Here is a 72,089-nt window from a genome sequence, read left to right as displayed (position 1 = left end):
TTTTCTCAGAATGGCTTTTGCAATTCGGGATCTTTTGTGCTTCCATACAAATCTGATGATTTTTTGTTCTATTTCTTTAAAAATGCTGATGGAATTTTGATAGGGATTACATTAAATCTTTATAATACTTTAGGTAAGAAGGTCATTTTAACTATGTTGATTCTTCCAATCCAAGAACACAGAATATATTTCCATATGTTTGTATCTTCTTTGATTTCTTTTAATAGATTCTTATAGTTATCATCATATAAGTCCTTCACATGCTTTGCTAAATTTTTCCTAGGTATTTTATTCTTTTTGTTGCAATTGCAAAAGCAATTATTTTTTCCACTTCCTTTTCTGATACTTCATTATTAGAGTATAGAAATGCTATGGATTTTTGAACATTGATTTTTGTATCCAGAATCTTTACTGTATTTACTTATTGTTTCTAGTAGTGTTCTTGTGGAGTCTTCAGAGTTTTCTAAATAGAAAATCATGTCATCAATGAATAGAAACATTTGACTTCTTCATTTCCTATTTGGATGCCTTTTATATTTTTTTCTTGCCTGATTGTACTCATTAGGACTTCCAATGTTATATCGATAACAGTGGCAATAGTAGACAACCTTGCTTTGCTCCTGATCTTAGCGGAAAGGTTTTTAGGTTTTCACCATTAAGTATAATGCTGGTTAAGAGTTTGTCATATATGGCCTTTATTATGTTAAGGTACTTTCTTTCAATACTGATTTTGTTAAGGGTTTTGATCATAACTGGATGCTGTATCCTGTCGAAGGCTTTTTCTGCATCTATTGATATGATCATATGATTCTTATTTTTTAATTTGTTTATGCGGTGTGTCACATTAATTGTTTTGTGTATGTTGAATCATCCCTGTGTCCCTGGGATGAAGCCCACTTGATCATGATGTATAATAATCTTTTTAATGTGTTGCTGTATTTGGTTCACTAGTATCTTATTTAGGATTTTTGCATCTGTGTTTGTGAGAATCTTTTTATATTTTTCTGGTTATTCACAATCTTATACGGATGTTATGTGACTGAAGAAAGTGCTTAACGCCTTGGAGAATTTCATGAGAACTATTCATTTAAGAAAATGCAGTAGTAAAAATCAACCAGAAAAATATGATATAATATATTCAAGCCTGAACATGACATTTTGATATTTTGTAAAATAAAACTTAGTGTCCCTAAAAATGTTATATCCTGATGGCTTAATTTCTTGGTAGTTCCAGTTTAACTAAACCAAGTTTAAATGACTCATCAATTAAACTGTATAATCAATGTAGCTGGAACACATTGGGCCATCCTACAGTATAGATTTTAAGTATTTTTGATTAAGATTTTTGAAAAAATACAGTATACTAGTGACATCTGAAGAATCTATATATTCGTCTTCAACAATCTTGCAGCATCAATGGTCAGCTAGTTATTTCAATTATACCAAAGACTTAACCAGCAGAAAGTGCAAAGATTAGTTAGTCCTTGAATAATATCTAAGCTATCACCTTAATAGCAAACTTGTATTTAATGGCAGCTTAGAATATTTATTTTATTATGGTGGAATACAACAAAGATAGTATTGGGGGTGGGGATAAGGAAAATAATTAGCAGTTTTTTTGTCCTAAGGCAAGTTTAGAGAGTGCTAAGATGGAATAAATGTTGAGTACACAGAAGATGAACAGGTAGATCTCACAGGGAACACAAGGACTGTCTCTAGAATGGATGACTCCTACCTCAGCAAATTTCCAGAAGGGTAGGAGATGGTTAGATAGAGAGGGATAAATTTCTGGCTAAGAAGGCAGTTTCAAAAAGATTGGAGTGTCAGAAACAATTCCAGAAACAGTAATATGTCTCTAGAGGTTAGAAAGAAGTATGCATATTGGGAGTTGGCTGATAAGTTTAAAAAAATTAAAAATAAGTAAAAATAAAACTGTGATTTTGGCATCAACAAAGTATAAAATAAATTCAGTTTGAAATGACAGAGCAGCATTTATTAAAAAAGAAAGTAAAAGCTAAATTTTCAGCTGTGATCATAGCTATAAGAGAAGCATCTCCATTTTGGGGTGCCACAAAAGCAATTACAATCACAAGCTTTAGATGTCAACAACATTAGGGTAAGTGATGGATATTAGTACCCTTTTGGAAACTCTGCTCTCCACAATTCAGTTTCTATTTAAAATGGGGCTCTTAGTGCTGCTCTGGAATTTTAAGGCAACACTTTTTATGCTGTGAAAATCTCATGGCTGTCTTTATTGACATTTCGTATATTGGGAGAAAGCACCCAAGGAAATCAGTGACCTCATTGATTTTATGCACATTACAAAGTAATAAGTTGCGATTGTAGTTTGCTTTTATTCTTTTAAGACATGAGGGGAAACTGGCTGACAGACATATTTTTGCTCACAGGATCTTAGAAGACATAGACAGCTATTCTATTATTTATGGGTCATGATTTTTCTCCTTATAAATTAAAAAAATACTTCCATATATTATTGTCATGTCTGCAATGAGTATGTATGTAAGGTGAAGGTGACTACTTAACATTTGAAGTGTTATAATGAGAAATGCCTACTGTAGAAGTAAGAAAATTACAGAAACACTTCAAATATATAACCAAAATCTATGTAAAGAGATGATTAACATAATTTCTAATTGGCAGAAATAAGCAGTGCTTCGGGTACATGGTTCCCTTCCACTCCTGCATAAATGAGATATAAGTATCACATAAGCTCCATACCCCATTGCAACCAATCCTAAAATTCTAGAGCTTCATTTGGTCCCGCCTTTTCACTTTTCATAGAAAACTCTGTCGTCTCACCTGACTGCAATATTGATGGGTCCTGACATCAAATGTCTTTGTTTCCACATAGGGCTGTTTGAGTCACAGTATTACATAATATCCCATTTGCTAAAATTCCACGGTTGCATACTTCATATTAATGTTCTATGCTTCTGGCACCTGCTTTTTCACATTTTTGTCTCTAATTATTTTTCTTAAGTTTTTGTCATCTTAATTGCTGATGAAAATAAATATAACCAAAAAGTAGGTGGTGTATTGTTTTCCTCTAAAGCTTCAGAAAAGTACATAGTTTTTGGTATCACAAAATTCATTCTCAAAAATGGTAAAATAATAATATCACAAAAGTGTTCATTGTGCTCCTTGGTTCATTATGGAGACTTGAGTGAAGATGAATCATCAGCCTCCTTTTTTGTTGCTGTTGTTGTTAATAAAACCATCTTTGAAAATCTAATTTGTAAAAAAAAATCTGAAACAAAATCTGTGAAGATTTCAGAATTGTTGCTATGACCTATGAAATATAACCCATAACTTCAAAAAATCTGATTTGTGATTTCATAAAGTGGTTTCTTAAGAATGTTTAAATTAATTTTTTTTTTGTATTCTAGAAGCTATAGATAATTGTGAGGTTATTTTTTAAAGCCAAAAGAAATCCTCTAGAATTTATTTTCTATTTGTGTAAAAGATAAAATAAATTCCACTCTTGGATTTTTTTATTCAAAGAGAGAGTTTGAGAAACTTTTTCTCCTTTAACTATACAGAGCATACATTCAATACAAAGATCTAGTTGCAGTATCTGAGAGCAAAAAGTAAAGCTTTCTTTAATATTACAAAAGTAAGTTGTACAGCTATGTATTTGTCAGAGTTTGATCTGCATTTCATATTCATGGAAACATACTGCCTGGCAGGATATGTAGGGTTTGCATACCTAGAGTGGTCACATAATTCTCTGGGATAATTTTGACTTATATTTTTGTTCCAGCATAATTATTAATAGCACCCCCTCTTTACTCTCAAAATGTCTTTCTCTTTGGATGATAAATTATATGGCAATTGTATAGTTTCCACCACCTCCCTGCACACCCACACACTCTACTAATCTCCTGAGGCTTCTCAGTACTTAACAAGGGAACATGATAAATGTCACATAGCCAACTCTTGGTTTAAGTCTGTGTACAACCGTGATAGTCCAGATCTTTGATGGATAGAAGAACCAGAGGAAAATATATTTCTTACTTTTTAATACAGGTTCCAGTTTACATGGGCTGTTCTTTGGTCAGGGTGGTACCTCAGGTTGGAAATAGTATATTATCCCAAGAAGATTAAATTTATTAAGCATGACCCATTCTCAGTGTCTAGTTTTACACTCCACTCTATATAAAAGAATGACTTTTCTTGAAGTGGCATGCAGCTATGTCATTGTCCTTTGTAATAATATTTTGAATGTCTCACCATTACCTTACCAGTACTACCCATCATCATCTCTCCTCAAAAGTGGAACAATGATCCCCTAAATCAAGCGCTCTATACAGTAAGTGTTCTAGTTAGCATGATCTTCTCCAGAAAGCTTTCCAGAACCCTTTGGCACAGCTAAACGTACCTCTTTCTTCCTCCAAACCACTCTATTCAGGGTTTTATGATGCAATATACAGTATCAAATTTAAAACATATATGTATGTGTGTATACATATGCGTGTGTGTGTGCACGCACACACACACACACACACACACACACACCCATCCATCCTCTTTACTGCTCTATGAAATCTTCAAGAAGATTGATTTTTTTTTATTTCAGTGTCTTCAGTACCCTGTATAATTTTTGCACAGATAATATACAGTGCTTATTTTAATGGAGAAGGAATGAATGGGTTGTTCTGCTGATATTACTACTCCTGGAAGGTATTTAAAAAAGAGTTTCTCATTAAAGCATATAGTTTGTGGATGTTGACTTACATTCTGAGTAAACTATCCAGTTCTTTTGTTTTTTGTCTTCCACCAACTGATCTTATTCCTTTTCCAAGTATTCTCTTTTTATCTTACCTACAAGCTCAACAAATTTTTCTTCTAGTCTTCAAGAAAGAAACTTTGTTCTTATAATATTTTTCTCCACTACCTTTGTTCAAGTCATTCCTAGGTTCCTAATCCTGAGTAATATGATATCTACAATTTTTATTAAAATATTCAAAATGGATATTCCAAGGTATGTGTTTGGTGTTTGAAGTTAGTCTCTAAGGGCATTCAGTTGGACTCATTGGAATATGTGCTCTAGGTGTTATCAACTAACCTTTAATTAGGCCTAGAGGACATCTTGCAAGTGCTTCAACTCTCTTAACCTGTAGTCACCATCAGAAAAGTGTTTATGTTCATAACGAATGTTAGAAATAGCTTAATAGCTTTTCATGAAGGGAGTGACATTAATTAGCAGAAAGGGTATTAAATGAGATTTTACTGATGGAGTTATTAGATTGGATATACTATTGTAGCGCTCTTTTTTTCTTGTACAAAAAGAGTATAAAAACTGTCATCTATCCTAAAACCTATATTTTTTAGAATGGATCTCTAGGATTAATCCATAAATGGTTATATAATCCTGTTCCTAATGAGAAGGTTTCTTGATCTATTACTTAGGGTTGGCTGCATTTGATACTAGAATATTGTCACATTGGCCTCAGGGAAGTCTTCTATTTTTAATGTACACAAAGGATCAGAAAGCTTCAAGATTTCAGTATATGACTTTTTTGTGTGTCCTAGTTGCCAATGAATGGTGGCATATGTGGCAAAATTTGGGCAGAGATTTGCTTCTCTTATGAGGGAGCAGTCAATTCTTAACTATTTCCATTGGAGGCTCCCCAAATTTAAGAGCGCATATATACAAATTAAAGTAGACCAGTTTACTACACTAGGCATTTGAATTAATGATACTACTCAATACTCAAGAATTGACTCTTTTTCTTTTGTTTGTTTCTTCTTTGTCAACCTTTATTTAAGTCAAGTAATAAGAATTCCTAGCACCTTGAATGGAGAAGAGCTAGAGAAAATAAATACCAAGAACACAAATTACTTCTTAATTATTTAAAAATATAACCCCAATATAGATGTTTGTAACTTAAATCTTATGAAGACAACCTCTGTATTATCTATCTGCCAAGTAAAAAATTTTAAATCTTTTTTATAAGAATAAAATAAAAGGTATAATAACTTCTTATTCTATTCTCAACCTTCTCAATTCTTATTTTTAATGTTTAGATGCCTAAATCTTTCTACTAGGTACCTTTAAAATCAGAAAATATGTTTCTGAGGGACTCTTTAATTTCTTTCCTCAGCATTCTGAGAGACATGTAATATGAGAGTGCTCTCAAACCTACAGTTCAGGTTTATGCACTGCAAGCATTGTGTCAACTATTGTTTTATACTTGGCCTCCTTTACACATTTACGTTGCTTGCTTGGTCCCTGTAGACATTTGAATTAGCATACTCGCTCTGGAAAGTTAGCAGGCATTTCAAATGTACTATAGTAATTTTAACCGTGAACTATTATTCAGTTTTAATTTAAAACAAATGTGCACTAAACAACGTAGGGCAAGAGTTGAGATTGGGATGTCACTGTCTTTAGGTACATGTATATCTATTGCAGGGAATTCTTTTCAATACTATTCTCGGAACTAAGGAAATTCTTCCCACACATTGAACTTCCCAGCTGGGAGTCCCATACACCCTGCCAGGCAACACAATATTTTTTTTGTTATCATCATTTTAATCTTGTATGCAATATTCTGTTATGTAGTATTAGCAGTTCTTTCCTAATTTAGCAGAAGGTCATGGTCTATGATACTCCCGTTAAATTGTAATATATAAACTGAGTAATCTCCTGCTGCTGTTGACATAGATTTAGATTTTTCATGCTTATTTCTGGTACATGTGCTGCTAATGCACAAGGGGTATAAAAAGGTTCAATTTCCTCATCTGTAAAATGAGGATGATAGTATTAGATATCTTTAAGGTACCTTCAAACTCTAAAGTTTTATGATTCTAATAATGTAAGTTTAAACCACATTAGTAAGAGTAATGGTTTTTGTTAGTCTAGTCTGTGGCACAGTTTTCGTAAATGGCCTGCTTTGCTTAGAAACGATTGACTAAGTTCCTTTCTTACCCAAATTTACTTGAAGTGTGTTATTCTAACTCTCTAACCCTGAAATTCCATTTCTTTGTAGAATATTGAAAATATGTATATGTGCAGCTGACCTTCCTTCCTAGTAAGTAAGCTTCTTGAAATATGATTTCTAATTCACCTTCAGCTTTTATGGTATATTGTTTTGTCACTAGTAAATGTTTAATAAAGCCTCTTAAGTGGATGAATGAACACATAACTTTTGTATCTCACATTACAATTTACAAAGTGCTTTCATTGTCCATTATCTAATACAGAACTATGAAACGTTAAAGTTGAAGGGACATTGGAGTTTGTTCCCAATGGTTCTGAACTGGGATGATTTGGGCCTCCAGTAGATTTTTCACAAAATCTGTATATTTTTCATTGTCCTAACTGAGGGGTGGGTATTCCTGGTATCTAGTAGATAGAGACCAAGCATCCTACATAATTCACTGCACAGTCTCCACAAGAAAGAATTATTGACCCAATATGTCAAAAGCGCTGAGACTGAGAAACTCTGCCCTCATTTTATAAGTGAGACAACTGAAATACTGAGAAGTTAAACAAAAATTTTAAGGTAATCTTTAACTCCTTTGCTTCTGCCTAATAAGTTGATTCTCAGTAAATCTTTCAAAGGAGATGAGAAATGAGAAAACTGGAGTCTTGGAAAAGTGATAGTCAATGTCACAAAAGTAACAGAACTGAGATTTATATAACTACCACATGTCAGCTATATATTTAGGATTATACTAGGTCCAAAATGATTCATGATATGCAAAGGAAGAAATTTCACGTTATTTTACTTTTTCTAAAGGTCCTGTTCATCACTTGCCAAGCCCAATGGAAGTTCAATATCACTTAGTATGGGGGATTTCCAGTCATTAGACTACAGAAGAACTTCAGGATTTGTATAATCCTGAGAAAACTGGTTGGTAGACTTGCTTTTATTACAAAGTGCCTGGCATGTAGAAAGTACTCATTAAATAATGCAGTGAATGATGGTCACCTTCCATTGTTCTTCAGCTGCTAGCTACTCCGCTTAAATGATAGAGTTGTACTGCCCGTTAGGCATCGATTCTCTGGGAAGACTGCAATGTGTCTTCTTCCCAGAGCTTCATAGTCCAAAAAAGCACAAGATTGGTCACAGAAATCTTTATTAAATGCCTTTGCACTACCTGTTAGTGACCAGTTCTCTCAAATATCCTTACATCAGAGGTTTTGCCTCTTGTACAAGAGTCTCGACAGGGACCTAGTGGGTTAAAAGCTATAACTCCTCGTTCCCAGCCTCAGCAAAACATGTTGTGTGGGAACTTACTACCTCAGTAAAACATGTTTTATTCTCTCTTTATTTTAGCTATTCCTGTTTTAAACCTCTTGTATAAATGCTTTTGAAAACACAAGATTTGTTATCTCTCTCACAGCACAAGGGAAACCAAGATCTTAAAGACATAGCACTTTTGGGATAGACACTAGGGGAAGGAAATGTCTCTTACTTTGCAGTGTAGTAATCCCCTACCAAAAAAAAAAAAAAGAAAAGAAAAGAAAGAAAAGAACAAAAGAAAAAAAATGTGTCCATATCTTTGCCACATTTTGTTACATTTATCTTTTAATACATCATGAATTTAACGAAAAATCTTGTTAATTCAGGGTGGGGTTTTTTTTTGTGGCTATATTACATGGTTGACAAGCTTAAAGTTGTACACTCTAAGTGTATGTAATCTAACTATATTATACTTACATAAGAGTGAAAACAGCTATTAGTTACATGAGTATATATGTACTCTTAGACTGCAAAAGAAAGTTATATTGGTTTTCAAACTGCCTTAATAACAAGAAAGAAAAAAGTACATGAAGAATGATAAAGTGCATGAAAAAAATTAAACTTTCAAAGTAGATAGTGAAGAGGAATATTTCACAAATATTTAACTTTTATATACACATTGATTTATTAAGAAACTCATTCTTATTAGATCTAAGGAAAACATCACTGTAAGCAGCCTTCCTGAAAATACATTTACGGCATTTTCTTGAGCTATAACAATCCCCTAGAACAAATATATGATTTGTACACTTGTTTGAGGATAATCATGTTTATCTTCAAATATTGAGAAAATGTCTTTTTTTTTTTTTTTTTTTTTTGTAGCCCGATGTTCTCTTGTGGCTTTATGGTATTAGTTTCAATCAATATATAATTTTTATACAAGGAACTATGTTAAGTGTCAATACTTTAGATTATATTATACTAATCTGTTTTATAATTGGAAACTATTTGTTATTCTTTTGTTCTTCATAAGTTAATTTGAAAAGAATAATTATGCTATTTTCTCTAAATATTTTTTTAAAATAGATATTTTTAAGTAAAACTTTTTTTTTCCCATGCTCTTTGTTCCTGTTTTTGTAACTCGTTTGCTTATTTTTTTCTTTAGGCATTTTTTACAGAAAAGCTTTTAAAGTTGGCAATACAAGAAAAAGAAAATACTAAAATATAAAAAGCACATTAATAGCGAATAATGTTCCGTTCTGTCAACAATTTGATTCTTCTAATACATTTCTAGGGGAAAATTGAAGTATTTAATGGAGGCATAATTATACATTATTGCCACTAGGGACAGGTTGACATTAGTCTCTTAAGTTCCCATGATGGATACAATTGAAGGATAGTCAACAATAAAATAATACATTTTATTTTTGGTCATGTTTCAAACCTTTTCTAAGCTTTGGTTGATAAATACTTAGCATCATGTACAAGATGAGCTTCAAGTTACTATAGAGTAATAACAAACAGGTATATTTTTTCCTTCTCTATTTTTCCCAGGGCATTGCATTAAAGTATTGCTCAGTACTTACCAAAATATCAGACATATTATCTTATAGGGAATATGTTAGAAAACTTTTTATCTGAGACAGTAAAAAAATCTTTCATCAATAGTGTTATTTTTAATAGTCTTTATATTTGTATCATTTAAAAAATTCCGTCTTTCACATAAGAATGAAGGTTGCTTAAAAATTGTAGTTGCATACATGATCTTGGAAAAAGCAAGGGCAGCAGAGCTGTATTTCTGTGGATTTCTTAGGTCTTATATGATTCCATAAGTAAGTCGTACAGGTATATGTATCCTTTAGTATAATTATTTACAATCTACATTTTGTGACATCTTTTTGGTAACAGATGTATAGCACTACCTTTTCTAATTGAAAATTTCAATTTAACATAAAGAATCACTTAGAATTTGCATTTCAAAAAAGTGCAATAAAAAATCATTAAGATTTCTCTGTTAACTATCCCAATTTTAGCTAGCAGTTATCTCAACATCAATGCTAAACAAAAGCTCAGACATGCATACATTAGTGATTCAGTGTGCTATTATTATTATTATTAAAAATTGTTGGGGTGTTGCCCAGCTTCTGTATTCCTACTCACTCTTACTTTCCTACCTATATTTAAAATTTTTCTTCAGGCAATCTTCCCTTATCCACTCAGTCCATGTCTTCATGATCTAAGGAAAACCTCACTCTTTAGGAATCTAAGCTCACATCTATCTTAACAAGGAATTGTCCTGACCTTAAGATGTTAGTTTAGGAAGAGGCACATACTTTTTTACAGGAGTCAGTTAGCTTCAAGGGAACATTTACTGGAGGCTTCTGCCACTTACTGTCCTTCACACTTAGGAGAGAACATGGCCATTGTTGCATGCAGATATCAATCCTAGATCTGCAGAGGCCATATTGTTAACTGGTCACAGAACAGAGGCAATACACAGAAGAGGGGAAAGCTGAGACCTAAAATCAGAACACTTATTAAATCATGTCTAATTCTAACCCTACCCCTGGATTTTTTTTCCACATGAGCCAACAGTTTTCCTTGATGTTTTATGTTAGTTTGAGTTGGATTTCCCATTACTTAAAATTGACATCCATGGTGAAACATGGGGGAACAATTGAACTTTTCAAGGTATTTTCCAATCCTTAGCTGAATTAATTTTCACATTGGCTAGTAAATGGATTTTTTGAGGACATCCAACAATGTTAATACTTGAGGGTAGCATTACTTTATAGCAAACTGTGGAAGCCGGACTTGAGAGCCCATTGGGCAGGGCTGGCTTCATGGGCATGCCACCATACAGTTGCACAGGGACCTGCACTTAGAAATACCCCATACTTGCTCTAATGCTTTGCTGTTGTCTCTTGAAATTAATTTTTAAATTAATTTAAATTTGAATTTTTTAATTTTATACGAAGCCCTGCACATTATTTAGGTGATCCTGCAGGGGATGATGTCTAAATGGGAGATTCCAGGTGGAACACAGATATAGGTCTTGAAAATACATTGAAACAGAATTACCTCAAAGATGTGGTCAGTTAGGAAATGGCAGGAATGCATAGCTTGAGGAGGAGTGAAGCTTGGTTGATTTAAATGCTGATTCTTCATGTTACCTTTCAGAGCCCACAATGGGCTCAGAGACTGAGATTGTATGAGATTAAGACTTTTTTTTCTGAAAGCTAAAGATACCTAAGAAAGGATTAGGTAGGTCATTACAGAATCATTTAGAATGTGTATTTTGCAGTCTGGGACTGTCTACACTGCAAGCATGGGAGAAGAACCTGAAAACTGAATCTGTTCCTTAACTAAATTTTACCTTGACAAAAACTAATTTTAAAAAGTTAAATGCTTATATACCTTATTTTCTTAAAAAATTGTACACTTATAGTATTAAATAAACAACATTATTTTAAAAGTCTTTAGCATCAATATCTTGTGAGGGCACACTATAAAGTTTTTTTCTATTAATAAAAAAGTGGTTTTTGATGGGTAGGTGTAGCGGACCAAATGGTGGCCTCAAAGATATGTTCATATTCTAATCCCAGCACCTGTGAATATTACCTCATGTGGCAAAAGATGTGATTAAGAATCTTCGGAGGAGTGTTTATTCTAGATTATCCAGATGGACCCTAAATGCTGTCACATGCATCCTTCAAGAGACACAAGGGGAGTTTTGACAAAAACACTCAGAAGAGCAAGATATATGAAGACAGAGATGAGGTCCCAAGCTAAGGAATGACAATGCCATTGGAAACTGGAAGAGGCAAGGAACAGATTCTCTCCTGAAGTCTTCATTTCTGCTGACAGCTTGATTTTAACTTGGTAAAACTAATTTCAGACTTCGGGCCTGAATTGTGAGGATAAATTTCTATTGTTTTAAGTCACCAAGTTTGTAGTAATGTTTTTATACCAGCCACAGGAAACTAATAGAGTATGCTCTTACTGATGTTGCACAATGATGAAATTTAATATTTTATTAAGAAAAAGATAAATGTTTGCTGTGCGGATATGGAATGGGTGTGACAGATGAATGAAAGGTGTTGTTTAAAAGTCAGTACCTCACAGGAAGCGTGGACACTATTAAAAGCATCCAATTTAAAGTCTGGGAGAAGGCTTTGCTAAAGGTAAAAAAGTACCATGTGCTCAATTGAGGGATCCAGTCCAACACCAGAAGCTAAGCATGACTCATTGGCAATGGTAATGAGCTTATTAGATGTGGTAAATGTTTTTAGGACAGCTATACAGGAAATTGATAGTTATTAATATTTAATGATTCATTTTATGCTTGGCAGGCTACCTACCCTGGTACAGATAAGTTCACCCACAGAATAATTTTTTTACTCTTGGAAATATTTGGATTGTTGTATATATGGGTAATAGGATTATTTTTAACCCACACATTTGAAACTGTAATTTTGTATAGACGTAGCTCATCTGAAATATTTATATCAGTATCCCTTTTTAAAATCTCAAAATAGACAAACATAATTAATTAAATATTTATATTTTACTTCATTGCATCATGAATTTGAAATAAGAGATGTAATAAAGTCCAATAGTTTTTTTTTTTTTTTTAAACTGGACATAAAAAGAAGAAACTTATAATTAGGAATGCAGGGTTTTCAGCACTGACAGTTTATATGACATAAATACCCTAGCCATGTAGGTGATTTTTCACACTTCCTTTTACGCCTTATCAAATTGTTAAATTAGTTAGTCTGTTCGTTATGAAACTAAACTTGTTTCTATGTATATCGCTGCAGCTCTATTAGTCTCTTACTTCTTTAAATATAAAAATAGGAATTGAAGATATTCTTAAAATATCAGGGGAAATAACATTCACGTACCTGAATAGGAAATAAGATAATAGGTTCAAATAAATATCCACTTGGTTGTTTTCTAAAAGAAAAAAACATGTAAAATATTTATTTAACACCTGAAGAATACAGACAACAAAGATAGAGGAGTGAATAAGACATAGCCACTGCCCCAAAGTTCATAGATCCTTGGTGGGTGTGGGAGAAGTGCAGAGACTCAAATCAGTTTGTTATCTGGATTATGTCTCTGATGTTATTTCTTATCTTCTCTCTTACTTCAGCCACATTAGCCTCTTTACCTTTCCTCAGGCGGCTCAAATGTATTCCTTCATATTGCTTTTGTACTTGCCATTTCCTATGCCCAGAATGCTCTTTTCCCACATCTTAGGTCAGATTCTCCCAGAAGTAAATCCTGAGCCAAGGACTCAAGGGCAAGTAATACCTGAGAGGGAAGGAAGGCACTAGGGAAGTGCTCCTTCCCACTGGAGCATAAATTGCATATGAAGAAAGGAACCGGACTTTTGTTATTTTCACACCATTCAGTCATTGGCTTTGGATGCCTGGGGAGAGGAGAGAAAATATTGTTAAACAGAATTCTCTTGGCTCTCCACACATAGAGGAAATCCTCTAAAGAAGGCATGATAGTGTGATTTATAATAAAAAATATATTTTTAGTCTTTCTCCTATTCCTGGCACAGAGCTTCTAAAACCATTGGAATTTCCTAAGTGATAAGGGTAGTAACAGTGTCTTGATATTCATAAGAAACCTCTTTAACACACCTGAAGTTAATTTGCAATCAGTGAGGTGATTCTTGAAAAGTAAGGCTGGAGGCTGGTCACAAGAAGAACCAACCATGTGTTTAAATGGTTAGAACTTTCAGTCCCACCTCGAGATCTCCGGATAAGGAGGGATCGAGATCGAGTTTCATCAACAATGGCTGATAATTTAATCATGCCTTTGTAATAAAGCTTCCATTAAAAAATAAGAAAAAGATGATATTCACAAAGCTTCTAGGTTGGTAAACACCTGTAGATTTGTGGGAATGGCATGTTCTGAGAACATGGAAGCTCTATGTCCCTTTCCAAATACCTTGTCCAATGCATCTCTTCCATCTGGCTGTTCCTCGATTATATTCTGTTATAACAAAGTGTTGACATAGTAAGTGACATCTTTCCCTGGGCTCAGTGAGCAGGAGTTCATTAGAACCTCTGATCAATAGTCAGTCAGTCAGAAGTACAGGTAAGAACCCAGACTTGTGATTGGTATTAGAAGTGGGGGAAGAAGAGGCTGTCTGAAAGGCCTAAGCCCTTAACCTGTGGAATCTGATGCTATCTCCAGGCAGACTGTCAGAATTGAGTTAATTGTTTGGCGGTATGGAAAAAAAGCCACATATTAGAATTGGTATCAGAATTGGAGAAGGTCCCTGCTGTGAGTCATATGTGGTACTAAGTACTAGGAAGCTAGAATCTGGACCCTGATCCAAGGACACCACATATGGCTGTGGGGCCCATTTTCTCACTCTCTCTGGTCTCTGCTCCATGCTCCGTATGATAGAGGAGTTCTTTTACTCCCCAGTCGAAGGCACCCACTCATACCTCCTATCCATTTACCTTTTTTTTTTTTATTGTAACATTCATTAATCTATGGTATTATATATTTCTTTGCTTATTTTCCGTTTCTCTACCCCCGCACCCCCCGCAACCACCTCCACACATACACACTGTCCTCACCGTAAAGTAAACTCTATGGGTATAAGGACTTTTTTTTTGACTGTTTCATTAGCAGTTCATAAGTCAATCTGCTTTAAAAAATTCTTCAAAAAAATTGTTGGATATATCAGCCTAAATAAAGAAGGTAAATGGAGGCAAGTTCAAACAGCCAGAAATGGGGGGTTTGGGGGAATAATAGAGGTTACAATTTTGAAACAGCATACTGTAGCAAGATGCAGGTGAGCCCACTGAGGGCTTGGGATAGGCTGTATTTATGGGCAAGAAGTGAAAAGAGAGGGAGATCCACCCTGAGTCTTAGCAGTAAGTTCATTGGCTTGAGGATGAAGAGAGAGATCTTTTGGCAGATATTCATTGATCAAGAAATAAGTAATGATCTTCTGTACATCAGGCATTTATGGGGTACTAATATTTCAGTTCTTAAGTTATATTTTTCTGAGGTGCATGCATGAGAATCTTCATTTCATATCCTCTGGTTTCATTTTAGATTGAAATCCTTTCGCAGGCGAATGAATAAGTGGACTATGGAGGGATAAAAAGTGACATAAACAATTTTGGGGGTAGATTCAATGTTGTTAGAGAAGAGATCCAAGCTTATTCTGAGTTTAAGATATCAGGTAGAAATAGTGAATTGCGTATTTAACTTTAGAGAGAAATAAGAGAACTCACAGAACTATAAACAGTTTGGCATGAGTGGAGTTTAGGATTCATGAAATCAATTTTTAGCTAATCATCTATCTTATCAATGAGTATGTATTGAGTATTCATTATGTGACACAAGTCCTGGGAATAAAGCAGTAAATAAAAAAGCCAAAGATCCTCCTCTTTTAGAGCTTGCATTCTCATGGAATGAAGGGCACAAGGCATCTATAGTCAAGTATGACACTGTGGCATGTCAGTTGGTGATACTAACCATGGAGGTGCACTGAGAAGAAGAAGCGAAATATGGGGTGACAGTGGATGGGGACTTCGGCTGACTTTGTCGCTTAGTCTGGCTACAGAAGGCTTGTTGATCAAGTGACATTTGAAGAGAAAACAGAAGGGAAATAAATACTCCATGGTTGAGGGAATGCATAGTAAAAGACTTAGAGGTGAGGATATGCTTAATGTGTTTGGGGAAACAGCAAGAAGGCCAGCATGACTGAACCGAAAGAGAGAAGGAAAATGGTAGGAGATTGAGTCAGTGAAAGTAGAGATTTGTGAGCCACTGTAAGGGGTTTAGCTTGTAGTCTGAGTAAAATGGAGCATTTTGAGTGGAAGAAAGACATTATCTGACTTATTTAAAAACAAATGTAAACTTCTGTGTTGAGAATGTCAGGGGAAAGAGTGACTGCTTTGAAGGCTATTGGAATAATCCAAGAAAGAGCTGGGGCCTGGGTAGTGGCAGTGTAAGTGGTGAGTAGGGAAGAAATTCTAGAGCCAATAGGAGTTGCTTATTGTTAGGTAGTTGTAGAGTATGAGGGAAAAAAAGGGATTCAAAGTTATCTGCCAGTTTGGGCCTGCACGACCACAGGAAGTAGTGGTCATTTACTGAGACAGAGAAAGTAAAGGTTTCTGGGAGGACATTAGGAGGTCACTTTTAGACATGGATTAAGTTCAGAAATTAAGAGGAGAAAAGAATCAAGCCTGATCCTTAAACTAGAAGTCAGGAGTACTATTACTGAAACTTTGGGAAGAAATTCCACCTGGGGGGACCTATGGGAGAAGGTAGTATAAGTGCATTATGTACTTACTGCTTGATCCTTATGCCCCAGAAATTAAATGAACAACAAATTAAAAAAGGCAGCTCAGGGGATGTGTTATCTTCTAGTGTAATAGCTGAGTTCGACTGCAATTTCAACAGCCCACCTACCCATAGAGGATAGCCAATATAAGGCTATAATTTATCACTGAATTATCAGAATAAGTGGCCTGAGTTTTTGATTAGATGACTGGCAGCATTTTGACAAAAGGTGGTAGATAAATGGCCAATTAAATGTGGTCAAGGTGACACGCTTTCTGATTAGAACAAAATGCTCCTTCTCTGTGCGAATATTTGACATTATGTAAATTTGCCATGAAAGTCAGCGACACCCAAAGCTGTGTTGTTCACGTCTGCATCTGCAACCAGAGAACACTCTTTATTTGTGTGATTTGCAGTGAGCATCTCTTTTTTTTTTTTTTTTGGTCGAAATCATGAATAGATAAAACAACAGTTTTTATAATTTTTTAAATTTTAAATATTGCTCTGACTTTTTGCTATTTGCTATAGAACCTTGAAGTTTCTGAATTTTTGCTCGACAAACAGTAAAATCTCTGTTTAATTGCAGTTATATAGCTTTATTTTTAATGGATCTTGTATTTGTACAAATTTGTAAATCTACAGTTCCACTTATTGATTGAGATGAAATGACCTAGTGACAGCTGAATGGCAGCTTGGCAGAAAACTTTTACTTTGCCTTACTAAAGCAGATCACATCACTGTCAGCCATCTTCCTGCCACTCTAGGTGAAGGCTTAACTGTCTCAGAAGCCAGACTATGCACCTGATTTTATTGACTTTCTCAGTTTTTCCATAACCACATTTTTCTTTGCTCAGTCCACCTCTGTTTGGTCTTTTTCTTTTGTCATCGTTATTAGCAAAAATTGATCAAAAGCATATCAATAAATACTAAGTTTATCCTTAACATTCATAACTCAGTTTTCAGATCTTTGATATATGATATTTAGTTTTTAGTCATTAAGAGGATATTATATTCAAGAATTGTGGCCCAAGTATATTAGAGCCCAAACCTTCCTAGTAGTTAAGTATGGCTAGATAGATTTAATAGAGTAATAGCTTTAAAAAATATTAAAATCAGGTTTATTCTTTTTTATCACTTATTTTGAAGTAGTTTAGAAATCAGTTCTCAGAATCAGAATTCAGAGCTTCTAGTAAGGGTAGTAGAATACACACACTTCTTTTAATGTCACTTTTCCAAATAGAAAAAAGAAAGACTAAAAAGTAAGAAACAATAGCTTTTCTATTCCATACACTATGAAGGATATCTGTCAGACAGTGAAATTTAGACTAAATTACTGAGATTTGACAAACAGCTCTCAGATCCTACTAGAATATAACATTTGTCTAAAAGAAAACAAGGTGAGGGGTGGGGTACAGAAAAACAGTATCCATAAGCATGCACACATGTTTTTTTAAAAAGCAGGTAGAGGAAAGAACGTAAGACTCTAATGGCAGACCACCATAAAAAAGACAAATATCTTGGAGTTGATGTAGTGTGGCAGTAGGAGAAACAGCAATATGAAACATTGCCATGCAATTGCTGACAATTACCTAAGCAGAAAACTCTTGAAAATTATTAAAAACAAATAAAACCAAAACGTGTATAGACACTGGGATCCACTCTGGCCTAAAAGGGAGTAAGAGCTAAATTATGAGATGAGAATGTCTTGGGACTGCATTCTTCTGAGGACTAAGGGACAAATAAAATTTAGTGCCAAAGGATGGACAAATAATAAACCAAAAATGGAGCTGATCAGTTCACTTAGCATACCAACTATTCCTTTGCGCCTGAACAAAAGACTCAAAAGTGGTCAAAAACCAATAATTTCCTGTCTTACAACTTAAATTCCCAAGATACTTAAGATAGTGCCCCGTTATAACATCAGGGATGCCCTAGCCTTACTTTTCTTGGGAAATATAACCATACAAGTATAAGTAATAGAAAGTATCCAGATCAAATAAACCTATAATTTTAAGAAAGTGAAAGAAATGAATATAAGCAAAAGGTAGCTCTCTGAAACAGACAATTGAAAGTGTACTGCTTTAGAAAAATTAAATAATATTTTAAGTAAAATATGAATAATCTTTAAGAAATTAAAAGAAATATGAACTTTCAGAAATAAGAGATAAGAAATAAAAATAATCAAGGAAAAGATAATGTACAGAGAAGATTAAAAAAATGGCAGAAAATAATGAAAGCAAAAGAGAAAAAAAAGTAAGCAATGATAGGAATAAAAACCCTATTAGAAGCTGTGAAAAGCAAGATTGTTATTAAGGACAGTATTTGAAAAATAAAAGAATTTTCTTGAAAAGAACAAAGATAAAGTTATTCCAGAGAAGTTGGTAGAAGTAAGAGCCAGAAAATGTCTAATTAATATAAGGATGGTTGACATTTGTGAAGAGTGTAGAACAAATGGAACAAGCAAAATAAAGCTAAATTAGAGGAAATCTGTGGAAAAGAATTAAATCAGCACATAGAGTTTACATACTAATCAAATAATTAGAAAAAATATCGAGAATATGATATATCCTAGAAAATAGACTACTTTAAAGATAAAGGACCTTAAAACATCCAGGAAGAATGATCATATCATTTACAATGGAAGAAAAACATCAGGTGGTAGATTAAAATATATGGAAGAATTTAATAGATAAGAAATCATGCTTTAAATAATTAAGTAAAAACATGGATTATAAAAAAATATACTTTGCCAAAGGTTAAATATTTAAAGAAAAATGTTGAATTTCTAATTTACTTCCCTACCCAAAAATGAATTAGAAATGGATTTTACTTTAAAAAATTAAGTTGTAATAGACCTAGAATAAAAAAAATTGAACAATTTTGCATGAGTGTTTCGTAGGGATTGAGATGCTGCTCTTTAAAATGTGGTGTGATAAATAGAAGCTAAAAGTGGAGAAACATTAATTTAATGACAGATTTTTTTTAAATGCCCCAAATGATGAAAAGTTCTATTCAATGAAGGCCCTAGTGATTACTTTGCATAAAACATATATGAAAACTCATCTAATTCATTCTCTTCTTTGTTGTCCTCATCATTACCATCATAAGTATGATAATGATAATGTCTTAACATTTATAGAGTTGAGATCTTGGTGACATAGAACTCTTTAAAAATTCATTTGAAATTTGTTGGAAGGAAACAAGAGAGAACATTTTTATGATACATGAGAGATACTTTTAAAATTGAGAGAAATAAAATGACCTTTCCAAAGTGACATAATTACAAAGTGGTGATAATTACCCAGCTTTCTGAGTTTCTAATTTGGGAACTTTTTGAACAAAATAATTGTCAGTAATCTGAAAAGCAGCTACAAATATCAATTAATTAAAATCTTTAAGTTTTTAGGTATTATCACTTTCTGAAAAAAATTAAAACGCCATATTAAAACATGAATGTCAAAACTATGTTTTGATAGCTACGTTAATTGCATCCCAAACCCAATCCAACTTCTGGGGAATAACCTTTCAACTTTTCTAAGGATTGAGTTCTGCTGGCTTTATCTTTCTATTTAAAGTTGTTAGTGTTAGGAGGTACCATGCTGATTATTTTGATGTGTTTTCAACTCTACTAATTACATGTCTTTTAGGCAAATCAATCACCATTTAGAGATAAAAAACATGTTTGTACCAAGCTCATACTCTCTGCCACTTTTTAACAATTTCAGTTATTTGTTGGGACATATGTCAATATCATCATCCTATCTTTCAGAGCCATTGAAGCACTTACTTGCAAATTGCATTGTTATTGGTGCTATTCAGAGTAAGCTGACTTAATGGGTCTTGCATTTGAGGAGTTAAAGACAGAAGACGAAACAATAACCTAGACAGAAAGTAAGAATTAGAAATTTAAGAGGGTGACAAACTGTTCAAATACAAAAAAACCTCCTGCTTTTAACAAAATATAGGTTTTCAGAACATTAGGCTACAGGTCTAATGCTTTAAAATGGAGGAGGGGGTGGGGGGAAAGGATTTTAAAAGCTTGAGTTCCTGAACATAAGCCAACCTAAACTTGCATGGGATATTTTTTGCTTATGTAACTGTGTCCTAAACTATTTCAATCAGTGGCAGATCTAGACAACTATTCATTAGCTATTCTAAAGACCAGAAAGATTTCTAGAGATATGATTAGTAGGTAGAATATGCCTATTATAGTCTCTGAGAGTGTAGATGTGACTCTGGGGAGCCTCACAGCTCCAGAGCTGTGTTTACTTCTTTCAGCTCTGCCAAATTCATCCCTCTCCATGTGATCAGCAAATTGCCACTTATGCCTTGCTCTGTACTTTACTAAATTTGATAATAAGACTATTTCACTTCCAGCTGGGATTTTTGCTGATTACTTAAAAATATTATTTCCTGAAAAAATCTTGCTATTTTTAACTATACAACTTTTCACACTTGCATAATTAAGAAAAATTGTTCAGAGACGAATTTCTTGTATTTTTGCTGTATTTAAAAATGCATTTTGGGCAAATTTTCAAGATTGAGTAGAAAAGGAAGGTAATAATGATTAACGATTTGCCTTTTTTTGTTGTTGTTTTTGTCATTTAGTAACATTGTACATGGAATATCTTTCAACAATAGTTTTATTTAGATGTACATTCCCTGGTAAGATTGTAGGATTTTCTTTAATTTAGCTTAGTTTTGTGAAATGATTCATGGGCTTTCAGACAACTGTGGACCAGATTATCCAGATATCAGCATTTGCTATAAAGAAAATGCTTAAAAAATGAAGAACAAGGTCATGGTGTTCCAAAATAGAAATTAATACAAGCATACATTTTAAAACTTTGCTAGCCATTAAATATTTTTTTCTAAACATTCATTTATATTTTTGGACCTACTTCCATTGACACCTCTGTTTATGTGAAAGGCAAAGTAGAATTAAAACAAAATGTTTTAGTGGTTTATTATTATATTATTTTTTCTAATTATATACTAGAGTTTCTGGAGTTCATTTTAGATAAGATTTAAATTTATGACTTCAGAATTAACTTTTTACATTTATTATGTATGTTACTTAATAATAAAGGGACGATTGAGTCCTAGAAGCCAAATGTATGGGATGTCATCTCCCCAAAATCTGTCAGTATGGGGTTCAGTCTACAGCAATAGAACTGGTAATGGGGCGATGTTGTGGTCTCTTGGACCTTGGATAATATAAGCCCTAGATTCTCAGAACAATATCATCCCAAGGAATAAAAATTGATTTTGGGGAGTTAAAAAGTATTTTTATTATGACAGTCTATGGCCCTCCAAATCTTAATCATACCCTACAAAGTTTTATTTTGTAGTAAAGGTATACCCCCGAAATATTGTAGTTGAGGTTCCAGACCACTGTAACAAAGAAGGAAGTCATGATTTTTTTGCTGGTGGAGGGTCTTGCCCTTCATTTGTAAAAAAACAGGACACCTATGGAGTACAATAACAGGAAGCACAATAAAGAGTTATATGTGTATTTAATTTCTCTCATAAGATTTTCTTCACCAGTGACATTGACACGAAGTTCTTGGAAGATATGTATTTACAAGATCATTGCTAAAAAATTATAATGAATAGATTGCTGCAATTAGAAGACTTTCTCTTGATTGTTTATTTAATCTAGAAGTACTATCAAAAGAGGTAGCCTGCAGGTTGTCTGCCTTTTCGATCTGTTTCTACTTGATTCTCACTGCTTTTGTGTGTGGTTGCTTCTGAGAATTAAATTAAAAAACAGTATATATTTCATTATGTAATTCTACATTAGTCAACCCAACATTAATTGTCAAGCACTAAAAAGAAAATAACAAACTATAATATCTAAATGGCTACCTAGCTAGCAGCTAATTAAATGTTGTTTTCTCATAGAAAGCAAAAGTTAAAAATTAAGTTTACTAAAAGTAATTTTTAAGCAATTAATTTAGTTTTTCTATTATTTAATTGCATTATTTGTAAGTTTGGAATTATTAATTAAAAGATTTTGATTGTGTTGCTATTACCATTATGTATATACATTCCTAATTTGCATATGTAACTGGATAGAATTTCTTTAAGTAAATGAATTACATTAAAATTATTCAGCAAAAACCAGTATTAAGCCTTTATATTTAAAAAATTTTACTTGAAAATTTTATTTAATCGTTCTTGACCCTGCATTGAATAAAAAGAGTAAGCTTTATATTTATTCTTTTGTTTGTGTAAAGTGCCCAGAAAATCTCCTAAGAAAGTGATAATGAAAAAACGTTGAGAAGCGTAGATGTGAAAAAACAGGCATTAGGCATTGGCTCTAGGCACAGAGACAGTCTTATGTAACAAGCAGTATATTAGGTTAGGATAAACATTCTACCAGATTCCATCCTATGGAAGAGCAAGGCAGGAGTTAGTAGTAAAAAAAAATCCAGCTGCATTCCAGGTAAAATAGAAAACATCAACAACCTCAAGATAAACACAGTAATAGTGAGTAAAACCATATGAAAGCAGAGATTTCTGTGTCTGACTTTAATTACTCTATGTTGATACCTCCAAATGTGTAGATCTCAGATCTCTTTTCTAAGTTCCAGACTCATCTTAGAGAATTTAATGTCTTAAAAACATTTCAAACTTTCAGATTAAACTCTTATTTTTCCTCTCACCCCTTCCCTTTTTCTTCCCCTGACTTTCTCTTCTCAGTATTTTATAGAGATAGTCAACCAATTGCTTGAGCTGGGTTACTGAGTCGTCTTTGATTTTGTTACTTCATTCCCATTTCACATTCAGCAGCAAGTATTTTTGTTGTCCAAATACTTGTCTCAAACATCATCCCATCTTTCCTGGTTCCCTAAAAATTCAGGCTAGTTCTCCTTTCATTTTCATCCCCTTGCGTTATTTCTTCATTAACAATTAGAGTTCCCTGAATACAATTTCATAAAGATTTACTGTTCAGAAGTCTTCAGTAACTTCCCATTGACATTGAAACATATCCTAATTCCTTATCATGTGCTTTAAGTTCTTTCATGATTTGGTCCTTGATGATGTCTCCAAGCTTTTACCTTCTCGCCCCAAAGCTGTGTTCAAATGTTATTTTTTTTTCACTTCTTGCATAAGCCCTGTTCTTCCTTGGTTTGGGAATTTTGCTCAGGTTGTTTCCATTGCCTGAAACATTTTTTTCTGCCACTCCTATTGTACAAGTATTCGTTTTTATTCTTGAAGTCTCAGCCAGAAAGTCACATCTTGAGCAATACCCTTCTAAGCTATCCTATTAACAGACATTCCCATGTTCACTCTATACTCTTCTTATTTTCTCTAGATTGGCACCCAGTTTGTTTTTTATATCACTTACCACAATTTGTCATTTTTTAAATTTATTTACTTGTTTTTAGTATATCTCCTTCACTAAATTGTGAGCTTCACAAGAGCAAGATTCTTTTCTGGTTCACTTTGTATCACGAACGCTTAGTTTCAGTTATGCTCCATAGCAGAAAGACAATGAATATTTATCAAAAAAAGTCCTCTCCAGACAGGAACTGTAGGAGTCATATAATTCTACCTCATAAAATCTTACAGAAACCAGTTTGGAAGTATGCGGCATCATTGACTTAATTGAGTTGCTAGAAATTGATTTATTTAAATCAAGGAGCCCTTAAAACTCTACTTAAAATTTATCAAGGTATCATGCATGATTGAGACCAAAAAAAAAGTGTAATGAACTCTCTCTACTTTTTTTTCTTTTCTGAAAAGTGTAACCATATATAATAAAGACTTCATTATACCAAATTTTGTTTAATTAATTGGCTTCATTATAAAGTTAAAAAATATATTAGTTTGCCTGTCACCAAGTTATATATATTATGGCTAAATGAATTTTTATAAATTTCAAATATAAATTTGCTGTGGACTAAAATAAAATATAGGATGTATGTCATATGTAATTAATTTGGTGCCTTGGGGCACCCTAAATATATGGACTGTTGTCCATAGAACAGCTGAAACCAAGGTATCAGGAGAGGCCCACACAGCAGCAAGTCGGAGTTGTGGACCAGATCAATAAACATAGAGTGGATAGAGGGGAAAGTTGGCTTCAGTATAAATGGTACATCAACAATAATAAGGGCAAGTGCTCCAAATAGCAGATTTTGATTTAAAATCAAGCTTTTCCTCACATGGACAAGGGAGCAGCAGTAGGATTATCTATTTAATCATGATTCTATAGAATGATGCCAAGAGCCCAGTTCATTCATAATAAATGCTAGAAAAATGTCCAAGTTGATTTGGTATCTGTGGTTTTACTACTTTTGTTATTTTGCTTTTATGAAAGCTATCATTAAATAGAAACTTTGAGATCATTATATTTATTCCAAAGATACCTGTTTTGTTTAAACTATTGAGAGAATGTTTAACCATATTCAACCACTCCTCCAACCATTAATGAAACAACCATTCTGAAGTGATTGGACTGCTACAGGTACACATGAATTTAAGTGGCTTCATTATGACCAGAAATGCACACCTAGTTGAATGCCACTGATTTAGATGATGTTAGATGCATGATCTGGAGTGTTTCCTAATCTTGGGTGCTTTATGTAATCTAGTTTTTAGAATGTCAAGAGAATATTCAGGAGGAAGCTTATGATTATCAGGCTCAGTTGCTGTGCATGGGGTACGTAATGAATGAAAGATCCAGGCCATATACAGAAAAGAACACAAAGAGGAAAAATTAAAATGTGGAAAAGAAAATAACTGACTCAACTGGAGGAATCTGTTCAAATGACTTTTGAAAAAGTGTACCCACTCTTATGATTTAAAACACCATGGCAATTTCACTCTATCCTACTCTAGAGAAATTACAATCCAATGATAAAATCTGTTGCTTATAATGAAAATACTTGGAATATGAGGCTTAATATACAATCAGATAAAACCATAGACTCTGAAAAGATTGTCTAAAAGGCCAAGATTTGCTTGTACAACCCACAGTAAAAGATCTTGAACTCTTGAGATGGTTGGATGTAGTTGTCTGAGGTCTGGTATGTAAATTTTTTCTTATGATGGCCAGATAAGCGTGCTCAATAAATAGCAGTAGTTCTCAACTAGTAGCCATTTGGAAGCTCAGGATCATTTCTTTGGCATTGTCTGGGGACATGTTTGGTTTGTCACAATACAGTGGTTGCTACCGATAACTATTGGGTAGAGGCCAGACATGTTGCTAAATAACCTACTATACAGAGGACAGCTCCCACAACAAAGAATTATCCATTCCCAAATGTTAATAGTGCTGAGGTTGAGAAACCATAATATTTAGTAATTCCTATGGGGGTTATCAGTGGTGCTCTGAAAGATGTGAATGTGAAATAGGAAAAAAAAGGAAACACCACAGTAGGGGCATTCAGGATAAAGGTGGTGTTATGAATTGGAAAGTTTGACCGGACAGATCATCTTATAGTTATGTCACTTTTTCTAAGTACATAATTTAGATGATTATTGCGTATAAAGAAGTAATGTTGCCTTTTCCCTTTTCATGTGAGTTATCAATTAAATTTACCTTTCACCCAATTTTACCTCAGGCTCACCTATTAATCTAGACTAGAGAGCACATGCCCCTTGTAGGAAGGAAAGACCTGGGGAACCACATGGGATGCCCCACTTTCTCAGTGCTTTGCCTTTCCCTTGCTTGTATCTTTGAAATTACTAGTAAAACTCCGTACTAGGTAAGTGTTCTGATTTGTGTGAGTCTGATTTGATGACATAATTCTTTGTATTAGCTCAGCAATCATGATTGTTTATTCTGTAGGTACCAACCGTCTCAATATGAGGTTGGTTCTTCATCACTGACATTGAGATCAAGATAAATTACCATTAGAGAAGAGGATGGTGATACATGCTCATTCTTCTAAAAGAAATTGTGAACTTTTAAAAGCAAATAGCTCATTTTATGTTAATGTACAGGAAGTATTTGTGTAAAGTATGTGCTTTTTAATAGAAAATCACTTGCATCTAACACTTATGCAATGCCTTTATTATTTTAGATTCATGGATTTTTTTTTAAACAAATATAGGTGCAAAACTGTCCTTTTAAGCACTGCTCTCTAGTTTATAGAGTTTATGTATTCTTTTATGTATATATGTGTATTTATAGCTCTCTCTTTATTTTATAACTCTTGTCTTTACTGTGAGACTTTGTGTTTCCATTCTTATTTCTAGATCAGGTTTGAAATATGGGTGTGGGGGCATTATAAATGGCTTACTCACCACATTTTTCTGTCTTTAAGGCTTTGCCTCCGACCTACCTTATAGGTGAATTGAATAGAAGATATTTAAAATTTGTTTTGTTTTGTTTTGTTTTAAAAGAGAGGGAACTTTATTTTGTAATAAAATAATTTCCAAATTACCCGTGTCAAAAACACTATGTAATGTGAAATTATAAAGTCTGAAATAAAAGTTATCTTTGCTTGGGAATTTTGCAATACTGTCAAAACTAGATTTTTTTTTTCAGTAATTACTTTTGGCATATAAGTTTAATGATATTTAAAATTTCTATTATAAATAACTGAGATTTAATTAAGGTCTTAATCTAATTAGTAATAATAAGCATAACTTTGATTTATACATTCAAAAGACAGTTTTAATTTAAAGTATTGAATTCCCTATACAGATATTCGATTAGAATTTAGATTAGGGTGATCACATTTTAATCTGTTCTTATTTTGCAATTTTTAAAAGCTCTATTTAACTAATAATAATTATTTAGATTTACTAAAAGTTTATGCATAGGCCAATGATAAGAGATTTTTAAAGGAATAAAAATGTTGACTTAAAGAGTTTTAAAGTACCCCATAGAAGTGATAAATTCTAGTCTTGTATAGATATAAAGTTTTAATTATTTATATTAGTGTCAAAAACAAATTTCAAGATTTTTTTTAGTCTTGCTAGCTCCTGGATATATCACCATCACATATAGGTTCACATAACTCTGCCTCAAGCTCTATAAATTGTTTCTTTCTTACAGTCATTTTGACTAACCTTTTTAGTGTGCCATCTGTTTCACTGTGGGACTCCGAATGACACAACTATACTTAACATATTTTTTTAAAAAAATAGAATCTTTACTATGCAGGAATTAGCTCAGTTTTATCATACCATCTATATTTTTATAAAAGCATGTACATTGAAAATTTTTAGCAAACAGAGAAGTGTGTATATCACATATTATGGATTTCTGCAAATGTTATATACTCATATAAACAGTACCCATTCATATAAACAATACCCAGATCATGAAGCAGAAGACTACGAGATCTCCCAAAGCCCCTTTATGATCCTTCTGGTTACTACTCTCTCAAGCATAACCATATCCTAATTTTGAATTGTATGAATTGGTCTTACACTTTTTTTTGAACTTTATATAAAGAATTCACTGACCATGTACATTACTATCTGGTTTCTTTGCTCAACATTATGTTTCTGAGTTTAGTCTCTATTGTTTATAATTATAACATATTTATTCCATTTTCATTCCTGTGTCATATTTCAGACAAGTGCTTTATCCTTTCATTTTAGGGGTGGGGATGGACTTTTGACTTCCTTTTAGTTTGGTGCTGTTATTAATAAAGCAGCTATGAACACTCCATGCTTATCATCTAGTGAATATGTATTCTCTTATCTCTTGGATATAAACCTAGGATGAAACAATGGGGACATAGAAAAGGTATATTTTAAGTTAAGTAGATACAGATGAAGAGTTTTTCAAAGTAGCTGTACCAATTTATACTCACATCAACAAGCTATGAAAGTGCCATTTACTCTATAGGCTAACCAATATTTGGAACACTTTCTAATTAAGCCCACCTATTGTGTGTAAGCTTGATAAATCTTAATGTCTAAAGATCATCAGGAGCACACCTAAAGTCAAAGTACATTTACTAACTTGCTATAGAATGATGACAGTACAAATTGGGAATTATAGGTTGTCTCATGATCTTATTAGTGTTTTGGTTCATTACTCTTGCCAAAATTCTATTAAATAGGTGGTTATTTAGAAAATGTTATTTGTAGTTGGACTAGAGTTACCCCTCCCTGTACCTTTTGTTTCAGCGTGAATTGTTGAATCATCTGATACGACACTAACTATTGACAATCATTTAAACTCTGGATGAGGATAAAAAGATGCATTAATACATTGCAAGACAAGAGGGTATCAGAAATGAAGTGATTTTTGAGAAGGAGTAAGGAAAGGGATCTGTTCTGGACTAGAATTTGTCATGAAAAGATGGCAAATTAGTAATTGCATATTTAATTTTAATTTAGGAGGTAAGATGGAGAAGAAAAGCTAGAATTGTCATAGTTAAAGAAGCAGTTGGTCTGTTAATTGGCCAAGAGAGAGGCATATTTGGTAATTTTTGTTATGCACGATGTCCTTGTGTTCTGTTTTATTCTATTATGGTCATGGAGTAATGCCATCAGATGTTGATATTCTGTTAATTTGAATTCAGCAGAGAACACCATGGACTTCTGTTATTTGCCAGGGTAGTTACCAGTTATCAGTTATCAGGGATGTTTTGTTATTTCTCAGTTCACAATTTTAGCCAAAGATAAATAAAGTCAGGCTGCATGACATTAATACAGTGTTCAGAACTGCACCGTTGCCAAAATTCTATTGAATCGGAGGTTATTTAGAAAATGTTATTTGTAGTTGGACTAGAGTTACTCCCTCCTGCTCCTTTTGTTTCAGTGTGAATTGTTGAATCATCTGATATGACACTATCGAGAATCATTTAAACTCTGGACAGAGATATAAGGATGCATTAATAAATTGCAAGACAGGAGAGTATCAGAAATGAAATGAGTCTATAGCCATGCTACCCTGAACAAACCCCATCTTGTCTGATCTCAGAAGCTAAGCAGTGTTGGGCCTGGTTAGTACTTGGATGAGAGACCACCTAGGAAGACCAGGTACTGTAGGTGTAAAAAATAAAAAAATAAAAAAAATAAGGGATTGTAAGTTGACAAGGTCCTTGCAATCTATGAGGTCAACCAAGGTTGACCTAAAAAAAAAAAAAAAGAAAGAAAATGATTATTAGTCCTTATATTAGGTCAAGGACTTAGATGAGCCAACCTAGGCTAAGAAAACATTGTAAAGGCTAAGCTCTCGTATTCTAGACATTCTAGACAGTTGTATATTGTATGAGTCCTTTTTCCTTTCAACTTGTAATTGAGAAGAGTCCATGATCAGGGATGAAATTCCTAAGTACGTAGGAAGACTGAGGAAAATCGAAGTACTGGTTAAAAAGACAAGGCTTTACAAAGTTTTAAAATCAGAGTTCCAAGAAAATACATATCCCCAAAAAGGAAAATCCTCAATCCATCTCTTTTATAGTTTCAACTAGATTGTTTGACTGAAGACTATTAGTTCAGCTATTTGGGAAGAGATTGTGAATTTAAATATGTGGTAGTACAGTAAGCTTGAAATTTCTATTTTCTATTTTTTCTAGTTTCTATTTATAAGTGTGAACCATTAACAGAGAATTATCAAATCAGAATTATCCAAGGTAATTTTCAAGAGGTTTTATGAAGCATATATTAGTTTCTAAAAGAAGTTAAACAATAGTGGTATTTTTCTTTCTGGAGAAGGGAAAGGAGAGTTGCTGGGTTCAGGATGTTATAGCAATGGATAATAATATTTGAAAGGAAGAAAAACAATGGGCTTTGGCAAATTTCTGTGTTTTATTTATCCCATAAAGTGTATTAATATTGAACCTAATAGAAAAAAAATTTAAACCTAAAAACCTAGAAATGAAATCAAACTTCGTGCTTAGATATATATATAGTTCCTTTAGTATGAAAAGTACATATAACTTGAAACATATTTGTTTAGTATATTTTAATTGCATATAATTAACTTAAGACAGAATTTCCTATTTGTTTATATAAAACGTTTAATTCAGATATAATTATAGATCCACATGCAATTGTAAAAAATATTATAGAGAGATCTTGTGTGCCCTTTGCTTAATTTTCCCCAGTGATAAGATATTGTAGAACTATAGTGCAATATCACAACCAGGAAATTAATATTGATATATTCAACTGAATTTATTTAGATTTTAAGTTTTATATCCTCTCATTTGTGTGTGTGTGTGCATGTACACGTATCATATGTAATTTTATCAAATGCATAGATTCGTATTACCACCACCATAGTCAAATTCAGACTGGTACCATTAAAAAACAGTCCCTTGTGCTACTATTTTAGAGTCATAGTGACCTACTTTCTCACTTTCCTCCTTAACTACTGGCAACTATGTAATCAATCATGCAATATATAACATGCTTTTTTTTTTTTTTAACTCAGTATGATTCTGTTGAGATACCTACAAGTTATTGCATATATCAATAGTTTTTTCCAATTTATTGCTGGGCGATATTCCAAAGTTTGTCTGTATTATAATTTGTGTAACCATTCACCCATTGAAAGACATTTGTTTTTTTTCCAGTTTTTGGCTATTACCAGAAAAGCTGCTGTGAGCATTCATGTATTTGTGTGAATATAATTTTTATTCTGGGATAAATGTCCAAGAATACAATTTCTGAGTTATATATTAAAAACATGTTTTATAAGAAACTGCCATATTTTTCATAATATTTGTATGATTTTATATTTAGCAATTTATGAGTGATTCAGTTTCTCTAAATTCATACCAGCATTTGTTACTTTACTATTTTTTTTTTTTATGTAGCAATTCTGATAGCTTCGTGTGGTATCTCATTATAGTTAATCTGCATTTCTTTATTGGTTATGATGTTGAATATCTTTCCATGTGGTATCTTACTTATCAAGAATATTACACAGACATCTCTATAATTTGTCAATGTCTCTATTGACAGACCAAAATTTAAGGACTTTTAAAATCATCTCAAAAGCTCTGAGAATCCTGCTTTATTCATCTTGAAATTTAGTAAACAAGGCCATTACTGAAATTATAGTTTAATTATTTTATTCTTTTCTTTGAATTTTGGCTTTTAGCAAGATGCAATTTATAGGTTATTTATTTTTAGCTAGTATGAGACAATTAATTTTCTAGTGACTTCTTTTTAAATTGTAAATAAATGTTAATTTATAGGCTTTTTCAATTTAAGAATTGTACCAATTAATAATTTAATCTAGTTTTTTTTTTTAAATTTTTTGGTCTGACAAAAAGATGGACAAATTAGTAGATTTGAGGAAAGGCAAAAGGATATACACCCAAAACTAATCTGAAATTTTCACTAAAATATTTCCTTTCTTTCACAGGGTTAGAGATATTCTTAACAAATGCACTGATATCCTTAACGAATGCATGTAACCAGAGCTTAAATTCTATGTCCACTTAGAATTTACTCTATATGGTAGTAACTTTTAAAGAAAATGAAGAAAATAACACCAGCTCAGAAAGAGGAGGAAGGAGGAAAGAAAGGAGAGATATACATAGAAAAATAGCAAATAGAGTTTAGGTGAATCTAGAAGTATAGTAGTGTTGGACTAAGTCAGTTGAATGCTCTTTAAAAATAACATCAAGTTTTTTCATGGTGTTGCTCAAGATTTCATTATTATTAATAATTTACCTTTACTTGTTCAACATTTTTTGAGAGGGCGGTGTTGATATCCACAAGTGTAATTGTAAAAATTATCTATTTCTCTTTGTACTTCATTTGATTTTTCTTTGTATGTCTCAGAACTCCTCTTTGTGTTCATGCACTCTAGAATTGCTATCTCTTCCTAATTATAGTGTTCTTTTTCTCATTATAAAATATCCTCTTTACCGCTGGTAATAATCCATGCTCTGAAATGTACATTTCATGTTATTAATATAGGAATACCAGCTTTTTTTTCTTGATATATATTTTCTATCCTTTGTATTTAACCTATTTCTCATATTTATATTGCTATATTTTGTACAGCATATGGTTAAATCTTGTTTTTTAAATCTAATTTAAAAGTCTTTGCCTTTTACTTTAGTGTGTAAATGAGTTATACTTTTAATTTGATTATTGTTATGATGGAGTTTAAATCTACCATGTTACTGTTTGTTTTCTTTTGTTTCATCTATTTCTTTGTTCTTTTTTCCCATGTTTTCTAGACTTATGTGGTGTGAATATTTTTTATGATTCCATATGGTCTCCATTGTTGAATTATCAAGTAAACTTTAGTTTTGTTTTTAGCCAATAATTTTTAGAAGGCTTTTAAAAATGAGAAAAACATTTTATATTTACTATATCATGATTTTTAATTATTTTTATTCATTTGTTAGATCTTAATTTTATATAGTATCAATTTTTTTCCTTCAGGAGAAATTCCTTTGACATTCTTTTAGTACATCATAAATAAATTATCTCAGACTTTGTTGTTTTAAAATGTCTTCTGTTTTTAAGATGCTCAGTTGAATTCTGTGTTGCTAGTTATTTTGATTTGTCAGGATTTTAATGATATTTCTCTATTGTTTTCTAGCTTGCATGGTGTCAGATAAGAACTCTGCTATCTTCTTGTCTTTATCTTCAGTACATAACATGTTCCTCTTCCTCTACTGACCACTTTTAAGATTTTTTTATTACCATTTTTTAGCAATTTGATTATTACATGGCTCGGTTTGTTTTGCTTTATTTATTTTTGCTTAGAGTTTGTTGATGATTTTGATTTGTGACTTTTTACTTTCATAAAGCATGAAAAAATTTGGCTATGTTTCTTCAAATATTTTTTTCTGTCTCCTACTCTCTGTCTTCTCCATGTACACTTGTGACACATATTTACACCACTACACATATTATCCTATGGCACATTGATGCTTTATTTATTTATTTAATTTGTAGGAACTTTTATGTCCAAATTTCATTCGGATAGTGTCCCTTTTTACCATATTTTATTTTGGATTGTTGCTCTACATTTAACCTCGGATGTCTTCAGGTTTGCTAACCATTTCTTTTGCAGTGCTTAATATATCGTCAATCCAGTATAGAGTATTTTTCTTCTTACAGATTGTAGAAGTTTAAATTCAGTTGATTTTTTTCTATCTTCTGTTACTCTCCTCATCATATTTATGTGTTCTTCATTCTTCTTGACATATAGTTTCTGTTTGTAATAGCTGATTTTGTTTACTTGGCTGTTAATTCTATGATCTATGACATTTTCTTAGTCATAATCTAATGACTGATTTTCTCCCTGGTTATGAGCTGCATTACTTGTTTCTGTGAATGCACATTAGATTGTTATTTGATTTCAGAATCATTAATTTTTCATTGTTTCATTTTAGCTTTCATTTTATCACTATAAATATTGTTGGGCTTTATTCTGTATTGCAGTTGTTACTTTTAATCAGTGTGATCATTTCAAGATTTGTTTTAAATCTTTTGTGAGAATGAGTCCACGTTAATCTTTAGCTTTATGCTACTTTGATCTCTCTTCCACTGCTCTCTCTTTCTCCCTCTCTCTCCCTTCCTCCTCTTGGGTATTCTGTCTCTCAGATTCTAGGCAACTTGTCCTCTTAAAACTCCAAATTTTGATTTCATAACTTATGAGGTATACATCTCTCTGCTGTGCCTGGAAATTCTCCCAGGCAATAAGCTGGGTTCATTGTATATCTTACTTCATTTGTTTCTCCTCTCTCAGGTATCGCTTTGCTGCTTCACTTTAAATTATTGCTTCACATATTTTATCTGATTTTCTAATTGTTTAAGGTGAGAGAGTGTTGCTTATTTCATCATGGCCCAGAGTAGAATTTTCTAATGGTGCAGGTTGATGGATACCAATTTCTAATTTAAATGAGGTCCAGTATATTCACTTTTTCTTTTATATTAATGTTTTTTCTGTCCTTTTTTTTTTGACTTTGTCTAATTCGAGATCATAGAGATATATTCACACATTTATTTCTATAAGTTATGTTTTTCATATTTAGACTTATGATTTATTTCAAATTATTATTTGTTTGTTACCTTACATAGTGATTCCATCTTAGATTATTATCTTTTATCCTGAAAAGTTATTTTAAATTAGTGCTTTTAATCACCATAAAAGAACTTATGACAATTAATCTTCATTTACTCCTTTGTTCTGTTCATAGACAGATATTATTAGAAACTTCTACTCTTGGCTGTGATGGAGTAAGAGAAACTAAATTTACTCTTCCACTTTAAACATCTAGGAAATCAGACAAAATACAAGTTGGTTGACTTAAAATAATAATAATAACAAGAAGACTAAGAATAAGATTGCGCTTATTATCTTGCTTACATTTCTCTTATACTATGTGTAGGGCTAATAGTTTTCTAGATCTAAGTAAATTCCTTCCTCTTTCTTTTACTGTAAGCCAAGTCATTTTTTTTAAGATATTTAACCAGAATTTCACTTGGCAGTATATTTTAGTGAACCACATGGATTTTCCTAAAGCATTAATTGTTTAACCTTATTTATTTTTCTATTTATATTATTTTTTGATATTTTACTAATTAATTTATAGTAACTATATTTCAAAGATAGTAGCTCCCTGAATATATTAGTTGTGGATATTTTTTAATTTATTATTTATATTTTGACTTTAAGTACGTCTAAAATAATTATAGGAGAAAATAGAAGTAAATAAAAAGATTTGAAAGCAAACATTAAAGTTACTGAAAGTAAGCACTAGAACATCAGAAAATGTTTTAAGATAAGTTCAAGGGGTTTAGAGTTAGACTTTTCAATCTGGATTGTACTTATTACCTTTGTGGTTTTGGGCAAGTTGCTAAACTTTTCTTCTTTCAATTTTCTTGTCTATAAAATGGGAAAACAATTACACAAATCTCTTTAGACAACTCGGCTTAGACAAATCTCAGGACACCACTTAGAAACTGTACCAGGCTCACTGTGAGTGCTGTCATAGCTATTCGTGAATCCTAGGGCAAAAGCCATATTGTATACAAAGGCTTCACACAGGGGAAAATGTCAGAGAAATAAAGCCTTAGGTTTTAAAATTCTTAAAGTATCTTTCAGGAGATATTTTTAGAAGCAGATTATTGACTTCAAATTGAGTCAAGACTACAAAAATACTTATTACAAAGGATAATTTAAAATCTCCTTCAATTGGATCTTTGCATGATCTAATTTAAATGTCTGACTCTTTTACCTCAGGGTTTTATTAGCATAAAAGAGATCCTGATTATCATCACTATCATTATTATTGGCATTGGCTTTATCTAAATAGTTAGACTAGTAGAGAAATAAAGAAATATTACTGAGGACTTTATTTTAATTGTGAGCTATTAATAACTTACTAAAAATATTTTTCTTTGTCTTCATAATACTCTTCCATAATCATAATTTTTAAAAAATTAAACAATATGTAAAAATTAGGTAGCATATAACACTTTTCACTTTACTTTGAATAGATTTTTTGTTTATAATTGAGGATTGTAAAATATGCTATTTACCAAGCTAAATATCAGATGAATCACCAAAGCTGGCCTTAGACACTGGTATTATTAATTCAGGAAATATTCATCTCCTTTTGTAGTGAATTACTTTATTTTTCACATGCAGTATTAAAGCAAGAATAACTAAAGAACTGTTCTCAGTAACTTTTTCACTGTTAACTTTAAAATCTTATAAGCTAGTTACCATTAATTCAGCAATATAGTAACTCCTTTGTGAGAAATATGTATAATTATTTATTTGACAGCCTATTATCATCTCCTTGTTGCCTGCATATTTTGTTTATTTATGTAAATCAGTTATTGTATACATATTACATATATATCATGTATACTTATATACTGTGCATCTATACACATATACATAGCATGTACATGTAGAGATATATGCATACACCTACACACATAAGCCATATTGCGTGTGTGTGTGTGTGTGTGTATAGTGATAGGTAAAAAAGCTGTAAGCTAAGTGTGTAAACAAAATATAACCCATAGCTCCCTTTTCCCCTTAAATGTAATTTGCTCAAGGATACCTTCACTATTATTGCAGTCTGGATAACATGGTCTGCACTCTCTTTAGTGTGGATCTAGAAAGAGTGGCAACAAGAGATGCGGGGCAGGTGTAGCTGTTTAATTTGTGTTACAAATAACTTTCCTTCTGATCACAAGCATCACTTTATCTCACAAAACCTCTATACAGTAAATTTAATTTCTGTAGGTTTGGGGGAAAAACTAGATGGGATTATAACGCATAAGTCAATTAAATTAATTTTAAATTGTTAACAATAACTGTTCTAATAGTTACAGGGAAGAGAAATCGGTATTCAGTATTTCCTGTGACTGTTCCCTCAAAGGTATATTCTATTTCTCACCTTGCAGCCATACTCTCCAGTTTAATAGCTAAATGATTCTACTAATCTCAATTGTAGAAGTCTCCATTCAACTTCTGGAAAGTCCTACCACTATCCCAATGGATTGGATTACCTTAAGCTGCTTAATCTACTTCCAATAAGAATATTGCTGTTGGTAAGATACCAAATGGAGCTCTAGGTGTTACTCATAACCCCAGGACACTATGGAGATCTGCCCTACACTGACAGATTTATAATAGAAGCTGAGATCACTCTGAATGTATGGGTACCAGCTGGAAAGAAATGATAGCTGGATTCAAGAGGGTCTTTTCCAAATGATAAAAGTGTAAATTTATCAAGAGGACATAACAATTCTAAATGCCTATACAACTAATAACAAAGTTTCATAACATAGAATGTAAAAACTGTTAGAAGTACACGGAGAAATAGACAAATCTATAATTAAAATAAGGCATTGCACTATGACTCTCAATAATTTAGAAAATGTGGAAATAATATCAAAATGGCTAAATTCACAAGGACTATTCAAAACAAGTGTTGGTTAGATTGAGGTGTCACTGGAACTATCACATGCTGGTGGTGGGGATAGAAACTTATACAACCATTTAGAAAAAGATTTTTTTATTTTATGAAAATATGCATCTCTATCATATGGCCTGGTATACCTAATCCTAGATATTTGCCAAAGAGAGAGAAAGTGTAGGTCAACACAAAGACATGCACCCAAATGTTCACAGCAGCCTTATTTGCAATACCATAAACCTGGAGCAATCAAAACTATCTATCAACAGGTGATGGGTGAACATTTAGTGGTATATCCATACAGTGCAATATTACTCAGCAATAAAAAAGAACAATCAATTAATACATGCAAAAACATGGATGAATCTCAAAATAATTACAAGTGAAAGAAGAAAAAAAGGATTATACAGTTATAATTCTAATTGTATAAAAATCTAAAAAACACGTGCTAATTTATAGTGTCAAAGAGCAGACCAGTGCTTTGCTTGATATGAGGGGGATTGGGAAGACACGGATAGTGAAGCATCATGAGAAAGCTAGTGAGTGCGTTGGAAATGTTTGTCATCATTGATCGTGGTGATAGTTTTATGTGTATATTTGTCAAATATCAAATTGAATACTTTTTATGCAGTCATCGCTAAAGCTTCTCAATTAATGTTAGCATTTTGAGTTTGTTTTGCATTATGATGTATTTATGACTCAATTTAAAGAAAACTGACATTTTTTCATACTAATCTTTCTACCCATAAACATGAGGCATCTCTTGATTTATTTACATTTCTTCAATATCTTTCAACTTTATGTTTTTTTTCATGTGAGACACAAACATATTTTCATAAATTTGTTTCTAGTATTCTATTATTTAGAATAAAAGTTAAGCTGTCACACTAAAGAGATTGACACTGCAGTGACATTAAGTACAACACGTTTATTTTTCTTACACAGTTATGTGTGAATCATTCATCAGGAAAGTGTGTTGGAAAGTATGCCTTTGGTGGGGTTGGGGCTAGTTTAATGATCTAAAAGTCCTAAGTTTTGTTTTGTTTTGTTTGCCAAGTAGGCTCCTTCTTGCCTTCTTTTTGTTTTTTCTTTATCAATATACAGCAGGTCCTCAAAAAACAGTTTTCTTCAAAGTCGTGTTGTTATAAAATTGAGGAAAAATATAGATTCCAACTGGGGTCACCGTCTGTGTGAAGTTTGCACATCCTCCCCATCCATGTCTGTGTAAGTTTTCTCAGGGACTCTGTTTTCCTCCCACATCCTTAAGGTGTGCATGTTAGGTGATCTGGAGTATCTAAATGATCCCAGTAAGAGAGTGTGTGTGTGTGTGTGTGTGTGTGTGTGTGTGTGTGTGTGTGTGTGTGACGTTGCAGTAAAACGGCATCTAGTCCAGGGTTGGTTTCTGCCTCGCATCCTGGGCTGCTGGGATAGGCTCCAGCCACCCATGACCCTAAACTGGAAGTGTGTTAGAAAAGAATAATCTAACTCATTTTTATTCATCTTTCTTAAATGTATGTATAGCTCTCCTTTGTTTCAATGTTTAATATTGAAAGTGTTTTGGGTCTTTATTTAGAAGTTTAGTGTTTTTTGTGACCAGAAATAGGAAGTAGGAACTTAATTCTTGTTTACATTAATAACAAAATTGGTTTTATTATTTATCGTTTTGCTTAAAGTTGGTTTCCAAGAACCTACCAATGATGTTAAGTGAGGACTTACTCTAATTCCTCCAAAAATTTAGTAGTTTTCTGGGACCTTGACTTAGAAACAATTTGTGTACCCATAGTTCCTTTCACAGATTTTTAGCATGCTTTATTTTTGGCCTTAATTTACTTTTGACTATTGTGCTGACAAGAGTTAAACTAGCAGGTCTAGGTTGCTCAAACCTGTACATTCCCATGAAAGGCTTGTTACCACATCTGGCCCTTCGCCAGTTCCTGGAAGATGAGCTCTGTGCCCTTGGAATATTTTGCCTGGTAAGTGTTTTCATATGCCTGAAATTTGATACCATGTGGTGCCAGTGCCAGTTTTAGCAGATAGTTTATTCTAACAGTGTTATTGTAGTGCACACCATTTTTTTTTTTTTATGCTTAAGGCTTTGTGCCAGTTTGATTTGATAGTTTATACTAACAGTGTAATTAATGGTGAACTCCTGTTTTTACTTCTTGGGACTGACATCTAAGTATCTGAAGTCACTCACACAGTCGTCACATGCCTACATGACTCACCTCCAAAAAAAACCGCTGGATATGAGGGCTTAGGTGATCTTCCCTGGTTGGTGGTACTTTGCATGTGTTGTCATGCATCATTATTAGGAAAATTAAATGCATCCATGTGACTCCGCTAGGAAAGGTCACCTGGAAGCTTTTACTTGTATTCTCCTGGAACTCGTCCCATGCACCTTTTCCCTTTGCTGATTTGTAACTTTTTTTGCTATAATAAGCAGTAACCATAAATATAACAGCTTTTCTGATTCCTGTGAGTTCTAGCAAATCATCTAGCCTGAGAGTGGCCTTTGAAATTCCTGCCACAGCTACTTTGAGGCTATTTCGAACAACAGGTACAATAGGAGGACCAGGTTCTTACTACAGACCTTTGATTGTTGGCTCTGAAGTCTAATTGACCTTTGAGAAAGAATTCTGGGTACTTGCAGCCCCTGAGGCCCTCTGAAATACTGGTTTCATTAATGGCTTCAGTTAGTGGTCTCCTGTACCCACTCTGCTTTTTGCTTTTGACTCGTTCACATGTCTTGCTTTGGCCAAAGAAGAGGTTAGCAAAAATAATATGAACAAAGACTTATAAAGTCCTTGCACATTTCTGCTTTTTTTATTGGAACTCTGCCAGTGTCATGAGATCAAACCTAGCATAGCTTGTGAAAGAATGAGACCATATAGAGTTGAGCTGAATTGCCAAGGAGAAGACAATCTTAGCCCAGAAAACTTCCTGCTGACACACCAGCTGACTGTAAGTACTTGAAACAGTCCCCCAACTGATCTATAGACATTTGATTAATAAACACTTATTATAATTTAGGATTTCTGAGGATTTGTTAGGCAGCAACATTATTTTGGCAATAGCTAACAGTTACAGGCCCCAAATACAAATTTTCACTATTTTCTTTCTTGCAAATTTGTCAACACACATTAACAATCTGATCTTTTCTATCTGCTTTTCTCAGAACAATAGGGTCTTGACACATGTGGTCTGCTTTCCAAGTTCTCAAAAGCTGCAGTTTTATCAAATGTTTTGCTATCATATACTCTGCCCTCAAAATGTACCTTAACGTTGCTGACTGCTTTTCAACAACTCCTGCCCTTATATCCTATTCTGTACTACCATCATGTCTCAAGTCAATAATTCATATCTTTGTAACTTGTCCCTTTGCCTTGTTTTTGACCATACTACTCTAGAGTGATTCTTAAAAAAAAAGAAAAGAAAGAAAAAAGGTAGATTATTTTATTTCATTGTATTTACTACATTCAAAAAAATCCAAATGTATGCACTATATGCTTGGCCTATTGGTCCTATGTAATCTGGCCCTCAGTTATGTCTGTGACCGCCCTCCTTTTATTTTTACCCCCTCTCATTCCAGTTCTTGCTGGTCTTCAGACTTATCAAGCATTCTACAACTATAGGGTCTACACACTTGATGTTCCCTATGCCTTTCTGACTCATGCCCCAGATAAGCACAGGGATCTCTCTTGCATTATTTAAGCTATTCTTAGGCAGATATTTAGTGAATTATTACCAGTAAAGCCTGCTATCATACAGCAGTCTTGTTTTCATGATTAATCAGGCATCTGTCTACATAGGAAATGATCCTGCCCTATAGGTGATTAAATATTTAAATACTGTTCATGCTTACTTATCACCATATCTGAAAGGTGATAGGGTTCAGGATAGGCTACCCCAAAATATAGCCCTTGGTGTATTGAATATTATTTTCAGTTAAAGGAGTTTGAGAAAACAGCAGAAGCAGGAAGATCTTATCTTCTCCCTACCCTTCGCCTCTGAAACAGGTCATAAAACTCTCATTAAGATGTTCCCTTTCTATACCTGGAGGAAAACACATCCTTAGCTCTGAAAATAAAGGGACACCAAGAATTTGAAAAACAAGTCTTGCTAAGTTTTCTCAGTTTACATCATTTAACTCATACTTGTTATATTTTTCCAACTTGTCACACTACCTTTTCACATTTCTCCATGACTGTCAACTCTTTATCAAACCTAGCATAAAAATACTAACCACTTCTTAAGGTCTTCATTTCTTTATGAAGGCTCCCATGCCCCCCAAAAGTTATATTAAATAAATGTGTATACTCTCCTCCTGGTAATCTCTTCTTGTCAAATTTACTTCTCAAACCAACCAGGGACTCTTAAGAAAATCAAGGAAAATTTTTACTTCCCCTACATAGGCCTTTCTTATTCATCTTATATAAAATAGCATCTGTCCTCACTCTGAAAATGTCCTTCTCCATGTTCTTTTTTCCCTATCTTTTTTCTTCATAGTATAGTATTGGATATATCTTCCACAGTAGAATACGAATAAAAATATCCACCTTCCAGCATACTATTTATTATTCACATTGTTGATGAAAAATAAACAATAAATATTTGCTCCATGAAAGATACTGTATTAGGTACTCAAAAGAAGATAGTAGAAACTCAAAGATGTTGTTCCAAATAAACCACTCATGAAAGTGTCTTATATGGTAATCCAGAAACACAAGTGTGAGAGCAAAATAAAGAATGTTTTAGTTTTGAGGGGAGAGTTGAAAGCAGGTATTTTCACTCAGGAAAACATTTATACTATATATATGAGCTGTAAAATGAATTATATATAAAATGGAAGAATAAAAACCAAAAATTTTTTTTCCAATTTACTTTGCAACAGATGGAAAACTTTGATTCTTTAATATTGGAGAACGATAAGTGCTATAGATTTTCGAGTTGATTTATAACAGATTTTTACAAAACTGTCCTGAATCAATTTTAAATTTTAACTTTCTTTCCTCCAATTAGAAATTTGAGGATTTAAACTGTGACAAAATTCAAAACGTATATCTGGTTGTCTCAGCTGTAAAAATAAAAGTAATATCACCAACATTAATACTATACATAATAATATAGTATTTTATACTGTTTACTTTATGATGTGTACATTTAAGGATAGTGTCAAAGGGTAAGATATTATGTTTCTGTTTATGTGCTTTCTCAAATATTTAGAAATTTTACAGGTAATTTTGCAGCTTATTTCCATTGACTATTTCCAAATTGGAATCCAATTATTTCTACTTAACTTGGAATGTACTTAATATACATTACAAAGGATTTTCAAATACTATAAATTTTAAGTATTTCTTACATTTATAGCCCAGAAATTTTAGCATTTTCTTTGCTTTAATTTTTATACTAATAAGTTCAATACATATCAAATTCGAACTGTTTGAATGCTTTTCTGATGTTTTTGTGTAGTTGGGATATTAACCTTTGAGTCATGATAAAATGTTATTATTCAATAATTATTTTTAATTATACCTTTAAAAAAATATTTCACCTAAGTAAGTCTTCTAAAATAACTTTACAAATAAGTTTATACTTTTAATTATCTTTAGAGGCTATCTCTCCTTTTATTTTAGGACGTTTATTTATAGTTATAATATATAGTAGAACTTTGTTTTTTGAAAAAGCCAAATTTTAAATGTAATACTCATTTCATTGATTTTAAAAGTAAGGCTATTTAATACAAAGAATAATTTTATGAAAATTATTGGATTTCTTTGAAATATTGATTGGCGTATAAGCTATATTCCTATTAGACTCCAATAAGGTAAGAGCTTTAGTAGAAATTAATGACTAATTCTATGCCATCAAAACCAAAAATTTTCAAGATTAAAAATAGAGAACCAAATATCAAATCTCTTAGTTTTGTATAGATTCATATTATTACAGATAATAACATTTTAACTTAATAATAACATCTAAAAATCACAAACTGTTGTCTAAAAGTCATCATTATTATCATTGTTATGGCTTCATTAGTTTGGGTCCTCTGAGTAGCAGAAACTAAGACAGAGTAGGGGAGGAAATACTTTCCCTCTATCCTACTGGGTTCAATAGGTAGTAGGTCTTTGAAGTGAGATGACAATAGGCAGATTAACAAGAAAAAAGGTATATAAATGTATTAATTTTTAATATTATACCACAGGAGTGTCACTGGGAAAAAAGTGAATATTCAAAAAAGTGATGAGATTTGAGAGTTTATATACTGTCTTAATAGGGTAAGGGGACTTAAAGGAAATCAAATGATTTTTTGGAAAGATAAATGGGCCCTTAGAAAAACAAATGGGAGATATAATAGTTTGAGATAAAGTTCGACTGGGGATTTGTGTTGATTACTAGTCTTCTCTTCTGGGGTTAAGATGAAACTTCTAATTGATGAAACTCCCAGGGAGGGGATTTATAACAATAGAGTTCTATTCGGAGGATCTGTCTTTAGGCAGGAGATAGTGTAAAAACCTATCATCAAAGTTATATATTTATTAGAAAAAAATAGTCAACTTCATAGGAGATAATCCAGTTTGGTATGATATTAAAAGTCATAAAAATATTTCAAAGGGGAATAATTGTCACAAACATCATACTAGCAGGTCCAAGCATCAGACAGACTATAAAAAAGGGGAAATTCAGGAGTAAGAAGTATACAGGGGTTTAAGGGAAATATCAGGTAGCAGACCCTCTTCCACTGGTCTAGGCTTCAAGGACATGGTCCTGTCCCTGGGAGTTAACAATTTGAATAAGGATAGGACAGGACCTCACTCTTAGAAGCTAGGAAATAAAGTTTTCAGGGCAGAGGTTTAGAGTTTCAAGCATGGGGAGCAAAGTTAGACTAATTTCAATGATAAGAATTGGGGTGCAAGATAAACAAAGTCTATAACAAATCAGAAGTTCAATTATCTAAATAGACCACTTAATAAGAATAGTAGCAAGGATAAATAACATGTTTTCCATCCTGTTGGACTAGAATTTTTTAAAGTCGTACTGCTTTAAGTTATTAGTAGTCTTAGAAAGTGGGCCAGAGATAAACTATATTGGATTTAGCATTTTTCTAGCCACTAAAGAAGCTGAAGCTTAGGAATGAGGCAAAATCTAGGTCAAGCTATTGCAACCTTATCATTGTTCTCCATGCTTCCTTCCATCTTAGAGTCTATCACACTGTTGCTAAAAAACTTAGGTGGATTTAAGATAAAATACATATACTTCTAGTCTGCATATGACTTCATTGAACTGTCTAGATTATTTCCAATAATGGGAATGTTGTAGTATCGCTGTTGTTGTTGTTGTTGTTTTTGTTGTTTTTAATTTAGCACTATTGCAATGGTAGTTGGTTTGTTCTGCTGGGTGCTACAGAGAGCTATTTAGGTCTTATATTTCAGCAGTATTTCATAGGAATCTTGTCTAGACTAATCTTGGAAATCTTTAATCATAAGTTCTCAGTTTTTCTCCATTAGTTATTTAATATCTAGAACTATAAAGTTGAATGCCTGTGTTATTTACTCAGAACATTCTAGAAATATTCAGTTTATGTAGAATAATTTGAAAACATTATTTTATTAATCATTTATGTTTGTGGGAGCTTGAACCATGAAATTCAAGAATAATAACTTTAAAAAGTTATTAGTATAACAACTTCTGATTAGCACAGGCAATTTCTTATATATTCTCATTATACCCATTCTTCAAAAATTCTAATTTATTATTATGCTAATGTGAAACACATTTTAGAACTCAAACTATCTTACTACTTATAAATATAATTTTTAAAATTCCAGATGTCTGTATTATGTTAATTATTTCTGTGGTATTGATTAAATTAGCCTCAAAGAACTACATTAATCCTGAAAGTCCCCTTTCATATATTTATTAATTTGTTGATATAAACACAGTGAAAAATGTTAACACCAAACACTTGTTTTTTAGTAACTGTAATAACCTTTTAAAATTTTATGTTTAAAATATGATTACTATAATTTCCGAATCTTCTAATAACTACCTTTAGACTTTTAAAAGTGATATTTGCTCAAGCAAAAACTTTTTTTTAAAGAATTTTCCTCATTCTGTATTTAGCATAAAGCATTTTCATCTCTAGAGTAACTTTCTAAGTTTAATATAACCTCCATCCTTACAAGTAAGTAGAAAATGATTTATGTTTTTTCATTTCTAGCTTTACATAAAGTGCAGAATTACTCTCAATAAAAATGCGTTATTCGGGAAATCTTTCTCTACTGGAACATTTCCAGGCCAATATCTCTCCCAAAGAGAAAAGGTTGCTTAATAATGTGGCCCAATGCCATTATCATATAATCTGTGTAAGTATTTGCTATCTGAAGATCAGCCCATTGGGTACAATTGATTTAAAAGAATGTACTTGGATTGATTTCTAGGCTCTCAATATGGAAGCCTCTCTTTAATGAATATAGTAGATAGACTAAGGAGCTGAAACACAATTTATTAAAGATGATTACTAGAGCTTGAAACTTTTACAAAGTGCATTTGTTATCTTTTGCTAAATCCCCAGGAAATAAGAAGTTCTGACAAAATCTTTTATTATAATGTGTAAAACCTACTTAAGACTTGCAAGCAGAAAATGAGAAATTAAATAGCTTAGATGTGAATTATTTTCTTTCATAGAGTATTAAACATTAATAGGATAATATTTCTATTTAGAACCAAGAAAGAGTATCTAATTAATAAAGTAACATATTTATTCATGTGATTCATATAAATGTATTAAAATAAGGTCTTTCTTGATCTCTAAAGAAAATGCTCTATTAGCCATTATTTTCTACAAAAAAAAAAATTAAGCATTTTGATTTGCATAAGCTTGTGGCATTTTCTTAGGAAATGTTTTATAAAACATTTTACTATTGCCACTTTAAGGTCAAGATGTATATTCTGTTGAGGCCCCATTCCATTACCTCCTTGGGGTGATGAAAAGGACAGGGAGAGTCACTTGTATGTATCAGGTGCTTAGATTGCTGGAACCGGCCAGTCCTCAGGGCACCATGAGGGTTTCTGTCTCATTATGGTCTTACTTGACTCACAGGCGTCAATGCCAAGGAGGAGAACAGGTGAGACAACAGAGATAAGTAACTATAGTATTTATTGCCATGCTGAATTGACCAGAGTCAGTAACAATTAATCAGCAGTTTGCAGATTCCCTATAGAGTAATGATTCTCAAACTTTAATGTTCATATGAATCCCCTTGAAATGTTGTTAAATTGTAGACACCGTTTCAGTAGATCAGAGGTGGGAAGTGGGGCTGAAATTCTACAGTTGTAACCATCTTCTGAGTGCCCATCATGTTGCTGTAGAGTCCACACTTGGAGTAGACTGGTCTGGTAGATTACACACACTCAGTTGCCTTTACCTGAGGCACAATCATTTCCCTTAACACGTCCCTATATTTTCCCACAAGATGGGAGCTAACCAGACCCGTTTGAAGTATGCTATCATTATAACTCTAATACTGTAGATAGGGGTCTTTTGCAAGGGCAAAACAGAGATATTTAATTTTCTTTAGAAAACTATTCGTTCTTTGACAAACTTCTACTATTTTGCAGTGCTGTATATTGGTTCTATTTCTTTAACTGTCTTTTATGTCCAAAGTTTGGCCACACTGTAAAAACTTTGATAATTTTTATTTCTACCTAGCTAATTCTAATGACCTTCCCTTGAGCTATTCAATAGATTCTCTTTCTGATCAATACTTGAAACTCAACTTAATCCATTAAGGATTTAGGAAAAGATTATGTTCATTTTTAATGCTAACCCTATATATTTATCTTAGTAGAATTTTTTTAAAAATGTGATAGAAGGGAATAAAACTCTTTCAAACACTTTAATCTAATATATGGACAATAAATAAACTTAGGTTGAATATAAAAATTAAGTCATTTTTTAACCCTCTGTACACCTGCAAAGGGACTTCAAGTTTGTTTTGCTATGTATACCTTTCTCAATGTAGAGATGACAACTTAACTTTGTATCACAAAGAAATTTTACATAAATTTTCGATATGAAGCAATTGATGAAGAAAGTGGGAGCTATCATTGTCCACATGATATACTTTGAATGCTGTTGAAAGTTTCCCCTGCCTCCATATAAAGAGCATGAGCATCAGAATACTGTTTTCATTTCCCTTGCCTCCAGTTCTATAGAGATGATATGAATGGACCTAGGTGGACATATGCATATACAATTGGGTTCTATGATAGGGAACTTGAGCTTGGGAGCCCAAATATTTTATAATAGGCAATGAGCATTCCTGCATTTGCTCTGTAAGGAGACACTATACCTTCCAATGCAGAAACTGCACATACAAGAAAATGGCAATCAGTGCTTCACTTATAAGACACATAGACATGCAAGAGACTCATGGAAAGTATCTCCCAACAGAATGAAGAATACATTACCATTTAAAAATAATTAAATACATTTCATTTACATCACCTTAATCTTCCATAAACCTCAGTAACTCAAAGGAAAATGCATTTTGTAGTATGGATGTAAAATATTTATCTAAGGTTTTGTAAGGATTTGGAAAAAATATATAAAATATAGGGATGTGAGGAAAATATGCCTGTTATAATGTGAGGAAACTGAAATGTTTTACCTGCTATCATGCTAAAAAATGCTTGCCAGGAATTCTAGAAGATAAACAATTTCAAAGACTTGAACGCTTAAAATTGATTAGTAGTCAATTGCTAAAATTTATTTTTCAAATTATACTCAAGATAATATTACTAGAACTAAATTTATATATTAATATCTATTTAAACAAATATCTTATAGTCTTCATAATTTCTTATATCTTTAGTTATGTCAAAATTAAAAATAATATGCTCAATATTACAGATTTTCATTTGTTATGGAAATTAGAGAAAGTCATTTGATGAGTTGTCTGCATAATATAAAAAAATGAAAAGCCACTAAGAAAAAGTTAAAAAGCTGGGTAGCTTAGAACTTAATTAAATAATTAAAACAGTTTTAATTTTTAATTTATAAAAGAAAACAGATGTTTAAGTGTTACATGGCTCTTAGTAATTTGACCATTTTACTCTCATTTTCTTATTCTTTTTTTATTATTTAAAAGTAAGCAATTGTGGATAATCCAGATGAAAATTACAGGAAAATGTTATCATGCATAATAATAAATAAATATTTTGGGTTTCTGTACCTTCGAAATCAATATCTATGAAAACAAGTAGAAATTAAAGATGTTAGTTGAAGTTGTTAAATAAGTTGGTGTGAAAATATAAGCTGTTAGGAAGTCTAAAATTTTACAGAATATTTTTATACCTTTGAAAGAAAGCAATTGACATGAAAGCAAGGGCCAAAATGGACTTAAACATATATTGGTATTATTAGGATACCTCTAAAATATTCTTCATCAACAAAAGAAGAAATTATAAAGTTTAATTTATTTTGTTTCAACAAGTTCTGCCATGAAATAAAAATATTTCCATTATTTTGACGTCATATTTCTTCTCTCAGTTTGGATTGTTGTGTAAGAAGTTTTCATTACTGAGAATTAAAGATTGGATATTGAAAGAAAATATTGCCATATTTTGACTCTTTGGCTACTCACCTGCTCATGCACACCCTTCATTCTATACATTGCTTTAATTCTCTCTTTAGGCAGACAAGCCCAAAGTTCCATTAGAGTACAAAATCTAACTCAAAGACCAAGATTTCTGTGTCTATTGTCCCATCTATGGGGCATGGATTTGGCTATTTTTAGTGTAGCAAACTGTAAACTCAAAGACACATTTCTTTCCCAACACAGCCAGCATATGAGATATGAAGTAATCAATCATAAGTTCACCACTTGGTGAAAAAAAATCCCATTTGGGAAAGAAGATTAATAAACACATGGATTTACTGGTGGGTAGCAATGATCACATTTCATTACCAAGAGTAATAAAATTCATCTATCTACTTTAAGAGTGGTGTAGATCTACTAATTAGTTCATTTGGCCAATCTTCATTTTGCTTTCTGAAGGAACTTCTTTTTCACTGCCCTCACCACTCTTGGTTTTGAACTTGAGGAAATTAAATACATATTTTTTTCCATGTCAAACTGAGACTAATCCCTATTGAAGTTGACCTTATGATCCAAGAAAGCTACTGGAGCTACAGCTGTTCACACATTTCACATAGGAAGGAGGAAAGGCAGCAGGAAAGTTTACTTCCTAGTTGCATTAGGCCTGCTTAAGGAGGTATCTAGGAAAAATACTTGTATCTCTTGGCCACTTGTATCTCTTGGCTATCCCTACCTGCCAAGTAGGCTAAAGTCTTCTAGCCAAGCACATTGTTCATCTGCAGAAAATTTTAGTGCTGTGAATAAGAGTGAAGGGAGATATGGGTATTGTAAAAGGAATTAGTAATCTGTGCAACAAAATATAACAGTAAATTTATCTTCTTTCTACCCCAGTGGTCTTCCTGTTCATGGTCTTCTGGTGAGTGGTTGGTAGCACAATCTACAGTGAACAACAGAATTCTGACAGTCATTCCTGATACAGATTTTCAACTCTTGTCCCATATCCAAACATGCAAACATTCTCAAGATTCTTAACTCCCTTTCACCATGGGTCGTTTATGACGGCATAACACATTATTCCAGCAACACTATTTTTCCCTTGCATTTTCAACCCATAATGTTCAAAATGTATTAAATATACTTGATTACTTTTTCATTAGTTCCTTGATTCACTGAAATCTGTTTGCTACTATTTCTCCCATGTAAACGCTTCATAGAAACTCATTAAAGTATTCTAGGAAAACTACTTACTAAATCATATAAAACTTTTTAGTGATTGTTTTATTCATTCTCATTGAAACTTTATATTCTGTGGCCTACCTTCTCCATCTTGAACTTCTCTTATCCCTTAATTTCTTTGAATATACTTTTTCCATCCATTCCTTCTCTCCTATAATTTTATGGAAACTATTCTGTCTAGTGTCAATCAGATCACCTGTATTTAGACTACTATCCATTCTTCTTGTTTGTGAAGCCATAAATAATCTTCTTTCTCTTTTATATTTAGCCACTATATATAAAATGGGTAACACCCAATGATATTTATGTTGTGTTAAGCAGAGGGCCTTCTTAGATGTGGATTCCCTAATCCCTAGAGTTTGTGAATATGTTACATGAAATGACAGAATAGATTTTCAGATGTATGTGAGGTTATGGATCTTAAAATAGGGAGATTGTAATAGATTATCTATTGGGTCCAGTGTAATCACATGATTCCTTAAAAGCATAGGCCCTCTAAAAAGATATGGCAGAAGAGAAACATGGGAAATTTAGGAGCAAGAGAGAAACTTGACCTACCAGAACCAGAGGGACCAAATGGAAAGCATGAGAAGGAACGTGGGCAGCCTTTAGGAGAAAAGATTGGTTCCCAGCTGATAGGCATAAAGGAAATGACCTTAATCCTACAACTTCAGGGAACAAAATTCAGCCAACACCCTGAATGTGCTAAGAAGCAGATATTTCCCTAGAGCTTCCAGCAGGGAACCTGCAACCCTACTAATACCTTGGTTTCTGTCACTCAGACTTTTGACCTACAGATAGTGTGAGATAAAGACAAACAAACAAACAACAAACAACAACAACAAAAACAAAAACACATTATTTTGAGCTGCTTAGTTTGTGGTGATTCGTCATGAAAACAATAGAAAACTTAATACATGTGCAAAACTTTTTCCATCTTAAATGAAAGAATTCTGGAAATGTGGAGCCTGAACATGGCTCTTCTTCCCTCCCCAGATGTATCTAGATTATTTGCCTCTCTTGAGTCAAGTGGCTGAAGACACTTGTAGCTCCCTTTGGGAGGGGTAGTGACTACATGATCCATGGACATACTTTTAAAGAGTCATGTGGAAAGCAGGAAATTGCCTAGAATGTCGCCAAAAAGTCCAAAGGCCTTAGTGGAAGGAAGAGGTTCCTAGAAGCAGTGTTTGTGGGAGAATTACTGAGATTTTGGAGGAACGCCATGGCCCTTAGTGAGAGTGTTAAAATGCCAGGATAAAACTAAAGGTTCAAGTTACATCTTTCTAAAATACAGAGTGGGGACTAGGGACAGAGGGAAAGGGAAGCAGGTTGGGTCTTCCCTATACAGAAATTGGGAAAGAATGGAAAGACCCATTGGGTCATAGTTTATGGGAGTGGCCTGGGTGCATGGTTTGAAGTTGCTGTTAGATTTCTGCCAGGATAAAGTCATCTGAAAGCCTGAATGGAGTTGGAGGACCTACTTCCAAGGTGGCTCTCTCACACGGCTAGCAAGGTGTCGCTGCCTTTTGTCATGAGGCCTCAGTTTCTTTCCATTTTTACCTTTACTCTGGCCTGCTTGAGGCCTTGTGCCAAAAAAACATCAAGGGAACTTAAATGCATATTACTATGTGAAGGAAGCCAATCTGAAGAGGCTATGTACTGTATGATCCCAGCTCTATGACATTCTGGAAAAGGTTAAACTATAGAGACAGTAAAAAGATCAGTGATTGCCCAGGGCTAGAGTGGAGGGAGGGAGGGAAATATAAATTAGTGGAACACAGGGGAATATTAGGGCAGTGAAACTATTCTATATGATAATGTAATGATGAATACATATTATTATACATTTGTGAAAACCCATAGACGGTACAACTCAAAGGGTGAACTCTACTGTAAATGATGGATTTTAGTTAAGAATATATAATATTGGTTTATCAATTGTAACAAATGTACTACATTAAAGCAAGATGTTAATAGTAAGGGAATCTCTGGAGGAGGGAGAGTAGTGGGAAGGGGAGAGAGGATATATGGACCTCTGTACATTTTGCTCAATTTTTCTGCAATGCTAAACTATTCTAAAAAAAAGAAAAGTCTATTAATTAAAAAATAATTGCAAACCTAGAGAGAATGAGTAAATGTTGTGGCCAAACTGAGTTGAAAAAATGGCTAATATAAATATTCAAAATTGATAATAGAATAAGTGGAACATTCATATGCACTGATTACCATGGATAGTTTCATATTAACTTTATCTAATCTTTTGAATTAGTAATGTAAATGCTGATTAAAATATATAAAGGCATAGAAAAATATGAAAATCTCTTTGTTTGATAAAGAATCTATAATTCCATAAAATATTAATATTAATAGTATAAAAAGATAACTGTAAATTAATCTCATTTATGAATATAGATCAAGCTTATCACATTAATCATTAGCAAATAGAATATAGCAAATTATCCAAGGAATAATACCTATGACCAAGCAAGATTTATATCATGAATGAAAGAGTGGCTTAATATGAGAAATTCTGTCAACACGTGGTAAAGTTTTTTATTCCACAGAGGACAACACAAATATTCCCAAGGAGTATTTGACAAATATAAATAATGTTTTTGCAAAGGATATAATTTTATGGTCCATCTTTTTATTCTGTGGAAATTATTGACTGTATGCATTGAAAAGAAATAAGCCTGTCATATTTGAGCTCATACCTTTGATCCAGTTAACTTCCTGATTCTGCTTCTCTTCTTCCCTCCTCACTTTCCATCTTTATTCTTTCCTTCCCCATCTCACTTCAGAAACATTAAGTGAGGGACTTTTAAGTAGTTGCAACCACATCTTATTACAGCTAAGTTAACATTCGGCTACAAATGGTTGAAACCTAACCATAATGGATTAGACAAATATGGCGTTTATTTTTCTCACACTAGGAGAAGTCTGGAGGTTTGTAATTCAGGCCTGGAATAATTAATTAACATTGTCACAGGGTATCCAGATTCCTTCTATTTTTTTACTCTATTCTTAATGTGTTGATTTTGTTTTCATGTTCCCAAGATAAACTATTAGACATCAGAATTACTTACCAATATGAATAGTGAATGCAAAAAAATTTCTTCACTTAAAGTTTTGTCTTTATAATGGAAAGCAGAATATTCTAATAAGGCCACATTTATTTCATAACTGTTGAAATAATAATAAATATTCTGTTCATCAATATTCACAATACTTCTTGTACTCAGCTATTGCAATAACTACAAATCTCATAGGTTTACACCAACGAACATTTATCTCCACTGATATTAAATGTTGGTGGCTGTTTATCTGCTGCATATATCTTTTCATTCTGGGAATCAGGTAAGAGGAGCAAACTATATTTGCCACGTCCTCTTCTCAGGGCAGGGGGAAAGGAGCAAATGGTAAAAACTTTCAATGTCTCTTCCAGCTTTTTCTCAGATATAACATACATCACACATGTTCACAGTCCATGGATCAAGGTGAGTCACACGGACAAGCCTGACACTTAGGAAGAATGTACAGTACATTTTGCCTGCAGGGAGCTGCTATAAGTCACTTGGTAATGGAGAGAGTTGTTTAACCCGCACAGAGGGAATGAAGAAAATAGTTGGGAACAATAATTTTCCCCATCAGCATAAGCTTATAATTGGGAAACAATTTACTAGAGTAAATAATAGAATTAGCTTTGGAATTGAACCTGATTCAATTCTGGCTCTGTTGATTGCAGGCTGACTCTAAACTTTAGTTTTCTTATAGATAAAATATGTTAACTTCTACAATTAAATGCTTTATTATAAAGCATTTATATTTTAAATTGCCTTAAAGGTGACTTGCACATAGTAACTGCCCAACGACTTGTTATCATTTCTTAGGCCATATGAAAATAATCTTATTTTCCAATGATAATCTCAATCGATTTGCTAGAATTGTGTTAGATATATCCACAAACACTCTGAAAATCATCTGGATTTTCATTGTACACTTTGTTTAGACATGAAAGGGTGAAACTGACATTTCTATGTGAGATTGGAAGCTAAATAAACTAAATAGCAGTATAAACAAGTTGTGTTAAATTCAGAAAGCTGCATGTTTTATGTACTCATATCTGGCCTCACACAAATATATATAGCTTATGAATTTTCATGAAATAACTTTATTTCAAGAATTTGAAGATTTATTACTTTGTTTCAGATTGCGAATAAGTGGTTTAATGTGTTATTATATCTAGTCATTCTCCAGTCTTGTAGTAGATATCAAAAATGCATTTATAAATCTAAGAAAAAAGATGCTATTGATTATGCAGAATTTTAGTCCACTTATTCACCATTACAATAATAATCCTCTATAGTTTTTCAAAGTATTATTAAACAACTAGTGACAAAAACAAGATGAGATTATTTGTGGCTTTTGGTTTTGGAAAAGAACTAGACTATTGATTTGTGTTCTTTTAAATTTCTTTATTGATTAGTCCACTTTGCTATAGCCCATTTTTTTCCACATGGTTTCTTTAATTGACAAAGAAGTTTTACAAAAATATGATGAGATTGAATTCAATCTTTGGTCAGAATTATTTTGTCATCTTTAATTTTCCATTCCCTCTTCCAGGATTCTCTTATTCTCCTATATTTCAATTCATTAGACACCTAGAAGTTTGCCTTTTCCTTTATCATTACAATGGTTTAAAATTCCAGATTTGTACAGCCCCAATGATCTATCTAAACATATCTAGCTGATCATATTAGAATGGAAGTGAAATGTAGAATTTTAAATGAATGTGAGTTTTTCTAAGAATGAAAACCTCTGGACTATTTGGAGACTGTCTTGCAGATGGATTTTTAATGCACATTATAGAGAATTTCAAAGAAAAAGCATTTGGTATAACAAAGATGATTTCCTATTCTAGTGAATCCCTCAAGGGCCACAATGTAGATATTGAATTTAACTGTCAATATATTTTTTCTTTCATTTTCTTTCTTCTGAGATGTGTATTTTAGGTTTGACCAATTGTAGTAACTCATCTTCAAGGGATTAATAAATATTCTAGAGCTAAACCTCAGAACCAAGCTTCTGGGATTGGTATGTAGATGTTAGAAAAGGAAGTTCTTTTTTTCCTAGGACTGCCATGCTGAGATGTGTGTCTGGAATTTTGGCAGATGACTGGATCCTGATTCAAGTCTTTAAAGACCTGGAATTAGGTACCATTTCAGATTTTTTTTTTTTGTCACCATGAGATCTTTCCCAAGGAAAAGAACTATAAGCTAATTAAGTCGCTATCATTTGTAACCAACATATTCATTTCTCAAGTAAATAATAGGAGCGCTTACTTGGATAAATTTAAATTAAAAGAAGATTCTAGAACATTACGCATCTTTCCTGGCCTTGGTAAATTGAGAGTAATTGTCTCATAGATCTGATCTGGGCAAGCACTGATGAGCTGATGGTACCTGACCCTATTGTGTTTTGCACTGAAGATGGAGGGGAGAGGAGCATTCACTTGGATAGTCTTTGAATGTTTTAAGTAAGATTTTATTGTTAAACTAGAAAGAATAAATATAGTAAAGCTATGTCATAGATTAATTTACACTGATTAATCAAATATACTACTCTCTTTATACCTTTCATTTTCATGCACACCAATAATTAAAGAAAGAAGGAGAGAGGGTGAAAAGGAGGGAGAAGGAGTGAAAGTGACACAGAGAGGAGCTTTATTTTTTGTGTGTCTCCAAAAATGTTAAACCCAAAGAGAAACAAGGATATCGTTAATCCAGGCAATTTTACACATCCTGAACTTTTTATCTTAGCATTTTTATATCTTTTCTACTCTCTCTCTTTCTCTTTTATGTGATAAAATACGCTTTAATGTTCATTTTATATATTTAAAGACATTACTACGCAGGGTTGCAGTCTCAGTTAAACTGAAGATGAATGTTAAGACATTACCAAGGATAATTTTAACTCTATTTTATGAATGAATTATAGAACCTACGTACTATATGATAAATGATTCCAGTATTTTTTAAGGTTATTTAAGTTTTCCAACTTCATATTAATGGAAAGCTTGGAAAAAGAAAGGGCTGGAAGTAAACACATGGGAAAGAAACATTAGATTTTGCTTTACAGAATTTGGACATTTTTTTAATAAAGCATTACTAACTCACTGCAAAGAGACTTGATATGAATTCTCTTTGATCATGGTCCAGAGTGGTAGAAAGACATCTAACAATGAATTCATTGAGGAATACGTAAGTTATAGCAGTCTGATTTAAAAGTCCACTATTGCTTTAAAAGAATTCACACTGAAGAAAAGATTATGGCTTTTTGTCTGATGATCTTTTCTATCTATGTGTTTGTTTACCAGCCAGGAGAGGAGAACAGGGTGACTAGATTAGTTATATGTTGTATTATTTTAAAATTTCCTGTATTGATAAGTTGCCTAAAAATCTCTAAAGGTTTTTAGCAGAAACAAGTTTCAATAAAAGTTCTGGTAAAATATAAAAATGAGTAATAATCTTTTTAGTATTTTAAAATATATTATGGAATATCTTAAACATTTGCGTATAAAGTAGTAAAATGAACCTCACTGAAGGCATGGCCTGGATTCACTAATTATGCTGGGAGGAGGAGAGAACCAGAGACGTGGGGACACCTGGGAGCTGTTTTTTTTTTAGCAGAAAGGGTAACATCAGGCTTTTCCCTCATGATCAGTTTTAATAGGCCTAATAAGAGTCAGAATTATTAGAGACATATTCAGGACTATTCATGAGCACAGGTATATAGTTAAGATCAAGGTAAGACTAGAGACTGATTATATTTTTAAAAACCATACTCTATATTGTGGGAAAATGTCAGTTATTTAGGACTAAGTGGCCTAATTCGTAGTATTTTTGCCTCTGACTGTAGATACAAATCATTGTGAAAATTATTAGCAGGGAAGAGTAAAGCAGAAATTTCAATAGGAATTCAGAGAACAATAGTCCTCAATTAGAGAATATCACATAAAAAGGAGAACAGTAGAAGTTAGAATGTCATTTCCATACTTTTTTTCCTTTTCTGGCTTATCCAAGAGTGTTTTTTTCTTTTCCAAGCTTGAATTGAATTGCAATTTTGAATTGTATTAGAAAATCTTGGTTATAAAAAGATTTTGCTTAAGCTCATTAAACTGTGAAAGTGCTTCTATTATGATATCTTCTCCAATTTTCAATCTGAAGGTCTAAAAGGCAGACCTTGTGCTAAGAAAAATGAGATTACTGATTAAAATTTGGGCACATGGTTGCTGGGACTAGAAAGAATCTGCAGATGACATCAAAATGAATACTAAATGCCTACACTTAGGCTTTTTATCATTTATACTTCTTGATACTTCATTTCCCTTTGTTCAGTGTTTCTTGAACGTGACAGCTTTGTTCAAGGTGTAGCATGTAACCTTAGACAGTGTTCTACTATGAGAAAGTTATAATTCCATAAACAGCTTTGGTTATATTAGCATAAATACATAACAAGGAATTATAATTTATTTACACTTCTTGATAGTCTTTTGGCAAATTTGGATCTTTATGTTGTCTATACATTTCATATGATTTTAAAAATAGTAATATTTTACCATTTATTGAGGTCTTATATATATGATAAGCACTATTTCAAGTGCTTATGTTTAATCATTTATTTAATACTCACATCAAACCTATAAGTACAACACTATAATTTTCATTCTTTGTACCAATAATGAAATATTCCTGAAGCACAGAAGTATTAGTTTTACCAAGAGCAAAGAATTAGTAATTGTCTGAGCTTGAAATTCAGGAAGGCGGGCTCTAGGCCCTGTGTCTGTAACCACTTACTCATATAAACAAACACAAAAAAGCAACCCCAAAAGGGAAAGACAATCAGATTTTAAAATATTTTCAATTGGTATTTATAAATATGATCATTGGATTTAATCGTTCCAAAATTCAAAGTAGTAAGCCTGGAAAGTAAATTTTACAAATGCAAAATGTATAGCCTTTTCTATTTTGATGAAGATAGTAGTATTTTGCTTTAAATTTATGAAAACTGACTATATATATATATTCACACACACGTGTGTGCATATAAATACACATAAACAATATTAGAAAGACAAAAAAAGAATAATGAATTTTTAAAATTTTCAGAAAGTCTTCCTTTGAGTTTTTCAAAAATATCAAAACAGAATACCAAGGACAATTTCATGGGAAAAAAAAACACTAGAATCAGGATCAGGCAAAGTAGAACCTTGTTATTAGAAAGAAGGCAATTGGAGACCTGCTAATATGCTTTAAATTTGTATAGGACAGTGGCAGATGCATTTGTATCTCTTGAGATTCACCATTTCAGGGTGCGCTGCTATAGTTTATACTGGCAGCCAGAGGATTGACATGTACCAATAGAGGATGCACAAAGACTACAGTTCTCTCACCCTTCAGGTGGAATAACTCTACAGTGTGTTTGACACTGTTTCCTAGCATTTCCCCAGGGGAATAAGCTTCATTCACTCACAGTGATAGAGGGCTTGATGGATGACATGCTACTTTTGGCTACTGGGAGTATTTACTGCCATCAAGCAAACTACTCCAAATGTTAGTGGCTTAAAACAACAACCGTTTTACTACATTTCACAATTTTGTGAATCATGAATTTGAGTAGAGCCCAGCCATATACTTATGATTAAATAGCATCCAGTGGGGACATTTAGAGGTATTTATCTAGTGGCTGTGCTAGTGTGGAGGATCCAAAATAATTTTGCTTACATGTCTAGTGACTCAATAGTGACAGCTGGAATGCTGAGCCTAACTAGGTTTCTCCCCCTCTCCTGATCTTTCTAGCAGGTAATTGGACTTTGTACAAAGCAGTTTAGCACTCTGAGATCAAGTATTTCAAGAAGCAGAAACTGCTAGTCTCAGGATTCTGGCTTGGATATTAGATTAGCCCTCTGCCATACTCAGTTAATTAAAAAAGTCATAACCATTTCTGCTCTACCAGATTGAAAGAGCAGGGAGATAGATCCCATCTTTCTGTGGTAAGGGTTTAAAAATTGTGGCTGTCTGAAATCTATCACACTGTCTTCTTCTCTTCCTTCTCTCACTTCTTTTCCCTCCTAGTATTTGTTTTCAGTTTTATCACCCAAGAATGACCGTCTCAAGAATATTTATCTTAGTATTTGTTTCAGTAGGAACCCAAACTAGGGAAGGAATTTTATATTTGGCCAAAAAGAGGGTTTTTATAGATAATATTGTTTTTGATTCTTGAACTACTGTGGTGAGATAGGTCTTATTACCTTTTTCTCATTTCAAAGGTTGTGGGTGAGAGATGTGAGCTGGTTATTTAAAAAAAAAATAGCTGGAAATCGAATAAAATTTTTCCAGCTCTAACGCCAATGTGTTTGACTCTGTACTAAAGAATGAAATAAGAAGAATAAACCTAAAAGGAGTCATTTAGATAAAAGTAAGATTGAAATGTAAATGCTAAGCAGCATTTTTATTTCTTTACTCAGTAGACAAATTCAATTCAATTTAAGAAATCTCCATTTCTGATATTTTAGCAAATGGTTCTGTCAATTGACATGAAGTCAAAGGGTTTGCTAACTGGCTTACTCCTATGTGACAATAGGTACATAGAATTGCTGATGCTTAATTTGTTCTGCACTGGAAATAGAAAAGGAAGGGAATTAACTTTAGGTATACACCTCTACTATTCCAGGCTGTGCCATTGACTTTCTCTGCTATTTTATTTAATTATCACACTGTAGATAGTATCTACATTTTTAAGATAAGGAAAGTAAGGCTTGATAGCAAGCAGGGATTCTAATGCAGTCTGTCTGACCACAGAGCCAGACAGATTCAACTACACATTTTCCAAGGAGAGGAAAATGTTTAGTGGTGATTTTCCTGTAGAAGTGAATTGCTGGCCTGGGAAAACTATGAGATTCTTTTGCCCTGCAACTAATAGTTATAGTGCCCTGCTGGGGAAGTTGAAGCAATTTTCTTCTGCATGATAGGTCCCTACATTTTGTTGTTTTAATCAGCTGCTATTGGAGTCAAATTTGATCTAGTGCTGATATGATTATGTCTCTGCATCTCCATCTTTTCTGTGGCTGTCTTTATTCTTGTCTGTTCAGTCTTGTGAACCACTGGTTTTTGTTTGTCGGTTTATTTATTTATCATTTTTCAATTAGGGTTGACATTCAATATTATTTTATGTTAGTTTCAAGTGCATAGCATAGTGGTTAGACATTCATATAATTTATAAAGTGATCCCTCCTGATTAGTTGAACACCTACCTGGCATCATACACAGTTATTACAGTGTTATTGACTATATTTCCTAGGCTGTACTTCACACCCCTGTGACTACTTTGTAATTAAGAAGTACTTTGTGCTTCTTAATCCCTTCACTTTTTCACCAGCCCCCCCAACCCCTCTCCCATCACAACCATCAGTTTATTTTCTGTATCTATGAGTCTGTTTCTGTTGTTCATTTTATTCTTTAGGTTCTGCATATAAATGACAGTATATGATATTTGTCTTTCTCAGTCTATTTTACTTAGCATAATGCCCTCTAGGTCCATCCATGTTGTCACAAATTATTTCATTTCTTTTATTGCTGAGTAATATTCTATTGTATATATGTACCATAACTTCTTTATCCAGTCATCTATTGATGGGCTCTTAGGTTGCTTCCATATCTTTGCTATTGTAAATAGTATTGCAGTGAAAATTATGGCTTGTGAAATAATAAATCTAACCAATCATGTTACATGATTTTATCAATTTTAAAAATTTGTTGCTAATATTTTGGATGAAAAAAATGATATTTACTCTTTAAAATGGCATTTACTTGATCACCAGTAAAACTAAACAACTCTCTTATTTATTTTCTAATATTACTTTGTTTTGAATTATACTATTTTATAATATACTAAAATGAATTTATTAACTATATATTATAGATATCTATATTTCGAGCTGTGTTGCAAGTCTTTTTTCATGATGTTATTTGTCTTTTGATATTGTTTATAGTAGATTTTGTCACTGAGTGATTTAAAATTTGGAGTCTAGTTCAATATATTCTGTATGAACTCTGATTTTTGCATTTTTAAAAAATAAGTAACATTGTTATACAAATATTCTTTTAAATTTATTATTAAATTTAAACTTAAATATTTAATCTTATATTATGGTAATATAACATGTTTTTTCTAATGTATAGATAATCTTGGCTATACATGTAAACTGTCTTTTCCCAATGAAGTCAAACTTTATTTTAAATTCATATCCCTAATTTCTCTATATCCAAGGATGCATTCTCATTTCCTTCATTCTATTTCCGGTTGCTAGTCTGGTCCAATATTTATCTATATGTGTGTATCTGTGTGTTTGTGTGTGTACATGGGTATGTAGTGTAGTGAAGATAGTGCTCTTATAATACTCTTAATTTTTTTAATAGAGAAATTTGCAGCTATACGTCCCTCAAAAACACTTTTTTATCTAATTTCACAAATTCTAGAGTTTGTATTTTTATTAAATAATGTGGTTACAAAAGTTCAAAAATTTTCCTTGTAATTTCTAATTTGAATCATGAGTTATTTAGCAATGTGTTTTAATTTCCAAATTCTATTTGGTTTATTTAGTCAGAGGAATTATTCTGTATGGTTTTAATCCTTTAAAATATATTGAAAATCATTGTATACCTCAGCATGTATCCTGTCTAGATGAATGTGTTACGTATGCTTGTGAAATATTTGTATTCTGCAGTTGCTACTTACAATATTCAATAGATGTTAATTAATTCAAGGTGGTTAATAGTGTTTTTGATTTTATCTATATTTACTGATACTGTATGTTTGTTTTGTTCTATCATTTGCTAATGGAGTGAGTTGTAAACCTATTTTTATGGAATTATCTATTTTTCTCATTTATTCTGTCAATTTTTGTTTTTGGAATTTTGATTATCGTATCTTCCTAATGAATTAATCTTTGAGCACAAAATATCCCTTATTATCTCGGCTATATTCTTTGTCTTAAAATCTATTTTATCTGATATTAATATAACCACTTCAGTGTGCTTATACATTCCATTTGTATATATTTATATTTCTATCAATTTGCTTCTAACTTATCTTTGTCTTTATATTTAAACTCAGTCTCATAGACAACATAGAGTTGGATCTAGCTATTTTTTCATTCTGATAATCATTGCTTTTCAAAGGGAGTGATTAGACAATGAAAAATTTAATGTAACTGTTATTATGATCTGACTTCAATCTGCCATTTTACTCTTTGTTATTCTTTTTCTCTTTATTTTTTTTTATCCCTGCATTCCTTATATCCTGCCTTCTTTTGGGCTAATAAAATATTTCTAAGAATTTTCTTTTAATCTATAGGCCTTTAAGTTATCTTTCTCTGTATTATTTTCTTAGCGTTTGCTTTATGGATTATAATATACACACAATCTTTCCTAGTCCTACTAGGAGTTTATATTGTATCAATTTTCATAAAATACCTAATTTTATTGCTTTTTGCTTTATTGTACTTCACAGACATTTTGTATTTTACAAATCGAGAGCAAGACTTTCCACCAAAAAGATTATAACTTGCTTTGTTTGTGAGACTTGCTTTATTGCAGGGGTCTGAAACCAAACCTAAAATATCTCTGTGCTATGCCTATAATTTTGGCTTTAAATAGTTGTATATGTTTTAAAAATATTAAGGATAAAAATATTCTTTTATATTTTTCTTCAGACTAACAATTTTTGGTTGTACTTATTTCTTCCTCCAAATGCATGTTCTCATGCGATATAATTTTACTTCACTCTAAAGAGTTCAGTTTGAATTTTTTTTGTAGAGCATGTTTGCTAGTGACAAATCTCTTTGTTTTCTGTTATCTTTATTTCATATTTAATTTTTATTTCATTATTCTTGAAGGATGTCTTTCCCCAATACTTTCAATATGTCATTTCATTGCTTGTAATATTCCTCTGTATGTAATTTGTTGCTTTTCTCTAGCTACTTTTAAGAGTTGTCTCTTTATAGTTGATTTTTAACAGTTTGCCTAGGTGTGGTTTTCTTTGTATTTATAATGATCATAATCGAGGTTTATTGAACTTCTTTAGTCTATACATTTATGTCTTTCATCAAAATTCAGGTTTTATCAGACATTGTATTTTTAAAATATTTTTTTTCTGCTTCTTTCTCTCTTCTCTTTCTTCTTTCATTTTCCTGCTGTTGTCATTGCCTAAACTCTCTTCTGGTTCTAAATCATCTTGCTTGAAAGGACAGGAGCTAATCATAGATAAAAAGTTATAACAACTTTATCCCCCTACATAAGTGCCTCATAATAACTTCTAATAATTTGTAGGTTTAGGAGCTTTCTTTTCTTATTCCTGAAAAGTTTAATGATTTTATCACATATGATATTTTATATAACATTTTTAATCATTTTGTCCAATTTAAACATAGCATGTTGATTCAAATCAAAATTGCCTTCAGTGAATATTAATTGAAGAAAAATTGATGTTTATATATATGTTTATATGAAAACATAGTATCTCTTTTATATAGTTTTTATGTCTTCAATATAATTATGTTAATTTCTTTGTATAAGTTTTATATCTTGTTAAATTTATCCTTAAGCATTTCATTTCTAAGTTTTATTGTGACTGGATTATTTTTCCAATGCCATTTCAACTGGCTCTTGCTAGTATAATAAAAAACAACTTATTTTTACATATTCATTTTATATTCAAACACATTACCAATTCAGTTATTAATTCAAATGTTTTTAATAGACTTTCTTGGGAGTTACTAGATAAGCAAATGATATAACAAAATAAATAAATGATACAACAATAACAAATATTGAATATTAGTTTTAAATATTTTTAGTTTTTATGTATTTTTACTATCTACTTTGTTGACATACCATATTAACTAAAATGTGTCTAATATATTGAAAAAACACTTGAATAATAATTGAAAACATGATATATATTATAGGTGAAATATGAATTATAACAAACTTCTGAAAAGTAATTGATATTTGCCCATAATTTTTAAAAGTACATGACCTTTGATCCAGTGATGTCACTTGAAAATCCTCTGAGAAATGTAAATAAGTATACTAGTACTTAGGGACATATGTTCAAGTATGTTTATTTCTGCATTATTTTAATGCCAAAAGGACCCACTGGAGAATAATCTAAATATCTATAAATAGGATAACAGTTGAATAGAATATGATATGACCATATGTGAAATATTATAGTCATTAAAACTGATTAGATCTATATCTATTCACTAGGAATGATGTGCATTTTACATGATAAAGCAGCAAGTAGTAGAGTTTTATGTATATTTTTACTACCTTGTAGGAAAATAAAAATATATGCATATATGTTCATATGTTTCCATGCACATTACATTTGAGAGGATATGGAATTGAAGGAGAGAAAAGAGAAATTTGTTTTTTTCCTTATTAGCCATTATGTTATTTGATTTAAATGCATTATTTTGGTAGTTCAAATGTCAATAAAGTAAATGTACACCTAGAACATCTTTATAAACATAAAAATTCAATAAGTAAAAGGAATCTTGAAATTAGATTACATCCCTTTTATTTTTATTTTCATAGTTCCCTTTTTCTAGCTTTTATTAATATATATTTCTAAATTAATCCCTGGTAAATCCCAAATTAGCCAATTTATGTAAAGGCTTATATGAATAATATGAATTATCAAGAATTGTAAGGAATCTGCAGAAGAAAGTGTTACCTAATAATACAGTGCATTGAGAAAGATTGAAAATTCATGTAGCCATATTTAAAGTAAACAATATTATTTATTAATTTGGGGGCTTTTAAATGACTAGCTGCTGATAGCTTCCCAGGTATCACTTTAATATCTGTCCATAGTATGTGTGGAAAACATTTACAATACCTTTAAATTTAGTTCAAGATTGATTTTGAAACATTCCTTGCAGGTGCACAAATATTCATTATACTTGACTATTAATTTTGAATATTACTGAGCCAGTACTGGCCTTCTGGCTACTTCTGCAATTAACCTCTAGCCTATTGACAATAGCACTTTTAATTATTATGTTGCATATTTATGAAATAGACTATGTCCTCTGAAATAATAAGGTATTGATTTGAACAGTCATTTTAAATGCAATTGAAAATTCAATAATTTATTGTAAAGCTACTGAATATTCATTTACTATACTTTTGTGTTCCATCAGTACAGACATTGCTCCATTGTAGAAGAGTTTGACAGTGTTTTATTTAGTGTTTGTTAGACGGAAAACTTGCACCTTCTATTTTATTTCAATAAGCTGAAAGACACAGCCTTTCTGGAATATATTATGCATGTGGTTTATTACTTTTGACATAATTTATTAAATTATATTTGAAAGTGATTTTTGATGGTGGATTATATGTCTACTTAATGACTTCGAATCTCCATACTCAGTTCGATTCAGTAGTTAGAGGACTAGTCATTGGGTTATTAGAATTATTTCATGTCCTGTATTAAAGATATTGTATTTAGGTAATTTAGAGAGTTCTTGTTTGAAGACAAATGATCTTCTTTGTTATAGAATTTTTAAAGTAAAACCTATGATTACATTTTACTTAGAAAGAAATATGCCTGAATTCAATTAATACTTTAAGAAATTAAAAATTTCAGTGCATCCTTTTAGGTAATTGTTATCACTCAACAACATTTTTTAAGAGCTTACTATGTGCTAGAAATTGTATTAAGCATTATATGGATTATTTAATTTAATTGTAATTTAAATATGTTAATTTTAGTAATATAAATAGAAATATCAAGTATTCTTTTTTACTTCATTGAACTTAAGAAATATACAGTAAAATTTGGATAAAACTCTTCTTATTAAAGGCAAGGGATATGATTTAACTTTAAAGAGTGGAAAAGAAAATATATTTATAATTATTTATGATTGTGGGACTGACACAGATTCAATTTCTTCCTGCCTGTATACCGAAATCCAGAATATAGACACTTCTCATTCATCTAGTCATCCATTTCTTTATTTATTTAATAAATATTTATTGTGTGACTATGATGCCATTTGCAGACACTGTTTATGAATCTCAGTTCACTATCTGAAGGAGCTTTATATTCAGTAGTGTAAGCAAAAATATTATTAAAATTCATTATAAGAAGTGACATAACAATAATAAATACAATAGTCACAAAAGAAGAAGTAACAACATGGAATGACCATGTGTGATTATAGCCACTTGGAATGAATTAATTCCTAGGTAAAGAACAGGAAAAAAAGTAATCCAGATACAGATTTATCTAGAAGGATATAATAGAATAGAATTAAATGCTTGTTTGAGTACTGAGTGAAATAATGTCTGCAAACTAACTACCATGATATTTGCCAAATTATAAGGGTTTTTTTCATTAGTGTTATCATCACCATCTTGATCATTTTCCCAATTGCACAATATTCTTAATCTCTGCATCAATGCATGCTCAAAGTTCACATTTTTATATGTCTTAATTATTTTAATGATTAGAGTTACCTCCTCTAATAATGCTTTTTAAAAATGCCTAATGCCAATTACTAATTATTTATAATAAATTCTTTCCAAATTAAGACCTAATCCTTTAATTTTTTGTCTTTTTCTTCCAACCATTCTTTTAAAGTTTCCTCTTTCCCATTTTCTTCAGTGGTATGTCCCCTGCAGTGGTTCTCTTTAGACTTTTATTTTGGATGGAAAGAATAACTTTTAACCTGTACCTATTCTTACAGAAAAATCTCTCATGTTGGAGAACCATGGGTGTCTTTATACCTCCTGTGTTTCAATAACACAAAGTTTAACCATTTAGTCATTTTATATCTACAATAAAATTTTCTGGATATGCAGATCATGTAAAATATTTTTAACTGTGTTTTCCTTCATTTTAAGGTTTTAATCCTTTTTATTTTTCAGAAATAATGTAGGAGAAAGAAGATGGTGACACAAAGAGAAAAACTAGCAGTGAGTACAAAGCAGTATTTTCTCTTTTTGTCATCTATAAGTGGCAATATTGCTTTAGTGAGAAAACTTTTTTTTTTTGATTCTGGATTTTTCTGGCAATGTTACTGCTTTAGACTCCCTAGGGGGAGAAGGCTATTTTGTAAGGATGGTGATTTTACTGTACAGCAAAGGAAAAACTAGAGTCTCACTCTAGACATGATTGATGATGGTCTTTCAAGGAGGAACCTAAATTATCAGTGAGAAAGACAAATGGTGTGACTTTTCTCTAGCTACTATAGCTGGATAAGCAAATTGTTTGACAGGATATGTCATTATAAGTTGTGATTCTTATGCAGAAAAAAAGGTTAAGAGTTTTGGTGTTTTCACATACAGTAAGTAAAATGGACATGTGAAAATTTGTGAAGCTAAACAGAGTTTTCTAAAATGAGGAAATGGAGGTTAAATTGAAGGTTGAATGGTCAACATTTTAAATTATAAACTGATTGAATTTCCTTGAGTGGACATAGATTGGGTTTCACCTATTACTAGTCTGTACTTATACTACTTCTTTAATAATATCATGACATTTTTTATATTTCCTTTTGACAGTACTTAATATGGGTACTGAGAATAAATTTTAGTCAAATATAACTTTTTATAGATGCTTAAAATACACTTACTTCCATGAAAGTTTTCTCATTTAGTGATTCTCAACTATCATACAAATAAGTTATTGCAATCAGAAAGATTATACTTCAATAATTTATACAAACAGCATACTTTGTTAGAATATTTATTTATTTAATAAGAAGTTTTTACTTCTCAACATTGTAGTGCTGTATACTAGCAATCCAAATCCTGTAAAAAATTCACTATGGTTCTATGAAACAGTAACCATGTAGACCTGTCTTCTATTAAGTGTTAATTAATGTAAGTACACCTTTATTCTTTTTCCTCTTCATATTTAATGTGTAATATTTTGCAAAGTTGTTAATGTCTTATGCAAATTGCATTATTTCAACAGAAGCTACCTGGAAAAAAGTTATCAGGAAGATTAATCATAAAAGCGATGCTATATGTAAGATTTTTATATCTAATACATATCTTAATTTTATGTATAATTTTATTTTTAACTATAAGAATATGCTCACACACCCATTGCTTTGAAACTATAATTAGAATATCAATGCAACATGTAAACCTTTCCCCAGTTCCCATCATGTTCCAGCTACTAGTCTTTATGAATCTTTAAAAATATTTAAGTAACAAATATTGACTCTTTTTTTTTCGAAAATGGCAACCCTAAGAGGCATCCAGAGTGAGGAGGAAACTGAGGCACCCAGAGTTGAAATATTACCTAAGGTTATAAACCAAGTAAATGGTAGACCCAAGAATCCAATTCTGTCATTTGGCTACAGACTCTTTGTTCTTAATCACTGTTCAACATTGCTAACATATTATAAATAGGCTTACATAAATTTTCAGAAAACAGACCAGAAAGATGATATATTAATTTTGCATTTCAGATGTTTCTTTGTTGGGATGCTTGTTGTCAACTCTGAATTGATGGGAAAAGCAGAGTTTAATTCTCTCAAACTATTGTCAAATGTTGGAGGTATATGTTTCACAGGAAAAGAGAGGCTGAATTTGTAACTTCTATATTTCTTAATTAACCACCAGGATACTTCCACGAATTTCAGTAGTGCATAATTCTGATTTTCTGAAGAGAAATGGCCGTTTCTCCTGTGTTGTGGTATATCATTCTGAATTCACATTAGGGCCTTGGATTATTATGAGAAAAACCCAAATCTGAAGATATGTCTCAAAAAGTGATTCAAAAAGTGCTTGAAGTCTCCTGGTCAATGACATATGACTTTTTATTTTAGATTCAGTGATATCCACTGCTTTGCTTGGAAAGCAATATAGTGCCCCTCCCGACTCTGCAGTGATCTCCTTCTCAAGATTTGTCCTACACAGACCAAATTTTATCTTTTAAATGACCTTGTGTCCAGATTTCTCCCGAGCGACTGAAAAATGCCTTTAAATATAGATTATTAGTAGAGGATAATGGCTTTAAAAATACATATGTAATAATTCCGTAAACTAGTAGAGCATATGATGCAGCAGGGTCAAGGTAAGGGCCAGTGAGGAGATAATATGCTAAAACATAGAACAGCAATTGTCAAAATTTTTAGTGAATCAGAATCACTAGGAGGATTTGCTAAGGTATAGGTTGCTGGTTCTCTCAAATTGATTTCTGACAAGTTGCTAGGTGATGCTTATATTTCTTGTTTGGAAAACTATACATTGAGAGCCCCTGATCTAGAGCTTTATATATTATCAAGACATAGAATGGGATCAGCATCTCCCTATTATTAACAGTAGTATGCACTACTATTGTTGTTTGTAATTGAAGAGAATTAATAGTTGTATAGCATCTTATTTCTATTTTGTGGTAGTAAAGGCAAAATTCAGACTTCTCTTATCTATCATTTTTAGCCTTAGAGATTTACTAAAAATAAAAGAAAATTAGGCATTGAATGTGGGCAGAAGTGAGTCAGAGGTGAAATGGTGAATAACGATATGTCTTACGGGGTCTTCAGAAGTTCACTGAATTAAAATATATTCAATGAGTAGGAAGTTTGCAGGAAGTGGAAAAGACGGCTTTTTAAGGGTGGCTTATTAATATAATTTCCTGTCAGAATGGCATAGTATAATCTAGGAAATATGTATATGGTTTTCCAAAAAGAATTTTGTTATTTTTGAGAAGATAAAATACGGATGATGATAATACTTAAATTAAAAAATTAGAATTCTTTTTCTGCCTATAAAAGGATTTTGCCATATTTTCTTAAAGAAATTAGTTTGCCTTCTATTGTCATTATGAATCTATTATCAATCTTTGATAAATTTTAATTTTAATTCATATTATTCAATAAATAAATCTGAACATTCACTTTGTCAGGAACTATGGTAGCTTCTAAGGCCAATATGCTCACAGTATTTGGAATCAGACTGTTACATATCCAGAACTTGGAACAGTGTCTGAACTGTGGTAGCTGCTCAGAAAATATTTTTCAGTGAAGTAGAGAATATATGAATGGAACCAATCATTTAAAGGGATCTGATAAGTTGTTTAAAGGTAGCTATTAAAGAGAAATTTCTAAATTGCTTCTTTTTTGGGGGATCCAAACATATTAGAGCAGCATGCTGCTGCATGACCTGGTGGGATAAATAGCTCTCGCCGATGGCACATTTTCAAAGTTAGGCCATTCTGAAAAGAAGTCACTCAGATACTTATTCTGTCTAGTTTTAGTAAATGTCTACATGAATTCCCATAGTTCTGATGCCAGATTTCCAAGCGGAAACTACATTTCTGCTTCTGTGTCAAGGCAGTTACTTATGTTCCATTTCAAATTGGAAGCTAACCTTTTCAAAATGTCAGCACACTTACTTCACCGTCTTTGCAATCACTAGCAATTTACATTTATTCAGTAGCTTCGCAGCTTGAGTACTGAGTAAAATTCTTTTATTCTCTGAGAACCTATGTTCCAAGGAAGACCCATTTACCTCATATTTAAGGCAGTTATAGACAACTAGCAAATATCCCTGGACAAACATTGCAGTCCGTCTTTCACATGCTTCTTACCTGGGCATAGAATTATGTCATTTTTTGTTGATAAGTGAGTTTTTCAGAATGATTGTCTACTTATAAGGTAATTGCAAGCATATGAAGAGTTGACCTTGCTTAAAGCTGGTGTGTGTATGCTTTCCTAAATCCATATTCTTGAAATGGAGCACCCCCTACAATGATTAGTAGAAGAAACCTAAAGAACCTAGATTTTAGAAAACTTTATAGAATATGGTCATGTAATTTAATGTCTCCTGAATTGTGCTAGCTTGGATGTTTGACTTATAATTATATACATGTTGGAAAGCTAAATTATGTCAGGCAGCAACTAATTAAGACATTAGCAGCTTAAAAGAATGTGACTTAGAATATCTCATGTTACCAAAGTGTTCAGTTTTATAGAAGATATTAAGCATTGCAAGTCTTTATATCACAAAACAAAAGTATATGAGGATCATCCTTAAGATATGCCTTCAAAAATTGTAGGACATATTCTAAGGATGGAATTTCAATTACATTCTTGTTTGTATGTTCATTGAAAGAAAACTTGAATTTTTTTTTTTTTTTACCTTGATTTGAGGATAGAGTTCACTGGGCAGTGCAGGAAAGGTTATGTACTTGGGCCTCAACTCAAGATCATATTTGGCTAGATTCAGAATAGATAGACTTCATAGCAAAGGAAATACCATTAGTTTATCAACACACTTGCTAATTGCTCACCCCAGAATATGCTTCTTTAGATCTAGGGGAAGTATAAATGGTAGATAAAAAGCAAGGCAATATGTCTGCCACTGTTGGGTGTCCTCTTGTTCCCAAGGTCATGACAGCCCAGTCTTTGTCTTTTTCAGACTGGTTACTCCAGCTCTAGGCCAAGGAAAAATAACCATGGTACCTAAATAACAATATAATGAAGGAGTCTTCTGTACCCTATCACACTGTTACACAAACTTTAAGTACACTGGTAGTATCAATTTTATGAAATTTTTACAAAACTGACAGTTATTTGGTAGAGATGGCTTATTTCTTATTTCCTACTCCCCAGACTTTTAACATGCCAATTGGTTTTAAAAAAAGAAAATTAAAGATGAGTACTTAGGTGATCATACATTCTATAGGCATTCTACAAAATGTATAATCACTTTGTTTTCTAGAAAGAGTAATGTAAAAGATGTCTTTTAACCATTTTCCTTGCTAATTAACCATAGAGGAATGATTTG

This window comes from Rousettus aegyptiacus, unplaced genomic scaffold, assembly GCF_014176215.1.
Source record: "Rousettus aegyptiacus isolate mRouAeg1 unplaced genomic scaffold, mRouAeg1.p scaffold_m13_p_2, whole genome shotgun sequence".
Taxonomy (NCBI): domain Eukaryota; kingdom Metazoa; phylum Chordata; class Mammalia; order Chiroptera; family Pteropodidae; genus Rousettus; species Rousettus aegyptiacus.
The sequence above is the reverse complement of the archived record's forward strand: the minus strand, read 5'-3'. Positions refer to the sequence as shown.